At 41.5% G+C, this 71,611-nt stretch overlaps 4 protein-coding genes across 4 annotated transcripts; all 4 read right to left on the bottom strand.

The window, feature by feature from the left end:
* Positions 1–4,642: 4,642 nt before the first annotated feature.
* Positions 4,643–8,971, bottom strand: LOC104256846 (alpha-1-antitrypsin). The gene is made up of 4 exons (XM_009811406.2): positions 8,281–8,971; positions 7,345–7,615; positions 6,636–6,783; positions 4,643–4,899 (listed from the first exon to the last, which is right to left on the bottom strand). Exons 1-4 carry the CDS (start codon positions 8,933–8,935, stop codon positions 4,690–4,692), a joined length of 1,284 nt encoding a protein of 427 aa, XP_009809708.1. The 5' UTR covers positions 8,936–8,971; the 3' UTR covers positions 4,643–4,689.
* An 8,585-nt stretch (positions 8,972–17,556) lies between these two features.
* On the bottom strand, positions 17,557–24,112 carry LOC104256845 (alpha-1-antitrypsin). The gene is made up of 5 exons (XM_009811405.2): positions 24,008–24,112; positions 21,322–21,988; positions 19,556–19,826; positions 18,748–18,895; positions 17,557–17,748 (listed from the first exon to the last, which is right to left on the bottom strand). Exons 1-5 carry the CDS (start codon positions 24,110–24,112, stop codon positions 17,557–17,559), a joined length of 1,383 nt encoding a protein of 460 aa, XP_009809707.2.
* Positions 24,113–40,583: 16,471 nt separating this feature from the next.
* On the bottom strand, positions 40,584–43,896 carry LOC104251656 (alpha-1-antitrypsin). The gene is given in 5 exon segments (XM_009820569.2): positions 40,584–40,790; positions 41,520–41,667; positions 42,395–42,665; positions 43,156–43,861; positions 43,864–43,896. Coding segments are annotated over 5 exon segments (1,365 nt in total).
* Positions 43,897–59,048: 15,152 nt separating this feature from the next.
* On the bottom strand, positions 59,049–62,769 carry LOC104251365 (serine protease inhibitor 2.1). The gene is made up of 4 exons (XM_009820570.2): positions 62,124–62,769; positions 61,034–61,304; positions 60,267–60,414; positions 59,049–59,439 (listed from the first exon to the last, which is right to left on the bottom strand). Exons 1-4 carry the CDS (start codon positions 62,767–62,769, stop codon positions 59,245–59,247), a joined length of 1,260 nt encoding a protein of 419 aa, XP_009818872.2. The 3' UTR covers positions 59,049–59,244.
* Between the last annotated feature and the right edge of the window lie 8,842 nt (positions 62,770–71,611).

Below are 71,611 nucleotides of genomic sequence, written 5' to 3'. Positions count from 1 at the left end.
AGCATATAATAGCTATTGGCTAAGCCAGCAGTTTTCCCAAGGGCTTATGAGAAATTCTTTGCTCAAATTCTCAACCACCAAGGATCTCAAGGTGTTGGTAGAAATAATTCATGCCACATGGGCTCCCAGTGCCTGGTTCTCCAAGCAAGGAAGGTGGGTGCATTGGCCTTCTCCACAGTCTTATGGCATTCCTTTAACCCATGTGGACCTGAGATCCCCAGATGCATTCCCTTCCTTGCAAGGCAGTTGTAAAGGTGATACCTTAGTAAACTGAGAAGTACTGTAACCCTACAGAAAAGGGGGACTTGAAAGGACCTAGAACAGAAAAAGACTCCAATGTAACAAGCTGTTGTAGTACATTTTTAATATACAATTTTATGTTAGCCAAGGGCAAATCATGGGGTTTTTTTCTGACCCTTTCTGATTTGGTGCCTATTTATGGTTATTATTTCAATATGTGCATTTCAGAGAAATTAACAGAGTTCACAGTGACTTTGAAGTGCAATATGTTACTTCTCAAATATGCCAGTTTGCCGCCTACAACATTCCCTATTGCTGCTCATAAACCTTAATTTTGCTGGATGCTGGGTCAGACTGTTTGGAAATACAAAACATGACCGTTGCTCAGATAAACTCCATCCCCACTTACAGCTGATTGTAGGCAGCACCAGGTCAGGCTCCCCATGACTCTGGCAACAGCACTGCTGCCTCTGAGCACTTCAGTAATGCCTGTTTTCTCAGATAGGGACTTGACACCAAAAGTAGCAGAGATAGATAGGTGATTAATGAAGGCACAGAGAGACGTGTCTGTTAAAATCTATGCAAAATGGAGGTAAAACATTGTAAAGTTAATGCAGTCTAGTTTTATCCCTCATTATGCTTACAGATCCTTTGCATGCCCAATACTCCTGTATGGTAAGGGGAGATGCTACTATTTCGGTTGACAGGGAAGTCATCAAGGATCAAAATCCATATCCTTGTTTTTCAGCTAATTACCTGCAGGTACTGTGCTGGTGGAAGATGAGGCAAGACTAGTTATCCCCTGATAACACAGGGACACAGCACATCAGCAGTCCATTCCATGTGCTGGCTCCAAGTTTTTTCTCCCTTGGGTCAGTATGGCTTAAGTGCAAGGAGCATCAGGGTGTTGAAGTGTGGCCAAGGGTTCCTTGTCCTCTTCAGAGAGATTTTGTTCTCCCACCCCTCTTCTTTCCGTGTTGCTCCCAAAAATGTGAAGGGTCTGCAGTTTGCTGGTGTTATCTTGGCCTGGGGTGATATGTTTTCCTCTTGGTAGAATTTCAGTTTCAGCCAGAGCTGATTCAGGCTATCTACAGCTGAGCAACTATGTTGCCTTCGGTTTTATGGCAGGCTTTCCAAACATCTGTATAGTTTTCACTTTTTCTGTTAAATCATCATATTCTTGCTATACTCCCCCTAGTTCCACCATGGGGCTAAAATTCCTGAGCAAATCAACTCAACATTCTTGCTCTCTTCCAACTCTCTAAGCTTCTTTCCAAAACCCATATAAATCTTCAACAATGTCTTTGAACTTAACGGTTTATTTGAGAAATCACTGGCCTATCTTTTAAAAATTTTTTGAGTGGTTGTTCTTATTTGCAGTTGTAGGGAAGTTACAAAAGCATTGCTGGGAGCTATCCTCTCAGCTGAAATAATTTTTCCACCCTCCAATAACTGCTTTTAACCCATAGGTCACTAAGCGGACTTGCACTATTTTCCATAAGAAAACCTCACAGTTCTGGTAAGAAGAGAATCAAGAATTTTTACAAAGGTTTCTATTTCAGATATTTAATATTTATAACTAAACAAAAATACTGGGATTGATCCTTGTTTTCGTTTTCCAGAAGTAGGCAGAAAGGGAGGGAAGAAATGAGTTAATATGAACAGTTTCCTATTTACTCTCATTCTTGCCTTCCCTCTAACGTGTCCCAAACAGTCCACAGTTAACTGCTCACCTAAAACTCACCACTCCCAAAGCAGCGGAGCAATGACTGTGCAGCTGTATTAGTAGCTGTGGATAAAGAGACTTGTAGTTTGGCAGCCCTGTGCAGGGCTGAAATCCTTGGTTTGACTCCAGATGCAGAGGTTTGCCCCTTCAAGCACTGCTGAAATGATTTCATTTTCGTGAGAGACAAAATGAGTTAGACAGGTATAGCTGGCTAAGATTTTCCATAGAGCATTTTTCAAGCATTGATGGTTTTCTTTCCTTAAAATCTGGATACAAGGGGATGATTAAAGAGAAAATATTTTGTATTAAACAAATCTTTAGGTCTCTGTGAATAGGTTGACTAGAGGTTGGGTTTTTTTGCCTGTAGGTCTGGGAAAAGGTCTGTGCTTGCCCACATGAAAGACCCTATTATCTCTTACTGCAAATATGCACACTATGGTTTTCTCCCATCTGTATGGCCTGTCAGGGCTTTCCCAAACCAAGCCACAACCACAGAAGCATTTAGGATTTCTGACCCAGCCTAGCCAGAAACCAAAGCCCTCCAGCAGTGGCAGGGAGCCCCAGGCCCTCTCAGGTCAAGTTTTAATTCCTGCCCCTACTCAGGAGGCAAGCAGAGCTGAGACTGGAAACACTGGGAAGAGGTGGTGTTGCTCAGCTCATGCTGCATTTGTGAAGTGTGTGGAGGCCCACCAGGTCTTGATGCTGAGATGGTATTGTGAAGGGATCGTAACAGCAGCTCCTGACAGTTCATTAGTGCCATCAAAGTGTTCTACCCGCCCATTAAACATCATTACCCTTAGTGAACTTAATGTTATCTTAGGATTGCGTTTCTGTGTGTTGTGTGTCTGGGCAGAGGTGCTGGCAGCGGGGGGCTGCAGGGTGGCCTCTGTGAGGAGAGGCCGAGGTGCCCCATGACAGACACAGCCGGTTCCAGATGGCTCCAGATGGCTCCAACAGACGCACCACAGGACACAGCTGAGCCTCTCAGCCAAGATGGTGGAGCCTCTGGGAAAGTGTATTTAAGAAGTGGTAAAAAATGCTGCGTGGCAGCTGTGAGAGGGAGGAGTAAAAAACACCTGTGAGAGAAGCAGCCCCGAAGCCCCACAGGTCAGTGAAGAAGGATGGGGAGGAGGTGCTCCAGGTGCCATAGTAAAGATTCCCCTGCAGCCCCTGGAGAAGACCACGGTGAGGCAGGCTGTGCCCCTGCAGCCCGTGCAGGACTGTGGAGGAGCAGATATCCACCTGCAGCCCATGGAGGACCCCATGCCAGAGCAGGTGGATGTGCCCTAAAGGAAGCTGCAGCCCGTGGAGAGCCCACGCTGGAGCAGGGTCCTGGCAGGACCTGTGGACCCATGGAGAGGAGCCCACGCTGGAGCAGTCTGTTCCTGATAAACTGTACTCTGGAGGAAAGACCCATGCCAGAGCAGTTTGTGAAGGACTGTTGCCTGTGGGAGGGACACCACGCTGGAGCAGGGGAAGATCATGAGGAGGAAGGAGTGGCAGAGACGATGCATTATAAACTGACCGCAATCCCCATACCCCCATTCCCCCTTCCCCTGCGCCACTCAGGGGGAGAAGGTAGAGGAGTTAGTTAGGAGTGTAACTGATCCTGGGAAGAAGGGAGGGGTGGGGGAAAAGTATTTTTAATTCTGTCTTTGTTTATTACTATCCTACTCTATTTTTAATTGGCAGTAAATTAAACCAATCTGCTGCAGCGCAGCTCTCCATTCACATCATGCTGCTGGTAACACCATCTTCTGCCTACTGAATGCTCAGGAAGGTGTCCGAGTCACCTTGCTGAACCCCAAACACCAGCGTAATGGAGAGGAATCTCTTGAAGGCACTCATCAGCCTCAGCTTGCAGAAGTGGGAGGAGGGCAGCATGTATTAGCTGGCATTTGGACAACGGAGACATGACCTCCCAGGCTGCTGTCACCAGTTTCTCGAGCCAGAGGGTGCTTTTTGCCACATCCATTTCTCCTAGGGAGCCCAGGTTTTACTGTACGTGCACAAGACCATTAAGGATGACCATTTGTGCAATGATATGCAGCTTTTGCTGACACAGAAGCTGTATTCTTGCCCTGCCAGAAAAGTTGGGCCCCTTACTGTGGAGCAAGAAATGAGGAATGGGATGGGAGCAAGGGCATGGAACTGGTAGGAGGCAGTTGGCAAGCTGGAAGGAAAAGGATTATTCTTTACCCAGGAGCATCCACCATCTGGGAGAAGAAAGGTTTAACAGGTCTCTGTTTCTGTTTCCCTTAGCCACTGAGCCCTGGAAGGACTTGAAAGACTAAGGAGACTTGTCCTGGGATTCACAGTGGAATGAGAGGGAGGGACAGGATGGTTTCTCAGCTGAAGGGGATAGATTTGTGGTTTCTGAGCTGAGGACTTGATATGCAGGAAATGGGAGACATAGGGAGTTTCTCAGCCAGGAGTTGGAAGGTTCATCTGCATGCAAGGGACAGTGGCACCAGTGATGAGTGAGTGAGGTAGAGAAATGTTTGTCTGTTGAAGATCCCACGGCTGCCTATTTGGCCTGGGTCATTTTGTAAATATGGCCCACTCATGCTTGTCCCCAGCTGCCTGTTTGTAAGTGAAGAATAACTTCATGTAATATTTATTTATTTGTTAATTAGGGATCAATTCTAGTCCCTTTTTGCAAAGAAGTCCCTGGGGTGTGCACAAGCTCTCATCTCTGCACTGGGGAGTACAAATGCCCTGGCCTAGTCTTCCTTGGCAGCTGGGTTCACAATTTTCCCCATGAAGAGGATGCTGTGGGTGGTTTTGTCAAAAACCATCATAAGGAAGGGCCTGTTGAATCTGATGTGAGGAGGAAGAGGAAACAGTGCAGACAATAGTGACACTTCTATCACAGTCACTGCAGCAGCCTCTGTGCCGTTCTCACTAACATCCACCGTGGCCTTGTGAATTGCCTGCAAGGAAAACAAAGATTAAAATCTAGGTACAGAAGAGTGAGAAGCAGCTGGGGACAAACTTGCTTGCTTTAACACTGTGAGAAGGTAGTTTTTAAAAGAAAGCACAGAATGAAAGTAGAACGGGTGTGAAAAAAGATAGTCATGTCCAGCCTTTCCAAAACAGGCAAAGTTTGCTTTGTGTTCAGGTAGAGTTTTCTTCAACACTCTGGCAGAGTCAAACCCGGCTGCTTGCACAGACTGAGCAGACTAGAGAACATTTGTTGTTCTGTTGTTTCTCAGAGTAAGATTTTGTCCTTAGTATTTAACACAGAAGAAGTAAGTTTTCATTTTGTATCAATTTCTGTGTATGCAAAAAATACCTTTCTACAAAGACGCAATAGTGACAACCTTTATAGGGTGTCTTGCTCTAACACAGCCCACTGATATGACTTCACTTTACAGGGCTTTCTATGATAGGTATAGCAAGTTCATATTTCTGAATTGACGTGATCTTATTTCATTGGTTTTGGTCAGCCCTCTGTATGTTCTCTTCATTGTCGATAACGCAGCTGAAATTTCCTCTCATGAGGTCCTGTTAACTTTCCTCTATTCACTTGTCCTATATCTCTAATCCAGGTGTTTAGACATGTAATAAGGTATTATTCAGTGTGAGGAATCACAAAATCATTAAATAATATAGGTTGGAAGGACCTCTAGAGGTCATCCAATGCAACCAACCACCCTACGCTGCATCAGCTCTGACACTAGATAAGGTTGCTCAGGGTCTCATCCAGTCAGGGTTTGACTATTTCCAAGGACGGAAATTTCATAGCCTCTCTAAGTAACCCATCCTAGTTTTTGATCACCCTCATGGTGAATTTTTTCACATAATATCTGATGAGAATTTCCCATTTTCTATCTTGTGTGTGTTGTCTCTTGTCCTGTCACTGTGCACCTGCAAGAAGAGTCTGGGTCCATCTTCTCTGCACCCTCCTAATAGGTATCTGTAGCCAGCACTAAGAACACCCCTTCACCTTTCCTTCTCCTGGCTGAAAAACTCCAGGTCTCCCAGCCTCTCCTCATACATCCTGTGCTCCAGCCACACAGCCATCCTGCTCACCCTCCACTGGACTCGCTCTGCTCCAGTATGTCCACATCTCCTTTGCATTGGGGAGCCCCAAACTGGATGTGGAGTACTCCAGAGATGATCTCACAAGTGCAGAATAGAGGGGAAGGATCACTTCCCTAATGACACAAGGCACATATTCCCTGGGACACTAAGGAAATCACTTCGCTTAGCTGTGTGTCAGTTTCTTGTTTGTGAAATGGGGCTATCCCTGTCCCACGAGTCTGATGTCCACGTAAATTCTGAGGTGCTCAGATAACGCAGTAATGAGAGGTGTATATACAGGATAAGAATGACTATTCCCAAACTTATGTCATAACTATGACTCTTGTCATGCATTAATTATTTTGCACCAGCTTTTAGTGAAATTATTCCTGTTATCCTTTCCAGATCTGTTTTCTTCTTCAGAGACTTTCAAGTGAATTTGCAGGATCGCTATGCAGTAAACAATTTCATATTAAACTGTAGGAACAACAGCCATTTAATGCCTAACCTTTTACTTCCTTTATTACCATCCATGAGCCATGACTACACTCCAGAAGTGGGATCAGCCTATTTGTGGAGATAAAACCCGCATGTAAGAAAAGCAGACAAATCTCTTGATTACCATCTCTGTTTGCATACTTACTTTGGAAACCTTCAGAAGAGATTTTTCTGCCACTCCAGAGAGATCAGCCTTGCCACTGAACAGCTCTGTCACACCCATTTTCTCAAACAGGCTCTTAACATCATAGGAGCCGGAGATGGAGAATTTTGGGAGGTCCAGGTAGATTTTTCTTTTCAAAAATAAATGAAAAATGTGAAATTATTATTGCAAGATCCCTTGATGCAATAGCTGTTGCAGGTATACACCCATCCTAAATACCTGTGGAGCTAAGGCTTGGCTTTCTAAGACAGTGATAAATCCCATGTTAGAGAAGCAGAAATTGAGGTACCTGTCCCACCAGCCACAGTCTGATCAGTGTTTCAGGGACAGAGTGCTGCTTTATGAAAGTGACTGGCTGGAAAGTATCATCCAGACTGGAGAAAAAGAAAAAAAAAATATTTTCTTTCGAACTGGATTCTTCTACTCAAGGCAGCCTCCTGAGGGCAATGTACCTGCTTGCAGGACCCTCACAGCTGGTAATGCTCCCACTGCTGTGACTGGGGGAGCTGAGGAGAGGGTTCCCCTTAGGTACAAAATCACCCAATACCTTGTCTGAGTTAAAGAAACTATGCAAAGCTTGTTCCTCAGAGCTGTGCTCAGCAACTCATTGTGGCATCCTAAGCTTTACCTTGCTTGGATGAGTAGTTATGACCTGTTCGACATTTAAACAAAGCAGCAGTTAAAAGATTACCTTTTTTCAAGTGATTGCATCCAGTTAGACACTGTTTCTTTTAGCAGAGCATCCTCCACCTGCTTCATTGTCCCTTCATCAGGCAGAACAAACAATGAAGTAGCATTTCCTTTGTATGGGATTTCTACAACCCAGCAAGACAACTTCTCATCCCTATAGATATTAAAAGCTTTGTTTTGATGCATCATTTTGACCTTAACAGAATTCTTGCCATCCAACAAGAAGTCATCGTCTCTGGTGGCCAAATTGTTGAAAGGTTTTTCCCAGTAGCCTTTTGAAAAAAAACAAGTATAGAATTGAATAAACTGAAAAAGGGACTAATAAAGGCATGTCACATTAGCTGATACTTAATATACTGTGTTTGAACTGTAAAGTCAACAAAAAACCTATCTCAGTTTAAGGATGCTTGTTCCCTGGCCATGGAAAGAAGCTTTACGTCATTTCAATGGCTCTAATAAAAATCACACAAGAAAAATATAGGCTGAGGGTTGCTGCAGAAGAGACCTGAGCCTTTGCCTGCTAAGGCAATGGTAAAATTTCCACAGACTCCCACTATACAGGCTCCAGGTTTATTCCTTTTATACAAGTATCATCCGTGTTTGACCACATCCTGCACAGCCGAACACCTGTGCCTTTCAACAAATCATCATAAGTTCCCAAGCTCATCCTTTCTGAATATTTTCAGCTCTGAACCTGGCTTAAAATTGATATGACACCGATCAGTACTTCTATGGGTTCTTTTTTTTTCTTTCTTTCTTTTTTTTTACTCATCTAGAAAATGATTCTTCATACCTAGCTTTTCAGGTAAAAGTGGAAAAACACATTTTAAATTAGATGATAGAATAGGTTCATAATGTGAAAAAAGTTATGTTTCTTAGCTCTGGATAAGACTTCCAGAGCTTATGTGTATAACTGCTACCCACATTTGTCACTCACCTTTAAAGAAAATGTAATTAACCAGAACCATCACGGTGTTCTCATCAAGAGTCTTGAGTAAATCAACAATTTTCCCACGGGTTTTTGTTTCTATGTACTTATTGATTTCCTTTCTAGCCTCTGAAGAATTCTGGAAGTTACTAGAAATAGCTTCAGAATAATAAAAATTTGTGACATCATCCAAAAATTTTTGGAGCAGTTTCAGTCCATCATCTATGAACAGGGCATTGCCCATGTTCAACTGCACTTCACGGTGAGGGTCATTCAGCAGCTGGAGGACACGCTGAAATCCTTCATGGATCTCCTGCTCCTCCATCTCTGTCAGGTTGAATGTGAGGCCTTTGTGCAGCTGACTGAGCGTGTTTGATCTGGCCCCCAGGGAGAGCATTGCAAAAGCAGTGGAGATGCTCAAAGGAGAGAAGAAAATATTCTTGTTGCCTGCCTCCTCTCTGACCTGCTTGTAGAACCTAAATGCAAAGTCAATGTTGCTGGGGGCTATCTTGACATGAGCCAAGTTTTCACCTTCAGCCTGGGAATGGTCTTCTGGGGAATGGGCTATTTTTTGTGCCTGCTGTTCATCATTGAGGTTGGACCTATGTTGACTCTGGACTTGAAGTACAAGAACCAACAAACACAAATACAATGCAGACTTCATTTTCCTTCTGAACAGTTCTGTTAAGAAAGAATAGAGTGACTTTTAGATCTAGAGAATTTTTTCTTTACTACATGTAAATAGTATTTGTAGTCTAGATACTGATTTTCAGATGTCAGTCTTTAGGAGTACTGGTCTATTTAGAAATACTTGGCCTCCTGGATAGTCTATTTCTAGTCAGTTCTATCAGTTTCCAACCAATGAGTAAAGGAAGGAAGATATTAATGTGACATCGCCAGGAAAGAATAGATGTTGTGTAGGCTTTTGTGAGGTATTATGCCTGAAAAGTTCTTGCCTCTGACCAGCATGGCCTCATTGCACTCCCAAGTGCCATTGGGGGCATGGCTGAGTTCACCTATTGCCCCCCATGTATTTGGTAAGTACTTTGGCAGAGGGACTGACTTTTGCCCATATGTTTCTGTAGCACCCATGGTCTTGTTATGATTTGGGTTTTCAAGCACTGCAGTGATACAGAGATAATGTCAGTTATAGCTGTGAATAAAATCCATCTAAATGCTCACCCCTTAAACTGTTTATATCTTTTTGCCTCTTGTGTAGCAGCTCTGAATTCAAGAACTGTATTATTTCAAAACATTACCTTAAATGTTTTGGCAAATTGAGGATAAATTGAGAAAGTTTATTGTCTCTCTCTATTGTGCATATACTATCCATAAGGTTGCAAAGCCCAAGACTCAAGAACTTAGGAAAAGCTACAGTGGAATCTGTCTTGCTGTGTATGTGCAATCCGATGACTTAACTGACATAAGCAAATTCTGCATAATCACACAGTCTCTCTTCTGCCCTTTTCAGGGGAAGAACCATGAAATACACTGGAGAAGAATGTTCTCCATAGGGTGCCTCACCTAAATTTTCTCAAATGACAGAAACTCAAAAACAGTAGCCTGCAAGAAAATAGAGATGATCTGAACGTTGTTCATAGCAGCTGTATACTTATTCTGGAGCATGGGATTCTGTTCCAGGATTTGTCTCAGGCTGTGTGTCTAATGCCAGGTTTAGGTCTTACATCAAACTTTTCATGGGGAGTTGTTAATTCTGGGTTCCCCCTTTTTTGACTGCTCAGTATGAAACACTGGAGATATAAGGTGTGGAAGTGCTGAGTATGGCAGCTGTGCTCAGCATGTCTAAAATGCTGGATAAAAACATCAACTCAAAAAAAAAAGGCATTCTAAATGGACGTAATTCATTTTGGTCTGGTTAGTACTCTTTTCATAATTCCCCAACTGGCTTTTGAGAAAGACTAATTTCTCTTCCAGGCCACTTGGTTGCAAGTACCCTAGTCTACAAGCACACTGGAGGTACAGGGACGCTACTCTTATTAGCCCTGCATCAGCCTGGAGTGGTCAGGACATTGGGATTGCAACTAAATTTACTCCTCTGGGAGCAGAGACAAGGTTTTTTTCTTCACCTTGGTATTGACTGTTGAGTATTCATTTTGGACCTCATCTCCCAGTCATCCTGTCACTATAGCTAGAAGCTGGATCACTGATTGAATCCTGCTTCCAACATTTAGAACATGCTTCCAGAAGCTAAAATAATTTTCAATTACTGTACAAAATAAATTCATCTCAGAATTAAATATTGTGCAATAAAAGGCAGAGATCACAGACAACATGAATTCAGACTTCTAAGAAAGTATAATATGGTACTTACAATGCTGGACTTCTCTTTCACAGTGCTTCTTCCCTATTCTTAATTTTGCTGGGTAGTATTAAGTTAATGACCACTGGTAAATATTAAACAGAGCAAATAAAATTTATTTGCAAAGCAAAGGCTGAGTAAGCTATTTTTTTTCTGGACATCAAACATTGTAAGTCTATTTTCCCGTCATACAGGCAGAATGATGCCAGCACCTAGGGCTCTGAGGGGAGAGGAAGAGCAGGGACCTTGCTACTCTTGGACTTGAACTAAACTGTGGGCAAAAGAGCTTTGCAAGGTAGTCTGGCATAACCATGGTAAATGAGCTTTAGAAAACAGAATGTTAGAAGAACTGGAAACCTAAGTTAGGGCCAAAGCAATGTCTGATTATAAAAAGGATGCTGTGTCCCACTGAACTCTCTGCATGGGATATCCTGATGCAAGAATGCCATCTAATTGAGTACCCAAGGCAGCAGTAAGTTTGTTCAGGAATAGCTCAGTTATCTCCATGTTGCCTTGCCTGCACACTACAGGTATGCCCTAACTGACATTGTTTGAAGGGCTCATTAAATTATTAGATAAAGGATAGTCGGGGTCACTGGTTAGCTTTTTGAGAGGCCTTTGATGAGTATTTTAGAAACTACTGAAGTGAAAAGTGAAGTATTAGCATGGCTTGAAAAATAGCCAAAATAAGAAAACAAATGGAAGAATGAAGTGGGCAATCTTTAGCATGGCAAAATGTTAGTTGGGGAGAAGAGAATAGATCCTCTTAAACCCTTGCTACATACACATAGGATAAGCATGATTTTTATATATATATGTGACTTACACTGAGTAAGCTGAGAGAAACACGCACAATTTAGCTATTTAGGAGGTTATTTAAGGATGAGATGCATGATGCTCATCCTAATTAGCAATGACTAATTATTTCCATTGAATGTACATGATTTCACCCCATGTAAATCTACAATTTATCTACACATAGGAATATGCCCACCATAGTTATTACTACATAACTACTATCTCTTAGAAGATAGAGGCAGAGTTGGTCAGAAGGTATTTCCACAGAGAAGTTTTTTTTCATGATGCGTGCAAGTACCCAGAAAGTTTATTGCAGTATTATGTAAAATGACCAAGATTCAGCAGGAGCAAGTATGCTGTTGCTTAACTCTAGCAAAGACAAGCTATTTTTCTCAAGTCTAGGCGTGCCTACATAGATAGCATGAATCTTTCAGCCCATCCCTAATGCTTGGCTAACCATCTGAAGGATGCTACTGTCTTCAGGGAGGAACTCCTGGGAATAGCAGAGCCTCTGTTTCTGATTACTCTATTTTCTCCCAGGATATGCAGCACCACTCAGTGTGTCAGGGAAAGAGCGTAAAGTTGCTGCTGTCCCTGCTCACCACTCCCAGGCACCAGCTCCGCTGACCCTGGCCCAAGCCTCTTCCTAGGCAAGGTTAAGACCAGCAGTTACATCAGACCCACAAATGACCATTTTTGTCCACAAACTTCAGAGCAATCAGCTTCTCAGCAATTCCAGATAGATCAGCATGGTTAATGAATCTGTCAGCCACACCTACTCCTTTGAAAATCTCTCTTAGGTCATAGGTGCCAGAAAGAGACTCTCAGAAAGCACGAGTCCCTCCTGTTGAATGCAATGGAAAATGAGGGTGAATCAACACACATGGGTATCACCGGCTCATCTGCCAGATGGCAGCATCTGTGAGAACCTAGAGAGGGGAAAGCAGTTTGTTACTTCTCTGCACATTCCTGTTGGCGCAAATGGCTGTGTCCCCAGAACAGACGTCACTGTGAAATGTGAGGCTAAACTGGAAAGTTTGTGCAGAGTTTTGCAGGAAAGAGATCCATACAGGGAAATTTCACAGAGGAGGGTAAAAAGCTCCTGGATGCTTCTAGATAAGCAGCGGCTGGGACGGAGGGACTCCTTCACCAGGTGCCAGGGAAGTCATATAAAGGACGGACAGACTTGCTTTTCTCATCAGCCTGATAATGGTCTATATGGAAGGAATTAAGGAGTAATTTAATTATCTCTTTCCCTACTGTCTGCCAGTGACTCTGCTCAGTTATGCAATATGTCTTGGTTCCTGCCTTATAGGAGGAGTTTCATCCCATATCATTAATTTACTCCTGTTGCTGCTTGGTTGTCAGATTATTATATGCCAGCTTTGCAAGCTATATTTCTGGGTTTTCCAGAGCAAAGGATTTCTGGCTGTGCAAACAAAACATCAGCAAGTTGATAAGCATTGAGCAAGAGAAATGTTCACTTTGCATGATAAATCCTCATGCAGCCATTTCTTGTTGCCTTATAAAGACGTATCACTCAAGGTCTGTCTGCAAAAGTTCATGTAAATAAACTTCTTGACATAAATAACTACATTAAAATCAGGAGATTGGCATCATTGCAAAATTGCTGTAAAAATCAAGTCCTCTCTGTATTTTCATCTGTTTCTGTAAAGGGCATCCCACCTATGATCTCCATGTCTTACAAATATTCATCCTTTTCTCCTCAGATAAGGAGAGTTCTTTTGGCTCCATTTCAAAAAACAGCGTGACTGACAGGAAGAAAAAAGCTGAAGGCTAAGCAAAAGGTCTGTAACAGAACTGGGAATAGAAACTAGACCTTTTCTGCTTTGTTTTCAGCTTCTTTCACCAGTGCAATAGGAATCTCTGAACTAAAATTTCATATGAACTCATAGTTTGCTAGATGAAAGCTGTATAAACAGAATCAAATAATCTTATTATTTTCTTCTGTGTTATATCTCAGAAGGACATAAAGTTCTTTTATTACCAGGGTGTGATTCCATTTCTCATAACAGACATTTCACCTCAAATGATCACTTTCATCAGTTTGCAGAAAGCAATATTTTAAGTTTTATGCTTTGTCTGTACCTAATCTCCTAGCACTGAAAGAAAATGTGTTTCCAAGAGCGTACAAGCATTTAAGACCTGATGTGAATTCCATTGGAGTCAATCAGCCAGCATTTTAATGTTCAAGATAGGTAATCTCTCACTAAGAGCTCATCTCAGGTTTTACTGATATATTGTCCGTAAAGTTGTCAGATGAAGACATTGGAATTGTAGACCTGCTTGACACTGCCAAGGCTTTTCAAAACTATTTGTTATAAGTTTTTTTAAAAATCACTACAACATAAAAGGGGGAAAAATAAGTAATAGTAGATAGATGGCAAAACCAAAATTTTGCTCTCAAATTGAATCGTAGCTTGAATTTCTTTTTCCAAAAGATACGTCAAACTCAGGTAGTTAAGACTACAGACCAAAAAATTTAATTAAGTGTAATGGTACAAGAAGTTAGAGATGGCATGTATAATTCCCAGACTTAAAATAAATTACAGTAAAGGCAAGTGGCGGGTCCTCCTGAGTGTCAGTGAGGTTAAAGGCCACAGCCCTTCCAGCACCTAAGCCTGGCTGGTGGCTCTGGAGCCCAGGGTCAGCAGGGCAAAGGCAGTAGAGATGCTGACCGGGAAGAAGAAAATGCTCTTGCCAGGCTGTTGGCCAGTCACTTGCCTGTAAAACTGGAAGGAAAAGTTTGTGTTGCTGGGGACTATCCATTGGCAGGACCCAAAAGGATCTCCCACATTGGGATGTTGCTTCTGCGGCATTTAGTTTTCTTACTCTACTTGTGGTCCCTGGACTGTTGACAGCCAGGGACGACAGGCTCAAGCGCAGCAAAGGAGTATTGCATGCAGTCATGGGTAAAGAAAAAGTAAAGCCAATTCAAGGTTTCTTGATCTAATTGTAAATAGATTTCATATCTGGGTAGCATGCCAGAAACAACTCCTAAATTCATCCATCTGGCCCTTTGAGAATGTCTATAGTTATTACTTTGTCAGGTTATAGCAACATTTGTCTTTCTGATCTGTCAGTAAAACCATTTCTAAAAATTTTTAGCAATGATAAAATACAAGTTTCCCTTTGGTCTGACAATGTCTATGAGAGTGAATTGATCACAGGGGATCTGGTTACATCTCTCCGATTCAGCACTAGTTTGGCAGTGGTATTAGTGCAGTCATGGTCTGCTTTATTTAACATCACTGTCAGAGTCGAGAAGCAGGGAGCTCTGCATTTCATCACCTCCATCTCTGCCTGCCTCTGCACAGTTGTTGGAAGGAGAGCTGCATGACATTGGCCTTGGGTGCTGAGCCTTTCTCCACGGCAGGATCCAGCTGCCAAGGGAGACTCCCCAACGGCCTTTTTCTGCCAGCTCATTCCAGTTTGCAGAGTCAGGGCAGCACCTAGCAAGCAGTTTGCATGACTGTCAAAGAACTGTCAGGTTCCTGAACAAGTGACAGATTTTCTGGTTCATAACAAAACTCTTGGTTTCAATATTTTTAAGGGTGGGGGCAGGTCATGGACGATGGACAGTGGCTGTGCCTCCACAGTAAGTTGTATCACATTTTAAACTGTATTTAAGTTCATTTATATTACAATGTAATAGAATTAAACTTGCATATTTTATGCTTCATTATAGTTTCTATGTGCTCAGCTGTGTAGTGTTTCAGGTATCTGCATCATCAAAGCATTGCTGTGTCATCTGAGGACCAGCACAAATCCTTAACAAGGAGCAGCCTTTTGAAAATAAGCATGCACAGTTACTGTGACAGCAAATGCACAGGACTGATCAGAAGAAACGGCCAAAACTCGTCCATGGGAAGTACATGGGAGTCTCACAGTCTGTGACTTGCAGTAGTTTTGAAGGGTGTTTCCTGAACTCCTTAATCTTATTCCACAGAAGAGGAAAGAATCTCCCATTCCCTCATTTTTGGGAAGTAGCTGGTGAAGGCCTATCAGCATGACCTGGAACTTAGTGTCATTCAGAAAAGGCAGATTGCCAAAAGAGGGGAACTTATAGGGCTGAATGACAGAGGGACAGTTTCCCACCCCTCAGTCGGTCACTCTGGCTCTGTTTGTACTAGTACATTGAGCAGTGCTGGGGCATAGGCCTGGCCATCAGCCTGTCATCACTCATATTCTTACATTTTTAGTACAGTTTCAGACACAGGTATCGCTCACGCCAGCTACGATTCTTCCAAACAAGTGCTAAGCATGTTTTTGGAGTTAACACAAGACAGGGGGTATTTCCAATAAGCAGCCCAGATGTCTTGCAGGGGCAGAGTTAAACAACATGGATATGAGCTGTGATGAGCCAGTTCACCTCATGGCTAGAGAACAGACCTTAGAGCACTTTGTCTACTAGCATAGATGTAAACTCTGGGGACATAATTAATCTCAATGTTTGTTTCACTTGTTTCAGGTATTCATACCCTATCCTTTCTGAACTTCTATTTGTTGATGAAACACAAGATTAAATCTATAAAGCAGTGCCAGAGCACCTTTTAGGTGTCTAGCCAACTAAAATATTCCCCAGCTCTGATTTAGCCACGGCTTCTTCATAGGATGCTTGTGGAAATGTTTTTACCTTAAAGGGGGACACAAGTAAGCCAACACAATGTGGGTGGATGCCATCAGCTGTCAATGTCGTAAAGGAGAGTATGGCAAAAGACTTGACCTTCAAAAGAAGTGCCTAGGCCTGGTCTGAAAGTGACTGACTCCCTCAACATGTGATTTGAAGCTATGCCTTCCTTTTCTTAGAGGCCCTACCAATGTCACGAGATATCATTGCTTCATCCACCACCCACTCAACAGTGTCTTTTACAGAGAATTCATTAGGATTTATCTGCCAAACCCATTCTCCATCCAGGGAAGGACAGACCTGGATTTTCATCTTCCAGGCAAATATCCTTACCAGCACTCCAAGTCCAATGCTAGCTCTCCTTTTGCAGAGGTTAACCTGACCAGCCTGGAGTTTAGGACATTGGAGGTATGGGATTGTCTGCCCTCAGGAAAGGAAGGGGTCTGAACATGACTATTTCTTAATATCCTGTACCCAAGGCAAATGTTCTAACTGCACATACTGGTGTGGACAGGTAACAGTTGCCTTGGAGAGGTCGGACTCTATAATAGCTCCTTCTCAGGTAAAAATTGCTCTATTATCAAATTGACCTCATGACCCCATAGACTCAAACTTCTGATTTAAAAAATTAAACTCCTGATAACCTAACCCGGAATAGTTAAAGAAATTGAATGAGGTTCAGCACACTGAGAAGGGTCTGGTTTTTTTTAACCTAAGGCTATGTTACTGTACCCCTGAACAATGTTAAATACATTTATCACTGTTAAACATCTCCTGTTGATCCCATAGGATGGAACAGGGAGGGCGTCAGGCTGACACCACACCAGACTGGCTGTGTTTCTGTCGGCATGCATCCCTTTTCTTGGTGCTCCAGATCCTCACAAGTGCCAAGCCTTGGCTCTGGATTTTGACAGTGCCTTGGATCCATAAGGCTGCATTAGGAGAGAGATATCAAATGGACACAGACATCCTCAGAGAGGCGAGCAATCATTTTCTTATGGAAATATAATGTGACCTTTCTCCGTCAATGACATCCATGGGGAAGAGAAGAACTAAGATATCCCTGAGTGGGCTGCATTTGTATTTTAATTTCCACATCTCAGCCCTCCAGCACCAGGACCTGGTGAGAGCTGACAGCTGCTGGAGCAAACCTCAGCATTTTCTTTCCTTCCTACCCGCAAGTCAGGAGTGGCCTCTTTGTTCAATATTTATTTACATAAAATGTTTTAAACTGAGTCTCTCAGATGGATACTTACCTTGTTTTTCAAAGATGGCATACACTGGTCATTAAAAGGCTGATTTACAAAATTCTTCATAATTCACGAATAGGGGTATCAGTGGTTACTTTCTACTGGAGGAGGAAGCAAGAACAGTGTTTTTAAGAATGACTACACTCTTGCTTCATTTGTTTGGAAAAAGAAAATTGTTAGTAACTCTTTTGATATAATTTTAATCCCATTGAACTATAATTGCATGAAGAATGCAATTCAAATCAGTAAGACCAGCCACTGACCAGTCATTTTTCAGTTGGATTTACAATTTTTCCCATGAAAAGGATGCTCTGAGTATACTGATCAACAATCAACAGCAAAAATGGACGGTTGAATTTGACAACAGGAGGAACAGAATGAGGAAGAAAATCTGTGCCAGTGACTGCTGCAGCGTCTGTGCCATTCTCGTGAATCTTCAGCAGGGCCTTGTGAGCAGCCTACAATGAAATACAGCAAGAACTAATGCATGTGGAGAATGGGGTGTGAAATGAATAAAATTAGCACTAAGTTAATTCAGCTACTGCCTTTCAAAAAACTGCTGGTAGGCCAGGAACAAGGAAGAAGGCCACTATAGCCAGTGGTGGTTTTTTTAGCAATGTTGACTCAATAAGCAAGTATTCTCACATTCAGAGTTCCTCAACACAAGTGTATCTAACACAGACCTTAGGGACTGCACACCTTGTGGAATTAGTTGAAAGTAGAATATTCCAGGAAATTCACAAGGAATGACAATATCAGAGGGAAAGGAAGTTGGGTTCCAGAACTGCTCTGCATGTATCCCTAACAGCACATGCATTACAGTTTAGCCAGTAGAAATTCAACCTTGATACCAAATTTTCTTTTTAATTATTGTTGGGCATTTTTAATCTTTTTGTTTTACTAGCCCCAAAATGTTAGAACATTGTAATTGCTGCTTTCAGAATGGCTGTAAGAATGCTAGCCTTTCTCTTCACTTTATCTGTTTCTCTTCACATTATTTTCAGGAAATGGGATGTTTTCCTCAAGTTTGGTCCATTTTACATGATTAGCACTCATCAGGGCCTTCAATGGTAGCAGAAGTTTTAAAATCCTTTAAAATTATAGAATGCACATGTTTGTTAGAAAAAGGCCACTTTTTCTGCTAGATATGCTAATGCAAGGCATCCCCAACACAGATACCGATGGGCACTCCTTTCTCATGCAGAAACTGGGCTGTGTTTAGTTTCTGTGACAAATGCTACACCCCTCCCAACCTTTGCGTGTCAGATGGAAGACAGTACCCTTATCTCCAGATCTTGGAGAAGTCTGAGACAGTTTAAAGTTACTTTATCGGCTAAATGTTCTAGTACAGAGTATCAGCCAGCCCTAGCAATAAGTAAAATTTCACCACTTAGTTTAGGGCAAGACAATTGGGTATTGAGGAATCCGCAGACCATTGTTTCTGCTGACAAACTTACTTTTGAAACCTTCACTTCAGGCTTTCCTGTGATTCCAGACAGATCAGCCCAGTCAGAAAACACATCCGTTACACCCAGATTAATGAACATCTTCTTTAAGTCATAGGTGCCTGAAATCGATAGTTTTGGAATACACACTTGTATCCTCCTGTTAATTCAAAAGAAAATTATGGTAGTTGCTGCAATCAAAGTATGCCTTGGACTGCAGACTCCCAACTTGCTAGTGGTTCTTCTGTGCTAAAATGTTAGTCTTTTCATCTAAAAAAGATAGCAACAAAAAGAAGATGGGAAGACGATGGTCTAGAGGATGGGAAAGGAGAATTATATCAGTTGGGCTTTCTTGTATGATTCTGCAACACAGTCACTTGATGGGAGAGAAAGCAGCGGTGGTGCCAGGATTTTTGGGACTAAGTTTGCATTCTCTTTCTAGCCTTGAAGGTTTTTCTTCTGGAATTCACACCCCATTCCCTCTGAGGGATCTGATTGCTATGTCGCAGTATTATCACTCTTAACGCATTGTGCTTGAGACAAGGGAAATGGAGACACTTAACATCAACTAGAAAATGTGTGGAGAAAAAAAATTAAATTTCCCAGCTCACAGATCTCTTCCCTCATCACAAGGCAACGCTGATTCTAATTTTTGCTGAAAGTATCAAATCATCAAATCATTTGGACTGTCCCTTTATACCCATTCCATTGCTTAAATTTCCAATCAACAGCAAAGGCTAGTAACTATAAAACCTGATCAACGTATTCAGACTTTGGATTCTGACTATCTTGAATCATCAAATCAGAATTCTATATTTACCGTCTTTCAAGTGATTTTTCCCATTTAGATACAGTGTCTTTTGTCAGGGCATCTTCCAACTGTTTCATTTTTCCTCCATTGGGCAGGATAAACAGTGCTGCAACGTCTCCCTTGTAAGGAATCTGCACCACCTCGCAAGACAGCTTCCTGTCAGAGTATGTTTTATAAAATCCGTCTCGAGTCATCATCTTCACTTCAACTGAGGTCTTCGCATTCACATGGAAATAATCCTTGTGAGTTCCCTTAATATTGAAAGGATTTTCCCAGTAGGCTTAAAACCAAAAGAGAAAGAATACAATCGAATGCCTATTTCGGGGAGGATATATTAATATAGTCCAGACTAATGTACACCAGATAACCCCGTATCTGAAGATTTACACACATACCTGAAGATCAAAGGTATTCCAAATTTATTAAAGATCTTGTTCCCTGCCATTTTTGCTGTACTGTGTTCACTAACAGCTAAATATCCCAGGTTAAATCTCATATGGACTTGTACAACACCTTTCTAAGTCAGATAAATTAAATGAAGTAACTTCATCATACTACCTTATGTTTTATTTGAAGTAAATGAAAGCTGACCAGGATCGAGCGAGTTACTTTCTGGTTTCAGAATGTTGCTTGTAATGCAAGTTCCACAGCAGATGTCTGCCTTTTGAAAGGTAGCATGTTAAGCTCCTTTTTCATATGCTTTTTCATATGTTCTTCATCTTGTAGCACTAAGGAAACGCTTACATGCAAGAACAACCCAAACTTTTAGGCCTGATCATAACTGCATTACCGTAAACAGAATAGGGCTTCAAGGGCTTTAAGCTTCAAAATGGTTTTCTCTTGGTGTTTATTCAACTGAATTTTCTATGATATTTTATTTTGTATTAAATCAGGTCATTCACTGAACAAATACACAGGGATCACAGCTTGCCATTCTGTAATATGTTCTCTTTTTTAAAATATTGAATAGAAATAAAATAAAACCAAAAAATAAATAATGGAATGTAAACTCCACAGTACTCTGATTACTTTATAAGTTTGAGCTTTCCTCCCTGTCCTCCCCAGTAAAAAAAATATACTCCAGCATCAGACTAGGGCACCTGAGACTAGGGTATCCAAATTTAATAAAGTAATTGAAATTAAATCTGTTTTGCTGAAAGTTCATCTATTTCCAGACATGCCTTTCTGGGTGGTAAATTCCATGTATGTTCTGCATGCTGCCACAAATGGATATGACATCTAAGAGGAAGTTAATCATTGCCAAAGCAATACATTTGCAAGTGCCTCTTGGGATATGTATAATGTGATGACAAGCTGTAGAACATTTAGACTCCAACTCCAGAGGTACCTACCCATTCAATAGGCATGGACTGTAAGTAAATTTAAGTGTTTGGCATTTTTTGTTAATCTGCTTCTTTGGAATTTATTTTTCTACTTCATACAGCATGTGAAAACATTGTAATTTTTACAATAATAAGTAGATCAAGTCTGACAGAAAAATGTACAAATGCATAAATCTGTTGTACTCTAGCAATTCCCTAAAACTTGAAGATTGCAAATAAATGAACTTTTATGCTTAGGAGCCAAAACATATGCTAGAAAAGTTTAGATGTGCAAGAGGTTTCAAAGCATGAGAACTTTCAATGTCCCTTATCGTAACAGCCTAATCATAACACTGGCCTTTCATTTAAAAATAATTCAGAAATAATCTGGAGTATTTGATTTAGTGCAGGTGAAACTGAAGTAGTACAGTAAGTAACACCTATGTAACTTACCTTTGAAATAAATGTAGTTAACGATTACCATTAGAGTGTTTGGATCAAGGTCTTTAAGTATTTGGTTTATATTCCCATGGGTTTCGTTCTTTATATGATCATTGATCTCTTTTTTAGCTTCAGTTGAATTCTGGAAGTTACTAGAAACAATTTTTCCTTTGTACAGTTGTTTTACGTCCTTCAGAAATGTTTTCTGTGGCTTCAGGTGTTTGTCCATGAACAGGGTGTTCCCCATGCTCAGTTGCACCTGGCTGCCAGGGCGGTTCAGCAAGAGGAGGAGGTGACGAAAGCCGTTATGTATCTCCTCCTCCTGGGTGTCAGTGAGGTTAAAGGCCAACCCTTCCAGCACTTGAGCCTGGCTAGTGGCTCTGGAGCCCAGGGCCAGCAGGGCAAAGGCAGTGGAGATGCTGACTGGGGAAAAGAAAATGTTCTTGCCAGGTTCTTGGGTGGTTGCTTGCCTGTAAAACCGGAAGGCAAAGTGTGTGTTGCTGGGGACTATCTGTTGGCAGGAATCAAGAGGATCTTCCTTATGGGGATGCTGCTTCTGGGCATCAGTTGCCTTGGGCTCGTCATTGTGGTGGTCATTCTGGGTCAGGCTGTGGACAGTGAGGTGAAGCATGGCTACCAGCAAGCACAGCGGGAGGGTGGTCTTCATCATCCTTTGCAACTACTGTGTGGACAAAGAATGAAATGGTCTTGGATATTGGAGGTCAGCTGTGTCAGTATCTCATCTTTTATTTTTATCTGCTACTACCTTCAACAGCTATCTGGTAATCACTGTTATCTCCTGACCTGCTCCTTTAATGTGGAAGTGTTTTTTAAATCCTCGTGCTTTTGAGTTTACTTGTAATTCCTATCCATTGCTGCCTACTTCAGTTCTGCTTTACTCCAGCTACAAAAGTCCCTTGTTACTGGAGAAAGAAACATGTGAGTATTAAAGAAAAGAAGAGTCAGAGGGAGAGAACAATTAAAAAGGCTGCTTTTTGTGTGTGTGTGTCTCTCTGTGTAAATCCATCTTATTGTGAGGCAGCACATCAGGAGCAACTCTTAATTCTTTTATGTTTATCTCTAAGAACTCTCAGGATTATTATGGTATTAGTGACTAAACGAGGCTTACGTCAAATGACAGTGCTGTGTTAATGGAAAACAGTATGAGATTGTAGCACTCAAAAATGGTATTCTTTCTCTCATTCCTGACTCATTTTAATATACAAAGTGACTAATCACAAGAGAGCTGGTAAAAATTTTCTGCTTCAACACCTGATTAGATCAGAATGTGTTGCTTTATTTTAAGCAACCACTCACGTGATGTATGTCTTCCAGATGGACTCCTCTCTGTGTGTACCCCCCTCCACCCTGATCATGGAAGGATGAGGTCGCGGGTGTGGGCTTGGCCCCTCTGGTCTTTTCAAACTTTGTATCAGCAGGAAAGCCTCCTTTCCTAAAGCAAATAGCCCTGTGGCCGGAGTAGCGCTCAGCAAAGAGCCTGGTTCATGGCATTTTGGCCGTTTCTGACAACTGTGGCCATTTTTTTTTTTTCTTTTGTTCATTTGTTTATTGCTTTCTCTTTTGCAGATTAGATGAAGAACATGTTGGGATGATTTGTAATGTCTAGGATGTTTAACCTGTCAGAAAACAGGTAAGAGCTATTCCAATTAAAATTTATACTAATGACTAAAAAAGCAACTCCAAATAGCTGTCACTTAATGTCCTACTTGAAGCAGAATAGCTTCAGGGAAGAAGATCACGAGTTACCTGCTCACCCCCCAGTCAATGGCAAAGGCACTCAGAGACACGGGTTCGGCAGAGCAGATGAGATGTTTATTGGGATTTCCCCCGCCCTGTGTCAGCACTCTGTTCACTAAGATTTGGGTGAAAAGGAGCCAACTTGTCCTTCTACAGCTTTGCTCTTTGAGATCTGAGTAAATCAGTACTTACAGGGTAGGCTGGCATAGTAAAATCAATTTGTGAATCCTGTCTGGACCGTGTTAAATAAGACAGTTCATTCAGTTCAGTTTTGGTTATCTGGTTGTAAGCTTTAGGGAACATTAGTAATAGTAAAAAATAAGATTGGCAGTTGGGAAGTCAGAATACTTTCCCCTTGTTAATGAAACAGATTTATTCTATATGTAAAAGAGCTATTTGGGATAAATATTCAGAACAGACTTATACTCTGTGGAGCTGCTATAATGTATCCCCACAATTTGCTATTCAATATTTCTTGAAATTAAGTTCTGCTGTCTTTTGAGTGCTTAGAAACCAGGTTTCACCCTTGAAAGCAGATGTGCTTCACAACTCACTAGCTAAATGCCATGCAGCTGCATCAAAATCGTTAAGTTAAAGATAACTGGGTACTTACATTACATTCAGAAGGGTCTTGCTTTTGTATGGGTTGTGTTGTTTCTTGCTGCTTTACTCATACTGCTGTTTTCCTCTGTTAAACATTACATGGCTTCAAATACATATTACCTAGAAGGACAAAGCTGAATGCTGATGAAGCTATTTTTCTTGGACATCACATGCATGTGTCCACATCTCTCCACTCCAAACAGAGAGCAAAGACCATGGGGCTCAGGTGGTCAGTAGAGTGTAGTGTTACATCCCAACGGGTATGCAACTCCTAAGCAAATATTTATTGGAAATGAGATTTTTGTGCCAAGGGCAGCTACTTTGCCCTATATGCTACCTGAGATGGAGATAACTGTTCATCTGGAGACACAGTTTTGCCCAGGACTAAGGTCTGAAGGCCAGGGTCAGGGAGCTGCAGGGAGCACCGCTTATGCTCAGCCATGCTACCTAGCCTACTGGACTCCACTTAAATGTCAACATCTCATCTTTTATTTCTATACAGTCGAGACCCCACTGGTCACTATTAAGAAGCCAATGAGTCCTCTTGGCCTCATTGAAAAAGAGGGTACCTCATTCATTTGTGTAAGAATGGTGAATTTTAGCTGTATGTTGAATGGTAATCTTGTAATCTTTCAGACACACTGTCTCCTCATAACCTAGTAATTCTCGCTGTATCTCTGTTAAGGACCACCTAATACATCAAGATCTGAAAAGTACTTAATGTAGACTTTAGTACTTGAAAAAGCTGCCTAAAATATGTGCACTATCACTGTGAGTGCCCAATCATGATACTGAACAAATGCAACTGTTGTAACATACATAAACAGTAAACCAAGGCACAGTCCCAAACCTCTCAAAGAACAGCAGATAACAGAAGAGAGCAACCCAGTAACATTAACCAGTAACAAATCAAGGCAGTCTCAAACAATAAGTCTCAGCCTTCTTGTAAAGATGTATTTCAGTTTCCTGGGATTCTTCCGAAGGAAGATAGGTGCTGTGAAGCTGGCTGACCAGTATACACGACTGGATGAACTGTTTAGATGCATGGTTTGATCAGCCAGCCAGGATAATGCCTGCTCAGTCCCTCTATGTCTCTGCTGCACCTTGCAGGACTTATTACTATCTCCTCAGGAAGGGGCAGCATAATTCCCTGGATCCTGAAGAGCCAAGGAATTGTGTAAGTAAAACAGTGTAAGCACAGCTGTTCCTAGTCCCCAACTGTGCTGCTTTCAGAGGTACTTCTTTATGTCCTGGCATCCATGGCCTTGGTGATGCAGCTAGGTTCCCTGCACAGTATCTACAGCCTCAGTTGTTGGGGTTTTTTTTCAGAATACAGCTGAACTCTGCATGCTTGTTTTAGATATAGCCAAAGTTTGCTGTTAAGTACTTTGGTTTTGAATTTGTGTTTTTTCTTACTAGAGTACCAGTTGCTGCTGTCCCCTGGAGTGCTTGTGTAGGTCAGGTGAGACTTGATGGAGCAGACTGTTCTCTCTTGCCAGCCACAAAGCCACTGCATTTGAATTAAATGAATGTATAAGCTAGAATGCTTGATGGCAAAAATGCAGTCTGTCAGGAAAAGAGAGTGAGATGCTCACAGTGCTCCAAGACAGTCAGGCTGTTGGCTGTTCTGTGCTGCTCCTTTAGTCATGCAGCTGAGCAGTGTTAAGCATTTACAGTTCTGTTAAACGTTAGAGGGATCAAAGCAAAATTATCTGAGGATGCATTTAAATGTTGATGAAACTATTTTCCATCCTCATGTAGCCATGCAGAGCAGGTAGAAATCAGTGATCGAAGGGCCAGCTGTCTTCAATGTCTGCTGTCTCCAAACATGCGTAATTGCCATAGGCAAACACACTTTGGCGAGAAGAGGTCCATGACCATGAGCAGCTGTTCTATCAGATATACCTTCCTAGCTTATTGCCAGCTAATGACACAAGTGCTAAAACATCTCCTGAGGTGTGTTATGGCCTGCCTTGGGGCTTTAGTTTCCTGACCGTGCAGCTCAGACACCTGCTACAACGTGCTAAACCGGGCTAACTTTCTGTTCCATGAAAAGCAGAGCAGAAAAGGTAATTAACATGCAGCTCGGGTTTTTTTTCCCCAAAAATGAACTTAGCATCAGTTCGGAAACAGTCCCACACTCAGAGCCTTTCTTTGAGCCTTGGTTTAGTCACATCAGTGGTGAAACACTGGAACAGGCTGCCCAGGGAAGTGGTAGAGTCACCCTCACTGGAGGTGTTCAAGGAATGTGTGGACGAGGCATTGTGGGACATGGTTTAGTGGGCATGGTGGCATTAGTTGATGGTTGGACTTGATGATCTTACAGGTCTCTTCCAACCTTAGTGATTCTCTGATCAGAAAAGGAAGCCTGGGCAGTGGAGTCCACTGTGCAGCAGCACGGCCAGCTGAGGAGTTTTATGCAAGGGTTGGGGGTAATTCTGGATTCCCTGCATGACTCTGAGGTGAATCAAAGCATGCTTCAGTACTGTGGGAAAATTGTGGCAAATGTGTTTGCTGCTCAGGCATTCATCTGTATTATTCTCTTGTTGAAAGTCATTATGGATTGATTTTGAAACTCTTTCAAAATCTGCCTCTCTTTGCTTCAATTATCAGTGTTCTCATGAGGTGGTGACTTGAAGTCTGTTGTCCTACCAGGGAGGTCAGCAGATGTTCTGCAAGCCAACAGCTGGTCCACCACAGGGCCTGCTTCTGGAGAGAGTAACCTGCAAAATGTGCCTACACTGACATTTTGATTTACACCTGAGTTCATTCCTGATCACATGACTGTACTCCTACTATTTTACTCCAAGTGTCTCCAGTATGAGCTGCCTAACTCCTTTCATCAGCAAATGCTCAGTAAGCCTTATAACCTCAGGCAGCTCCAGCCATGTGGAATGCAATGCCCATCCTCAGCATCACTCTATATAAACATTTTCTCAGGCTGTTACATGACTCTCCTGTTATTTTTGGCGCTTGGAAAGAAAAGCAAAACAAAAAATGGTAATGTCTCAAGGCAGCAGAATGTCAGCCTTGGCTGAGGGCAGACTCAGACCAAGTACTTGCAGAGCAGACACAGCCGCCCCACTCCAGAAGATCTGTAACATCCACATTCTGTATCACGTATCTGGTATAGACATGAACCACTCTGTATCAGCTGCCCCAAGGCTGTCTTCATGTCTTGTCCACAGACAGTATATGCATTGCCAAAATTCACCATTGCTTACCCCAGCACCAAACTTTAGCTGAAAGGATGCAGTCATTGTGGGGGAGCCAGAGGAGGGCTCTGGAGCAGTAGTTGGTGTTAGGTTGAAGAACGTACCTAGAGTATGTCTTGAAGACATACATGGTTGCAGTCAGATTTTCCCATGAATTTCTAGTCTTACAAAAGGACTAGAAAGTCTGCCTGCCCCGGCTTTCAAGTCAGCAGGGAAGGAAGATGCATGGAAGATAAGCCACGCTCAGCCTGGTGGTGGTTCATGTAAGAATCTTCCCTGCATTTCTTTTTCCAAAAATGTTTGTCTTAGCTCTGTTATCCCATTTGACAGATCCTGCATGCTCATTTATACTGTAGATGGAGATTAATGAGATCTCTAAGTCAGGAGCTAGTTACTCTAATGTGTCTTTAATAAAATAATTTGCATAATTTGAGAGGTAAAGATATCCATTTCAAACAATGGCTATGGAAGTTACAGATGATGAATGGTATTGTCAAATTATCCAGAAGGAACGTAGATCTATGATTCTCATTGAATCTAGATAGAACTGGGATTCACATGTCAGTCAAGCATAATACAACAGGAGTTCAGTTCCTGACTGCCATTAAAATAATGACTTTAGGATAACAAATTGCATGTTTTATAGTTTTAAAATGTATTCAAGATTTTCTTTAGTTTTCTTTTACTAGTTACCTATGTAAAAAGTGCTCCCAACTAGAGAAGCGCAATGAAAAACACGACTCAGTTCTAGAGACGTGCAAAATGGTTGTGTTTCCATTTTCATATTGCAAAGCCTTGAAGTTAATATTTCAGCTCTAAAACCTCAGTAAAGAAAAGATATGGTCCCATTTTATTTCATTCATTAAACCCTCAAAAGTTTCTTGTGCATGTATAGTATTTATTGATTCGGAGAAAAACTGTAGAATTTACGCATTTTGTAGAGTTTTCTGTGTCATGTGGAAAGCAAACTTCTTACACTGGAATGGCTGGAAACAGATTTTCTAAATCCATGTTTATGAACCAAACCAAAAATGTCTTAATAATCATCTGTACTTCATGCTTACGTTTGGCAGATGGTTGAAAGAAATGTTAAGGTGCTTGATATTTGCTGGCCAAGTCATGTTTTTATCCAGGAGCCCTGCTGTGACTTAAAGAGTGTAATTTTAATACTCCAACTTTGAAAACTCTAGTTACGCTGGTGGAAAATTTGTCCATGGAAAAGTCTTACTGATCCTAAGTAGCTGTTATTTAAACTTTTCTCTTTTTTTGTAGTAATGATTGGCTTAAAAGAGACTTTTTAAAAACAGCAGCCTAAAATCATACATTAGCCATGCAAACACAGGTTCTGGATGCATTAAAGTGTTTCTCACTGGTTTGCTTCATTTTTCTCTTTAGCACATTTGCTAAAGAAACACAAGTTTGCTCTTAGCTCTAATATAAACACAGTTTGTGTGCAAGGGTGTTCTGATCTGATGTATTGTGTTTATAGTTTCATGGGAGACAACTGTGTTGATTTTTGTAAGTGATACTAAAGAAAACTCTAGCCTCATGTTTTTGCTTGGTCAGGGCTGTAAGAATTGGTGAATTCTGTGAACAGTTACACAGTGGCTGTTCAATGACCCATGTCTAACAAAGTAATAAGGTTTAATTAGCCCAACCTAATCTGACAGCTTGCTGCTGGCACACTATCTGTTAGTACAGCTGGCTAGTGATGCATGTATGCATGTGAAATAAAGATCACTCCTCGCAAGTTTTCTTTGCTTTTCAAGTATTGTGTGGTTGAATTCTTGCAGTTTCAAGTTGTCTTATCATACAAACTTTGCTTCCCCCCATCCAATTTAAAAGCAGGTCTCAGTTAATAAGATTAACATGTTCTTCATTTTGAGTTTTGATAGAGGTTGCTTTAAAGCTAAACATTGGCAAAGCCTATACAAAATTCATACCCAAATAACTAGAATATGTCAAATGTTTGGACCACCCAAAAAACCACAATCTGTATGGCCAAGCGCCCAAGCCAGTAATATTTCCAACATATACCATTGTGTCAGCATGCAAAAGCCCTGAGTACAGAGCTACGCTTCTCAAGGCAGCATTAGGCCTGCACAGAGATAGTCACAGGTTTAAGTTTACAGCATCTTCATTTATACTTTAAAAATGAGACCTTTTCTTTTGTTCACATGTTGATGTTCATAGTACAAGTGCAAGATCAGGAAATTGCCTTACACGGATTTCCAAACCCAAAACTCTAAGCCAAGGTTTTATCATTTTTTGCTATAGACAATTTAACCTACAGTCACAATCAATGATGACCGCTGCATGGTCAGAGGACAAGAACTAAACCTGTATTCAGCAGCCCTGGCTAGTGCAGCCTCCCTGTGCTTCCCAGCAAAATTCAGCAGGGCTTTGTGAACATCCTGCAAAGAAAGTGGGCAAATTTCATAAGAACAGGGTTTGGACAGCAGAAGTGTGAAGGGAGGTCCCTGATGCAATGACTCCCTGGAGCAGTTGTATCTGAGGAAACCCAGCCCAGGGGCTGGAAAGAGACCCAGTGGAGAGCAGAGAACTGGAAATGCCAGAACGAGACTGAAGCAGAAAAGAGAGAGAGGTGTGTGCTCCTCTAACAAAACACATGCATCCACTCAGTAATAAAATCTTTTTCAAATTCTGCCCAGTTGTGTTGTCCAATGGTTTCTTGCAGCAACCTTATAATCAATCGATATGGCAGAGAAATATTAAAACCTGGGGGTCATAATCAGACATTAAAACATTGTATTTCTGAAACTGTTCCTCTGTAAAACATATTTTACTGTTAAAGGAAACATACTCAACAAGTGTGCCAGTGTGTTTTCCCCATAGGTTTTTGCCCCTGTGCAACAGAATCTTAGAATCAAAATCTAGGTTGGAAGGAACCTCCAGAGGTCATCTAGTCCAACCCTGTGCTCAAAACACACCTACTTAGATTGGGTTCCTCAGGGACATGCCTCCAAGGACAGGGATTTCATAACCTCTCTGGGCAACCTCTTCCAGTATTTAACCACCGCGTGGTAAAAATATGTTCCTAATTAGAAATTTTTTACATTCAAACTGTTCATTGATCTTCTCTGCAGTTTCTGCCAGCTTCAGCATCATGCATCTCTTTGTCATCATCCAGAAACTTCTGGACTGTCATTTACAGTTAGGGCATTGCATTTGCTCAGCTGGACCTTGCTTAGCAGTAATTGAAAGAAAACCTCCATGGATCTCTTGCTCCTCTGTCTCTGTCAGGTGAGGTCTTTGTGTAGCCAACTCCACATGGATGCTTTGTTCGCCCAGGAGGGCGTTGCAAAGGCAGTAGAAAGGCTCAAAGGAGAGAATAAAATATTCTTGTCACCTTCCTCTGCCATGACCTGCTTGTAAAAACCTAGATGTGAAGTTAGCATTGCTGGTGGCTACCTTGAGATGAGCCAGGTTTCAACTACATTTCTGCTTTCCAGGAGATGTTTAGGTAATTTACAGTTCTCAAGCTGTACTATTCCCTGGGGTGACCAGTTAGTATGTGGGCGTGAAACCTAGTCACACAGTGGACTTATTGTTTGCTCGCTGTCATTTACAAGATAGTGAGGAATGGAATTGACATCTGAGTAAGAAAGCGTCATGAAAATTACCCATCTCTCCATAGAATGCCATCAATATTTGTTACAGAGGTTAATTTTATGCTAGTTCAGGTCTATGACTGAACTCAAAGACCAGCATGCAAACAATGAGAAAAAAGGGTTTTAATTAATGTCTTTGAAGTAGTTTCTAAAGACAGACTGGAACACCCATTAAATCCACAGAGTGCCAAAAATAATTCCTTGTTTTTGCCCACAGAAATGAGATACAAGACTTAGGTCTCAGTGGTTAGTTCAGTGTTGCCAAACTCCATGAATACTGAAGTGTTTAGAGAGGCTGTTTTCCCCTTAAACTTCTCTTGACCTTTCACCATCTTCCCCCACCCAAATTTCACCTCCATCCAAAGCACACATGTCACGTCCAACTGCAGCACTTTGGAAAGGAAACAGAGCTGGTTTTCTTGGAAGATCATGGGAAGAACATTTTGGGGATCAATGTCAGTAAAGAAGAAACTAGATAAACAGTCTTTACTGTTAAAAAATGGAAAGATGGTACATATCAGACCCCTCTTACTGCCTCTGAAATAATTTGCTCTTTCAATTTTGCTGTGCTGAATCAAATGAAGATGTATAGCTGTGATACCTTCATTTGTACAGCAACGCAACTACAGAAAGGATTTTTTTTTTAAAAGAAGCAAGAATTAACACTACATGTGTTTACCCCAGTTACGTTTTTGTCCTCCTCTTTTTTTTTTTTCATTTTGTTTTAGTGGAGAAGGTGAATTATTTCTTTAAGGAGCCTCTACATTTTATACTATCCAAAAACTGGCCAAAAAGTGAGTCACCTCAGATTGGAATAGCTCTGAGTTTCTTTTATGATTCATAGGACTTTATTGAATTAGTTGGATGTAAATGGGTCTAAACTAAACATTGGGTTTAACTCCACTGTAGCAGATCTACAAAATAAAAAAGAGAGAGGTAACCATCACCTCATCAAGCTCGGCAGGGACCAGTCATCGTGCAAATACTAAGGTGGCAATTGCTGGCAGTTAGAACAGATATAAATATGTCTCAGAAGAGAAACTCCATTTGCTACAGTGCTCTAAAACTGCTCTATGGCTTGGTGCAGGGAGAGCCCCACGTAATTCCAAAATAAGGAAGAAGGAGCAAGAAATGATTGTGCCACATCAGCTGCCAGCTCCTACACATGAGCTTGCCTTGGAGAAAGAAGTTCAGGAAACCTGCCCCGAAGACTCAAGGATATGCAAAAACTAGAGTCAAAAGCTTAAACCCAAAACCTTATATATGCCATACAGTACATAAATAAAAGACGATGCAAATGAAAGAGTCACACAAAAATGACACAGGAGTGGAAAGTTAACAGAAGGGCAGAATCTTTATTCTGAATATCTCCAGGTTTTAAAGCTTTAAGGACCTTATGTGGCCAGCATGTGAGGGGCAAACCACAGCCAACCAGCAATGGAGAAGCAACAGTGCAGTTACACTTAACACAGGTCTGAGCTTGTGCCCTGTAACTAAACATCTAACTGATGGAGGTGAAAAGTTCAGTGTTAAATCTTCTCCCCTACAATAATTTCCTTTGATTCTCTTTCCATTGGCATCACTTTCTGTCTTATTTATGCCAAAAGTTTTAACATCTGCTAATTAAGTTCCAGTCAAACCTTAGAAAGACTCGAAGTCTACATTGCATGGGGGCCTGCCCAGACAGATGAGCTAATTAGCCCCAGCGTATTGCCCGGCTGCTCTTGCTTCCCTGCTTCCCTGTCTCATGGCACCTGCAAGAGGGACCTCAGCTTGTGCCTCTGCCTCTCACAGCACAACATGGACTTTTTGGCCAACTTGGTAATTCCTCTCTCCCTCCCACCTGCTCCCCATGGACTTCTGCCTTTTTTCTGGGAAGAGCAGTGCTCTTCAAGACATGACAAGTTTCTTCACAGAACCTCCAAGAACATTTCTATTTTCTCACCATTTCACAAGAGCAGATATTTTCCTGGTCCTTGCTTTGCAGAGAGGCAATTCCCTTTATCACCACTGTCAAACCCACTCTTTTACACAGGGGAAATAAGAAACTGTACCATAAGTAACACAGGTAACACGGGCTTTAATACAAGTGTTATCTCATGTTCACAAAACTTGCAAGATGCCCCCTTAACGAAGGTGTCCTCTTCTGCTCTTTGTTCTATTGCTTGCACACCACACAGCATAAGGCAACTGGATAAGAAGGTAAAAACAATCCTGGAGGCTGTAAATCAGCTTCGGAGGAAGCTCTCTTCCTTTTTTCTCTTTTTTTAATGCAGGCATCTAGTGGTTTAGGTGCTTTTAAAGGTGTTGTGATAAAATTCCAACATGTAGTTTTCCATTCACTCATAAAAAACACTTGCAGGTTCATTTAAACTGGAGAAGTCTCGTAAGAAATGTCAAAGTCAGCTATCCGGAGGGAGTGAGAGATGTGAAGAATGGGATGGAAAGCCAACAGCCTCAGCTAGAGCATGCTTTGCTTATGGAGCCATCCGTTTCTGATGGACAGTATAAACCTACTTCTTTCCCAGCCCTTTTCCTCAGACTGAAATGATTTATGACTGAAATTGTTTCTGACTTATGAAATTGTTTCTGGTTTATGGCAATCTTAGATTTCTGGACATTAAAGCATGTGGCTATTCCTGGGAAGGTGAATTAGGAAGAGCTAGTGAGATGTTCTGACAGCTCTGTAACTTCAACCTATGATGCTATAATCTGGAAGCAGTTCTCAGAAATCAAACTGATCCTCAGGAAAAGCATCCTGCAAATCTTTATCTGGAAGGAAGCTGCAGCAGAAGCCTGGAACCAGGTAAACTTCAGCATGCACAGGAGGAAAGTTTCAAACAAGAAAGCAAAGGAGTGACAGGCAACAATATTTCCAGTGATTAACTTGCCTGTGTGCATCAACACCTAATTATCGTAATACTGTATTGTCTTCATACGTATTTTCCTAACAGGAAAGAAATGTCATGCTATATGTAAGACAAAAATGACCAAACTATGTTGTGTTTGAAGAAGAGAAATACAACTCTTTGCCAAGCCTTTGCAGGAGTCAAATAACCACAGACCCATTCTTCCCAGCAGGTATTTTTTCTCCAGGCCAAATGACAGAGCACAAGCCAGGAATCTAATATATAGCAGAATTACTGAGTTAACATTATGGCTTTCCATTAAAAAGGTTTGGAAATGTATGTGTGAAATGCATTCATTTGTTTTGGTCTGGCTTTTGCAGTCTCTTAGCAGCCAGTAGTACAATTAAATACACTCCATTCCAGAAAATATTTTCTAGATCCATTACAACAATGCAACTGTTGATGCCTTCAGACCCCCCATTCTGAGCCCCAACCATACTTCACATGGTGATTAGGCTGCTGGCAACTCCATCTGACATATGCCAGGGGTATGCATGTGATATCTGGGGATACCAAGGCTCTGTGAAGGCTGCAGGAGTGCACTGCCTTGAGCAATATATCTCTCACAAGGGCTTCCTGAGCCGAGGCATTAGTGTGATTAGCAGGTGATGGATGCTGGCTATGTTGATCTCAGCCACAGCACCTTCTTAGCTTCAGCCAGGTTTTTGGCACTGAATAATCACCAAGTTTTCTGAGAGCTGAGAAATTCACACAGTATTGCCCAGGAATATCTGTTAATTTCTAATTGTGTGACAATTGCTAGACTCTCTGAATACACAATGAAATACATGACATCCGATTTTGAGAAATTGGACACCCTCAAGTGATGGGTCTGTGACATGAATGGCACTATTTTCCTGCAGGGATAACTATTTTCCCATTAAGGTAATGGTGTGGGTGCACTGATCAATGATGAGCACCAGGAAAGGCATGTTGTCATTAATGGGAGACTCTTACTCCACCATGCCTGAAGTATCATGGGGTCAATCGCCACCAGAACTTTACAAAACTTGCTAAAATTTTTCTTTGTCATTATGTATATACAGGCCACCTGATCAGGATGGGGAAGCTGATGAGGCCTTCTACAGACAGCTGAGAGTCACCTCACAGTCACAGGCCTTGGTTCTCATGGGGAGCTTCAATCACCCTGATATCTGCTGGGAAGGCTACGCAGCCAGGCATGTACAGTCCAGGAGGTTCCTCCAGTGTATTGATGATAACTTTTTGACTCAGGTGGTGGAGGAGCCAACAAGGAGAGGTGTACTACTGGGCCTAGTACTGACAAACAAAGAGGGACTGGTGGAGGACGTTAAGGTTGGGGGCAGCCTTGGCTGTAGTGATCATGAGAAGATAAAGTTTAGGATCATGTGCAGTATGCACAAAACGACAAGTAGGATTGCAACCTTGGACTTCAGGAGGGCTAACTTTCCTCAAGGAACTGCTTGGAGAAATCCCATGGGTTAGGGCTGTAGCAGGTAGGGGGACTCAAGACAGCTGGCTGATATCCAAGTCCCACTTCCTCCAAGCTCAGGATCAGTGTATCCCTAAGAGCAAGAAATCAGGCAAGGGAAGCAGGAGACCTGCATGGTTGACCAAGGAGCTTCTGAAAAAGCTCAAGTGGAAGAAGGAAGTTTACAGTACGTGGAAGAAGGGACTGACCACTTGGGAAGATTACAAGAATGCTGTCAGAGTATGCAGAGATGAAATGAGGAAAGCCAAGGCCTCCTGGGAATTAAACCTGGCAAGGGATATCAAGGTCAACAGGAAGGGTTTCTTCAAGTACATCGCAGGCAAAAGGAAAACTAGAGAAAATGTGGGCGCACTGTTGAATGAGACAGGTGCCATGGTGACAGGTGATGCAGAGAAGGCAGAGTTACTGAATGCCTTCTTTGCTTCAGTCTTTACTGCTCCAGCCAGCCCTCAGGAGTCCCAGACTTTGGAGGTAACAGAGAAAGTCTGGAGGAAGGAAGACTTTCCCTTGGTTGAGGAGGATCAAGTTAGAGACCAATTAAGTAAACGGGACATCCACAAGTCCATGGGTCCTGATGGGATGCACCTGCAAGTGCTGAGGGAGCTGGCAGAAGTCATTGCTGGGCCACTCTCCATTATCTTTGAAAGGTCCTGGAGAGCAGGCGAGGTGCCTGAGGACTGGAGGAAAGCCAATCTCTCCAATCTTCAAAAAGGGCAAGAAGGAAGACCCAGGAAACTACAGGGCAGTCAGCCTCACCTCCATCCCGGGAAAGATGATGGAATAGCTCGTTCTGGGCATCATTGCAAAGCATCTGGAAGAAAAGGAGGTTATCAGAAGTAGTCAACATGGATTCACCAAGGGGAAGTCCTGTCTGACCAATCTGACAGAATTCTATGATGGCATGACTGGATGGACAGATGAGGGGAGGGCAGTAGGTGTTGTCTATCTTGACTTCAGCAAGGCTTTCGACACCATCTCCCACATCATCCTCATAGGCAAGCTTAGAAAGTGTGGGTTAGATGAATGGACAGTGGGGTGGATTGAAAACTGGCTGACAGATAGAGCTCAGAGGGTTGTGATTGGTGGCACAGGGTCTAGTTGGAGGTCTCTAACAAGTGGTGTTCCCCAGGGGTCAGTACTGGGTCCAGTCCTGTTCAATATATTTATCAATGACCTGGAGGAAGGGATAGAGTGTGTCCTCAGAAACTTTGCTGATGACATAAAACTGGGAGGAGTGGCGGACACACCAGAAGGCTGCATTGCCATTCAGCATGACCTGGACAGGCTGGAGAGTTGGGCAAAGAGGAACCTTATAAATTCAACAAAGGCAAGTGTAGGGTACTGCACCTGGGGAGGAATAACCCCATGGATCAGTACAGGTTAGGGGCTGACCTGCTGGAGAGCAGCTCTGTGGAAAGGGACCTGGGAGTCCTGGTGGACAACAGGATGACCATGAGCCACCAATGTGCCCTTGTGGCCAAGAAGGCCAATGGCATCCTGGGGGGCATCAAGAGTGTGGCAAGCAGGTCGAGGGAGGTTATCCTCCCCTTCTACTCTGCCCTGGTGAGGCCGCATCTGGAGTACTGTGTCCAGTTCTGGGCTCCCCGGTTCCAGAAGGACAGGGAGCTGCTGCAGAAGGTACAGCAAAGGGCTACGAAGATGATTAGGGGACTGGAACATCTTTCTGATGAGGAAAGGCTGAGGGACTTGGGTCTTTTTAGTCTGGAGAAGAGAAGACTGAGGAGGCATCTTACTAATGCTTATAAATACTTCAGGGGTGGGTGCCAGGAGGATGGGGCCAGTCTTTTTTCAGTGGTGCCCAGTGACAGGACAAGAGGTAACGGGCACAAACTTGGTCATAGGAAGTTCCATCTAAACATGATGAGGAACTTCTTTCCTTGGAGGGTGGTAGAGCACTGGAACAAGCTGCCGAGAGAGGTTGTGGAGTCTGCTTCTCTGGAGATACTCAAAACTCGCCTGGACGCATTCCTGTGCAGTCTCCTCTAGGTGAACCTGCTCTGGCAGGGGGTTTGGACTAGATGATCTCCAGAGGTCCCTTCCAACCCCTATCATTCTGTGATTCTGTGGTTCTGTGATGTCCTAAGAGTGACATGCAGAAAGAATCGTACAGTACAAAAACATAATAGGCTGTTCAGTATGAAGACAATGCTAACAAGATGTGACTATTTAGTTGTTATATATTAGAAAACAAATTAAAAGGTAATTACTTTGCAAAAGACCTAAATTATGGTATGATTCTATGATATCTATGATTCTATGACATCTTCCATTTGATGAGGATACACTGGCATCAGAACTCAGCTTTGTGAGAAATTTTTCTCATTAAGCAGCCTGTGCCTTCTACCATTGTCAAAATATGGGTTCTTATTTGTCCTTATGTTTAACAGAGCATTAGTAGTTCTTTCCAATAGAATATGCAATTTGCTTTTTCAGCCCATGACCTTTAAGGCTGTTGCTTATGTTATACGCCTTTAGTTTTTTCCTAGCAGATGCTGCACAGCACTGGGAACAACAGACCTGCGCATTGGCGCTAACCACTGGCTGCTTGATATATGTTATTTTCCTTGATTTACTTCAAGCATATCATTTCCGTCTCTGCTCCCACACCCATATACACTTTGCTTCTTTTTGCTTGTTCCTTCTTTTATGATTCTTAGCACTTCTCAAAATTGCTGCTAGTTTTCTTCCAATGTCTTCTGAGCTTCATGTATTTTGTAGGTAAGGGTTAAATCTATCTCCACCACGGATCAGTCCTGGTTTCTGAGCTCCTTATTTATGCTTTTAGACTTTGTTTAACTTCTGTAGATAACTCCTTCCTAGTTATGACAACAAATACATGGTTTACTGCTATTCCCACAATGCTTGTTTTCGTTTCTCCTTATTTCAGAGAGCTGCTCAGTGTGTGCTGTTCCAAAGCTTCTGCTGTGCTGGTAATTCTTCTTCTATGGCTGTTAACCTAAAACAGCCTTTACAGAAGACTACTTTCAGCTATACCATCACAGATTTCTCTTAGGGTCCACATAGGCAGTGCTGAGGCTGAAGTTCCTGCGCGTGCATGGTTGCATGCACTCCCACATCAGATTTGTGCGTAGGCTTCAGTGCAGGCTGGGTTAGAAGATGTCCTTTGTACTTTGTTCCTCAGGTGGTGCATCAGACCAGGTCCATCCTCCAGCAACATCATTGCATTGAAGTAGCACACCACAGTACTTACACACAGCAGCAGAAACTCTTGACTAGCTAGGAGGAAAGTCCTTCCTCTCTTGCACTGAGGCTTCTCGGTCATGAAATTTACAGTCAGCAAACAAATCAAGAAACAAAAATCCAGGAAAGAGGAAACAGCAGATTGAAAGAAGAAACACTGTTCTGAACAAACCATAACTGCACTGAATTTGTGACAACCTTAAGGCTGACAGTTTTTGGGGGGTTGTTCAATCTTTCTGTACTCATTATTTACCACACAAATTTACCCTCTGCTGCACATTTCCAGTGAGGGGCATTCCCTGATTTTTGTCAAAATAGAAAGAAAACCAAGGCAAGACACATGTATAGGGTCCCGACTCCCATTCGAAGATGATTCCCTACCAACAATAGTTTCTTGATATTTTTTCATTATCCAGTTCTTAATCCAGCTTGATTTTTCTCCACCCACTTTCAAATAAGTTATGCAACACGGTTACCTCTCAAAGTGAGATCTGATTGGAAAAATATTGTTTAGATATTTATTTCCTAGTAACAAACAGAGACTATTGATCTGAGGTCCGTGAGGAACAACAAACATAAAGTCTCTGGGTATTTGCCTACAGAGTCATTTGTCATTGCAAAGCTGGACTTTGGCATACTGTCCTGAATTAGCCCTGAGATTTGCCGAGAACTTTTAAATGATCTTCTGTAGAAACAAGTTTATCTGTATTACACCAAGACCAAGTCCTTATATGTTTAGAGCTATGAAACCAAGTCTTTGCTACTAAATATTGAACAGACTACATACAGTTATTAGTAAGAAACTTTTGTCATTAGTTTACATGATTTTGAGGAGGGCTTTGAGAATGAATGTCAAGTGTTACATGGCTGGTAGATAGACATAGAAAGGTTCTTATATTCCTTATTGGTATACTTACAGCTGCAATTTACTAATACTGATACCATTAATTTAATGTCAAAGAAAATAAAGATCCTCAGAACAATCAACATAATTATATTTTAGAAATATTCACCATAATTTTTGAGTTATATTTTTCACAGACATTTTAAGAGGCTGAAGTCTAAAAAGTTGCCATTTGTATTTTACTTTTTTCCTACCAGTTTGAGATATTCTATAGCAAAAGATTTAATCAATCTGTAATTTAAGCGCTTTCATTGACTTTCTATATTTTAATAAGACATGCTAAGGATGTTGATTTAAAAAATTGAAGAAAAAATAATAAAATAATTTAAATATTTACTGATTTGTGTTTCTTTCCTTTCATAACTGTACAACTATGTAGTGTAGCATGTATGTTAAAATCCTATCAACTGAGTCACTATAAAACAACACAGTTGAAATAAGTTAGACTCAAGAAACCTTAAGTGAAAAGGTACAAAAGGTAATGTCACGTCACAGTATATTTTTACTCTATAACAGTAATCCACTGTTAATATTTAGAAAGGTGACTTCTCAAATATTATCTGCATTTTTTATGTGTGTCTATGATAGTTTAAAGCAGGTTAACAGTCCCTTGGAAAGCTCTGCTGCTCCTACTGAGGAAATAAAAACTCTCTAGTGTTATAATTTTTCATTCCTCCTCTTTTCTACCACAGTCTGACAAGTATAGCTGGAAAGTGTGATAGTGAAGGTGGTGTCAGCAGGAGAAAAGAGAAGTGACAGTGACAATAAACCATAAAAAGGAAACTGATGCTATGGCAAGGACTGCTCCACCATACTTTTGTCTCAGGGCATTGGCAATAATAGCTATATTAGCAAGGTAAAACAGAAAGTCTTTTTGCTGCTATGGCTTCCTTCCTTAGTAGAATAAACATTATTTGTAAAGCAAAAACTACCATCTTGTCTTCATGAGGAGGGCTTCCACCGAGGAGGTGACAGAGGGAGGCAAGCTAAACCAGCTGCACTCATCAACCCTTTATATTGGTGTGTCCTCCAGTGTCCCAGTCACTGATTCTGCAGCTTCACACCATACTTGGTTAAAAACCAAAGATATTAATGGAAATTCACTCCAATATTAAGGGAATCTGCATTTAAAGCTAGTCATCACAGTTTAGTGGATTAAACAGACAGGACTTATACCTCCCACCTCCTTTTCCCTGTTTCCTTTCTCCTGCTCTTCTCTACATACACCGTGAGCGTGCAGCAATAGCTACATCATCCGGAGACTTTAAACCATCTCAAATACCCTGCGGGAGCATGTCAGGAAGGGCTTCTTACAGACCCAGTGAAATGTGAGTTGTGTTTTATTAACGCTACAAGCTATACCTGGCTGTAGACTGGGGGGAAATACCAGTGACTTTTGGGCAGGGAAAAATAGTTTTTGTATTTTAAGGGATTAGTAATATATATAAGGATAATGGTTGAAAGACAAGCACTAATATGTAGTGGTATGTACACATAAATGTTTTGCTGGATCACAGGAATTTAGCCAGCAATGTGCATAAGTACATGTCCTCTGGTCAATCAGTCATTTTTGAGAGGGTTTATGATCTTCCCTATGAAGAGGATGGTGCGGGTGTATTTATCCAGAATCACCAGGAGAAAGGGCCTGTTGAATCTGACTCGAGGTGGATAAGGAAAATCTCCAGATCTCCAGGTAACCTCCTTCACTGTGGCCCCCGCCGCTTCAGTGCCGTTCTCATGAACATTTAGCACCGCTCTGTGGATCACCTGCAAGGACACAAAGGAAAACAACCTCCAGCTGACAATCTGGCAAGAAGAGAACAGCCTGCCACCCTCCTCGCTTTCACCAAAGAGAGCCCTGCCTGGGGCAAGACCCAGCAACGCCAGCCTCTGGGAAGGTCATCACCAGCCACTCCCCTTCCCACCACAGCGCAATCAGCCATCAGACCACTCCTGCTAGCCTCCTTCACTGAGCGTGCAGAGGGCAACCCTCGAATAGCAGACAGCCAAAGAGTAGTCAAGATGACTGATGGCAAGAAACTCTGGAAGCAAGGAAACCTGGTAATTTAGCCGAGATTTTGTTTTGCCTTTGGCAGCTTCATGTATTATTGTGAATTTACCCTATCATCTAGCTGAAAAAAATAACTTTTTGAGAGCACTAGAAGGGCAAGAGTAACAGCCTTTTGCCCTCTGTAGGTGGAATTGGAGGGTATTTTACTAAAGCTAATGTGCTACCTTTAGATAATTTTGTTTAGTAGCCAAAAGAACATTTAATTATATGTACATCTTCTTCCTTGTCCTAGAACCATGTATGTATAACCCCTTGTAAGTATGTTTGGCTTCTGGTTTAGGAAAGAGAGGGGTTGCTTTGCCTCCAGACCGGCAGCTGTTGATGATTGAGTGATGCTTCAGAGAGACTGGGATAAGCTTTTCATGGGATATTAATGTCAGGTTCCTGGGAACAGACAAATCGCTGTGTTTCACGTGCTGACTTACTTTTGAAACCATCAGTCCAGACTCCTCAGTAATCCCTGACAGATCAGCTTGTTCAGTGAACAGATCAATCATACCCACTTGTTTGACTATCCTTTTCACATCATAGGTACCAGAAATAGAAAATTTTGGAATGTGCAGATGTATTTTTCTGTAACAAATAACACAGATAGGGACAATTGTCATCTAGGTAACACTCCTCAATGGCTTCAGTATAGTGACACTTCACATTTATTTTTCTAGATGTTAAAAGTCTGCTCTCAGGGATCAGACAGCACTTCTGACCAGGTTAGCTATGGAGGTTTGGAGCAGAATGAGCCTGTGTTATCCTCTGCCTCCACAGTGGGGTTCAAGGAATGGAGTGGAAGACACAACTGTACCAACTCTATGGCAAACAGAGCTACTACTGCCAGGTAGCAGTTTTTTTCAAAAGATCATAGCTAGCTGTCCTAAGGCTGTTCGAATATACAATGGACCACCACAGAAATAGCTGTGGTAATGGCAAATGAATAAAATTTCTGCTTTTCTGTACAATTTCCTCAATACCCTAACACCCAATACCTCAGAAATAGCTACTCTGTTGTAGTTTCACAATGCCCGTATGAAAGAAGGGTCTGTTAACTTCATCATGGTGCTAAGCAACTTGTAGTTGAGCCAGGAGCTTAACCCAAGATGGATCCCATGTTCAATGCCCTATTTGTTCACTGCCCACAGCTCTTTTTCATTTTCCAACTAAGAAAAGGGAAGTCCTCCATAGAGAGGAACCATTAAGTGAATAAAGTTCAGTAAAATAACCTGACCTTTAATGTTTTGTCTTGGTGAGATAAACACTACTAATCTAGAACACGGTCACCTCTCACCTTAGCAAAAACACTTGCCTGTCTTGGAGGAACTTTTCCCATTTAGACACTGTCCTTTTCCAGAGAGCATCTTCCACCTGCTTCATCCTCCCTTCGTCAGGCAAAACAAATAATGCTGCAGCATTTCCATTGTAAGGTATCTGAACCAGCCAACAGAACAGCTCTTCATCAAAGTAATTTCGGTAGTAACCCTTTCGATACATCATGTCAACTTTTACAGATGTTTTCTGATCCACAAAAAAATCCTCCTGTTTTGTGTATGAAGTACTGAAGGGTTTCTCCCAATGGGCTTATGACAAAAAGAAGAATAATTCAGTGGAATACAATGAGGAATTGTCATGGTGAATAAAACAGTATCTAGTCCCACAGCTTAACTTTGATTAGAATAAATATCTTTTTCAAGTTACTGTACCCTCAGGTGTTACAGCATTGCAGCTCTTTTTTTTTTTTTCCAAGTGCTTGAAGACAATTAAAGACAGCTAATACTCAAAACACCATCTTTTACTAGAGCATGAGTCTACCATCACAATAAAGAATTTACCAAACTCAACAAAGATATTTGTTAAAAAAATCCAGTCTTCCACTCAACCAGGTGAGGACACAAACATTTATACTGACAACAAATATACATGGTTTTATAGGAATATTTTCCAGATACTGAACATGGTTTCCTCCACTTAAAATGTTTGAACTACAGTTTCTTTCTCTTAGGTTTTTGTTCCCTGTAATAAACAGTAAACATTTAAGTTATAACCTTCACAGCCTTTGATATTTCTTACCTTTAAAGAAGACATAGTTAACAAGAACCATTGCAGTGAGAGGATCAAGGTTTTCCACTAGTTTAACAATTTTCCCATTTGTCTTTTTCTCAATATAACTGTTGATCTGATTCTCAGCATCAGAGGAGTTGTTAAAGTCAGTAGAAAAGACTTCAGATTCATAAAAGGTTTTGACATCATCCAAGAACTTCTGTAGTGGTTTTAGCGTCTCTTCTATAAAAAGGGCATTGCCCAGCGTCAGCTGGAGCTCACTGTCTGAACGGTTCAGCATGTGGAGGAGTTGGCAAAAACCTTCATGTATTTCCTGCTCCTGAGTCTTTTTCAGGTTAAAGGCAAGCCCTTCCAGAATCTGCGTCAGCGTTGCTGACTTGGCACCAAGTGCCAGCATTGCAAAGGAAGCAGAGATGCTTATGGGTGAAAAGAAAATATTTTGGTCCGTTGATTCAGATGCGACCAGCTTGTAAAATGAAAATGCAAAGTCAGCATTTCTGGGAATTAGTTTGACAAAGGTTTTGTTCTTAACTGGATAAACTCCTTCGCTGTGAGAACCGTGTCCTGGGTAATATGTCTCTTTAGGATGATCCTGCTTATTGTAGTAACAAGGATGCTGATGACACTGGACAACAGTATACAAACCAGCCAGCAATAAACAAAAGGAAAAGGTGGGCTTCATTTTCCTTTTTACTGTTTCTGGAAAAGAGATAGACATACAACACATGGCATGGAAATTAATTTCTTCATGCTGTGTTCTCCAGCCAAGTACAATGAGGCTCTCAGAATACACCTGTTCTCCAAAATCCCACCGTTGGATATTTCACATTCCTGATGCATGCCAGTGATGCCCAGAAAGAATATGCCTCCTCATACACTATTTGTACAACCAAGTACTCTCTCAAAAGAGGTAATTTTGGTCATATTAACTTTTAAAAAATAGGATAGAACTGAATTTTTTAAAATTTGCAAATAACTGGAAGCTTATGACCTTTTCCCCAGAGTAACTGGTAGAAGTTGTTTTTGTGCTCAGTACTGCAGGATGGCTACTGCAGCCCTGTTAGTCTTCCTCAATTCATCAAATAATTAGAGAATTAAACCTGTGTTAAACAAAAATGTGATATAAACACAGATCATACTGTCTAGGACCAAAACTACAAAATACTTTCACAGTTTCTTCAAAGATAAAATATTGGATCATTGTGGTAGCAAAGTCTACAGGCATCTCTATTCTTTCAAAAAAAAATTTTATTTAATTATGTGAATTATCTTCTTCACTAGCAGCCAGTACTTGCTGGCTTTTTGCATGTTTTGATTTTTTTGCATAACAGGTATATCCCTTTGTTTACATGTAAAAAGGCGCCCTTCCCAGGCAACAACATAATCCCCTGAAATGAAATGTCCAAACAATCCAAGGGAAAACTAAAAGGGTACTTACAGTGCTACAAAAAGGATCTTGCTGTGTACATCTGGTCTTGTCTGCTCCTTCTTCTCTTCAGTACCATTGAAGAGGATTAAGCAGAGCACCCCTGTTAATCATTAATTACTTCAAATAGAAATTGCCAGTGAGGATGCACAGCAAGCAGTAATGACGCTAGATATTCTGGACAGTTTGTCCAACTCAGACACAAGCTAACAGTGCTGGGTAATGGGGCTGTGGATGAGAGGGAGTGGAGCAGGGACTATATTTCTTGCTGCTTCCATGCTTGTGGATTGACATGAGAAGCCTGCTGCTGTGGGAGCCTGGCAGGAGAGCCATACCCTTTGTGGCTGGAGCCGAACTCTGTGACTTTGTGTAAAGGCCACCCCTTGCCTGGGTCTGGCTGCAGGGGACAAAGCCACCAGCATAGCTCACCAGGGAGCGCAGCCTCCCTGCCAGACCATCCCTCTTAGCTTGGTCCTGGGGGACAGATAAATGGGATGGGGACACTGCCAGAGTCGTAACCTCTCAGTCAGGACTTCAAAACAGAGTAAGCCACCTTCAGATTTAGAAAACCCTTCTGCCTTACTGTATACCTCAGTCACAACCTTTGACACCAGGTTTAATGGTTTTGGGTCTTTTCCTAAGGGGAGCAGGCTGTATGTGATTGGTGAATAGTCTCTAGATTTCTTTAGAGAATAACATGTGACATTGCCACCCCAGTGTGACATTTCCAGTCAATACAGATGTTCACTGATTGTTGTTGGCCATTGCCTGTGACTGGGTGTCTGGGGAGTTGGTGAAGAATTTTCTCCTGGCTTTTTAGAAAATACACAACAAAAACACCACCGCTAAGAAACAACACTTACATTGGGCAGTTCCAGAGACTGATTGCAAAGAGACACATGTGGCCAGCGAATACCTTGTTTCCTCAGGTTAGTCTTCTGTATCACATGCAACTGAAAAGGACTCTGGTAGCACATAAATCAGGCTGCCAATTCACCTTTCAGCCAGTGCTAAAGAAGACATGCTGGCATCACTGGATGATATTCAGGGTTGAAAGTCATATAGACGTCAGCCAGACGACTCAAGGACAAACTAAGGAAGGAAATGAATTTTTTAACAGATCTGGATGCCCCTGTGGCACTCCTTTCCATTGTATAGGATGGTTTTGTCATTCCACTTAGCAGTTACAGTACCATTCCCATAATGTAGATGTGAAACATACAATCTGCATCCCGTTGATTCCACATTGCCCAAACACCTCAAGAGGTTGATGGCAACCATCAGATTTGAAGTGAGGGTAATGTCCAAAATCTGTAAATCACTGAACCATAGCCAAGTAACTAAAGTGAATTATGAACTGTCAAAAAATAGTCAGCCATGCATGTGGTCATTAGCCTTTTACAGCTTATAAAATAGTGAATAAGATTTACAGGATGAAAAACAGGAACTTAAGTATTTCCAGTCTAGCAAGCTCTGTAAACTCTTACCAATAATCCTAAATCTTCATTAACAGATATCAGATTTTCTATTAGCAGTGAGCCAGAAAGGAGATAAATGGAGGGATGGCCTGAAGGATGTCTCCTTTTTAAGTGGACATGCGTGCAAGGACACAGATACCAATACAGATGGTCTTAGCTCATCCTGGCACTGCAATAATGTTGAGATATTTAACCTGTAGTCCAGGTTCAAGACCTGTAAGGGAACTCTGAAAGGCAGTCAAGAAACACAAGACAGCATGTGGCCCCTTGGATTCATTCCTCTCACCATTGCATTTATCCTTGGAGCACCAAAACAAAGTGGTTCCCTGTGAGTTTGCATGTTACCAAATGTCACTGGTATCCAGTTCAAGGAGGATCTTTAAACTCTGCTATGCAGCTGATCATGCTTATCCACACCTAGTTTTCCATCAAGGGGAAAGACATTGGAAAGGCACCACAGCTGAGAGGGGTGATGCAGGGACTGCTGGAAATGCTCCCCTGCCATAACCCAAACTTCAGGGAAGAAAAATGGTTGCGGCTCTGAGGATTAAGCAACCATCTTACAGAGTGGAGGAAGGGAAGATGGGGAAGAGAGCTGGTGGGTAAGTGCTTGGAGAAGGCAATGAGGAGGAAAGAGAGGGCAGGTGTTAGCACAGACCAGAAACACAGGAGCCATTAGAATATATCCAGTCCCAGAAGCGAGACAGGAGACCAGGACTTCTGAGTGTCTCTACAGCTGTGTCAATAAATCACTGGCAAAACATGTCATGCCTATTCCCATTATTACAGCCATTTTTATTACATCAAGGCTGGACAATATTAATTCTGGCATTTCCTAAAGGCTGAACATTTGGCCTTAGAACCACAATACTCTGCTAATGTCCTTCTTTGGGATATAACTGACAATTTTGTACCCTCAGTCTCAGTCTATTACCAGAACCTCACAGTTGCAATGAAATGCTGTTGTTCTTATTTAAAGAAAAACATAGATATACATAACCTCTGCTGAAAATCAAAGTTCTTTCTACTTTGCTCATTATTCCTTGTTATTTTCTTCACTTTTTAACCAAAGGTATATTTATCAGCCTCAGAGATTCTGGAAGCTGGGTCTGTTTCAAATTACCTTCTGATGCTATCTAAAAACACATAAAGCAGAAAACGTTTATGTTGCTTGCAATAGCAAAACCACATTTATTGTGGTCTATAGCTTGGAGAGCATCATGGGGCTATGATTTACAGCTTGACTACATCAGGGTATGCTACGTTGCCCAGCAAATAGCTAAGCCATCCAGAGGACTTCCTTTTCCAGGTTCCACTGTCCCAAAAAACTAGATATATAAAAGTTAATGTGCATAATTCCTTCCTTACCCTTCAAGACAGCCAATGCTTATTCTGGGGTTTCTTGCTTTTATAGCTTTATATTTTATTTCCTTTTGTTATTTAATTTTCTACCTTGCCAAGATATTAGAGGAAAAGAATAAAAAAAAAAAAATCCCCCACTAATTAAAAATTTCAGTGGGCTGGAAAAACGGAGCATACTTTCTCAGCAATGTTAAACTTTGGGTTTTTAATACTGACAACTCGTATACAGTTTCCTAGAATGACACTAACTGGTCATGTTGACAATAAGTTCTCCTAAAGGACTGTTGTGGTTTAACCCCAGCTGGCAACTAAGCACCACACAGCTGCTCACTTCCTCCCTCCTAGTGGGATGGAGGAGAGAATTGGATGGGTAAACGTGTGACAACTCATGGGTTGAGATAAAGACCATTTAATAAGTACAGCAGAAGCTGCGTGCACAAGCAAAGCAAAACAAGGAATTCATTCACTACTTCCCATGGGCAGGCAGGTGTTCAGCCATCTCCAGGAAAGCAGGGCTCCATCATGCGTAACGGTTACTTGAGAAGACAAATGCCATCACTCTGAATGTCCCCCTCTTCCTTCTTCTTCCTCCAGCTTTATATTGCTGAGCATGACATCATATGGTATGGCATATCCCTTTGGTCAGTTGGGGTCAGCTGTCCCGGCTGTGTCCCCTCCCGATTTCTTGTGCACCCCCAGCCTGCTCGCTGGTGGGGTGTTGTGAGGAGCAGAAAAGGCCTTGACTCTGTGTAAGCACTGCTCAGCAAGAACTAAAACACCCCTGTGTTACCAACACTGTTTCCAGCACAAATCCAAAACACAGCCCCATACTGGCTACTATGAAGAAAGTTAACTGTATCCCGGCCAAAACCAGCACAAGGACCAACCTAGAAGATGCTTCTCATTTTCCATTAACTCTACCCTTGATTTTAACTAGCATTTCTCCATCGGGGAACCCAGATGTTCTTGTTCCTTCACGCAGGTTTTGCTTCATCTGTCTTCAAGAAATTAATTATTCATGTACAAATCTTGATAATTGAATTTTAAATATGAAAGTTGAGTAAAAGTGATCACAAGATGTATTGTAATCCAAAAGGATTTTGTTGTGTGGATGTGGCCTGCTCACGTTTGCTTTGTTACTTACTGCTGAACCATATGCAGGAGAATGTAATCTGACAGGTGTTCTTATCAAATACAAACTTCAAAAGGAATACAGTGTAAGTGATGAAGATGCTATTTTTTTTTTTGTCTGTATTGGTGAAAGATTTCACCATCTTCTTGGAAAAGAGCATTAGTATAGATGAGAGCCTGTGTCAGGAGGGAGAACTATGGTAATACATACAAAGAGCAGTGGTCATGTCAACACACACGTCCCTCTCTGCAAGCCGCCAAGCATTTGATTCCTGAGCAGGAGCCCCAAGCTACGTCAGGTGTCAAAATGCCCCACATGAGGTGTTCAACAACTATGAATGAGAGCACACTGGTAGGGAGCTGCATTTAGGAGTCTGAAGGCAATACTGGAAAGGGAACTGCACCTTCTTCCCCTCAATTTCAAACCAAGGCTCTTGTCCCGTGGTTGTTTCATACAGCTGGAGTCAAGCAGCAAAACAGGGCAGGACACACCATTTTCTTTCTGAACGCAGCAGTACTAATCTTTTGCTTACTAACCTAGTGACTGGAGCACTTGGTCACTTGATGTGGGTACCAGACCCTCAAGTCTTACAAACCATTCAACCTGAGATCATCAGACCCAAATCGTCCACTTGGCAAAGGAATAGCTCATCTTCAGGCTGCGAGAGGCTGACAAGAACGTGAAGGGAAAGACAATTCCCAGCCTTCTTTCTAAGGATCTTCTGCTTAAAGATTGAATAAAATATAAAAACTACTTATGTGAGATGTGTAGATGATTTTGTGTGGATAACTGTGTGTGTTTTCATCTACCTGTGAAAGGCATATAATATTTACATATGCAAATACACACACCCCTATAGGTATTCATAGTACTGGATAAAGATCAACTAGTATGATGTGTTAACCTAATAATGCAAGCACAAGTCTGGGAGATAGGAAACTTAGGTTTCCCTCCAGGAACCATTCAAATAGAAGAGGAAACAAAGGCCCTAGGAATTGTTTTTTAATGTGATACCTGATTGCACAAGATGTGCAAGTGTTATTAATTCTAGTCACATGGGTAGTGTGTGAGTAGTTTCGCTAAAGATAATCATTATCTTTGCTAAATCAGAACCTGTGGCAATAATTAATACATTATGAGTTGAAATGAAAAAAGCTGAAGAAATGCTATCTCAAATTAATTGTAGTGTTTCGATAATGTAACAATAACTTCAAAACACTTTTTAAAGAGCTTTGAAGAATTGCACATTTACTAGATTTTATATACAGAAATTGGACAATGTTTTAAACCAATTTTTGCTAAAAGCTAGTAAAAATGAGATTTTTTTTTCTGTCTTGATATGAAGTGATGTAAAAATATTTTATTTATCAAGATTTTGTTGAAAAACCTCAAAATAACTGTCATGTGAAAATGAAAGGAATAAAACATAGTATATTAAAATTAAGATAATGGAATAAGTTGATTAGGCTGTAAATACCCAAGCTGAGAGACATTAATTCTTTCAGAGAACCTGTCATCAGAACAGAATATGCCATTAATTATCACTACTTTACTATTTTATTTTTAATCAGCTGTAGACTCCTTCCAGCAAGCTGTGGTGAGGTAGAAACTCCTTTACCTGATCTTGAAGTATTATGATGGTTTAGTATCCAGCACCTCTATAGGCAAACTATCCTACCATCGACTTCAGCAATGTCCAACTAATAAACTGGCATGAAGATATTAATGAGGTTAAAAATTTGAGCCTATCCCTCTGTTCTAGTCTAATGCAGATTAAGAGCACAATGACAATGCATGGTACTGATTCACATCACACATGAAATTTTCATAGTACAAACATTCATGAACTTTATTTTTTTTTCAAACTACACTCCTAGATAAAAGAAGAAACCCTAAAACTGACTCACAGGAAATGCGGTGGCACTCACTACACTCTGATAGAGACAAGACAAAGCAGACTATTTAGCAAACTGTTCTGTAAGCAGTGGAGCTACGAAAGCCTAGTTTACTAAGGATTTATGGCTTTCCTCACCACAATAACCACAGCTTTACTCCACAGCCTCCAGGATGACTCGTACAAGACAGAAGAGCAGGGCTGGGGCTAAGGCTAGGGCTAGGGCCAGGGACAGGGCTAGGGCTGGGTCTCCCTGCCACGTGCTCGTTGCCTCCTGCGACCAGCAGAATTTAAAGCAGCTGAGTCCTGCCTGCTTTCCCCACAGCAGGTACAAACTTGGATTTCACTGATTTTCACAGAGTAGCATAATGGTTTTTCAATCTCCTACCTCTCTGTTTAGCCTGACTGAAATATGCCAATAAGCTGCAATGCTATGGAGGGTAGCTAAGAGAAGGCAAGTGGCTACAAACACGAAAATTTGATGCTGTTTCCTTTGGAAACCAAGCTGGTTGTATTATTTTCTTTGCGTTTGAGATTATATGAGTCACACTTTCCCAGTTTTCACAGTTCATGTGATTCTATTTCTCACTAGCGATCATGAATATTTTCATCATCCTTACATTTACTTATGAAAAAACCCCAATTTATTATATGTTCCCTTTTAATGATCTATCTCCATTTTTATCATGATTAGCTTTTCTTTCATGTCCTCTCCCGGAAGAGCTTGTAGACAGTCCATCACTTGGTGGAGTGATTTAGCAATACAAGATGGATGAAGAGTATGTTTGGCAAAGGCTAAAAATGTTTTACAACATTTTATAATCAGACTGAATGTTCCAGATCACCATATATTTCAACTGAAATTCTGTGTCATTCATGAACAGGTACCATGGGAGGAGAGAACTTTAAAAATCCATTTCTAAAAGCATGATGGTCCTGAATCTAAGCTTTACTTTAGTTGCCTGATAAAACCTACTGAAGATCTGTGATAAAATTGGTTTGAGCGAATATTCAGTTAGGAAATACAGCAAGTATATGTAAAAGACATTTGCTTAGATGAAGTAATAGTGACTGAGAAGCATCACGATCTAGAATCCACCTTGGTAAGACAGACAGGCTATACCTCCATATGTAATCAATCTGGAGCAGAGCAGCCCAGCAGTCCTTCAAACTTAAATTATTGTCTAAGTGAGAGACTTGAGCCTTAAACTAAAGTCCTGCAGAAGCACTTTGGAAAGGTTTTTCCAAGCGTGGACAGTGAATTACAGAACTGGAAAATGATGAAATTATGCATCTTTGACCTGTTGGTCGTTGTATGCTTTGGACTGAAAGAGGTTTTCTTACCAAAGAAATGCAACTGACCTGTTTCCACTGCTTTACACTCAGTACAAAAGCTACAGTTACGGATAGATAGCACTAAGCATTCACTTTGCCCATGCAGAAATATGTTTCTAAGATAGAAGGCACCTGTTGATAGGTTAGATTCATCTTGGGCTGGTGCCTATGTAATGGGAGAAGGACACGACACATTGCTTTCAGCAGCCCATCATACCTGGGTAAACACAGGTCTTTTCTGACCTTTCCTATTATATTAGCTCACATCTTCCCTCAATAAGCCTGAGGTTGGCAGTGCAAGAGATGGTTGAGAACTCAAGAACTTTTATTCAGTCTCCTTGGGCTGGGGCTGAACACTCCTCAGAAAGTTTTGTAAGCTCAGGTCTGTTGTGCAGGGGAGCACCAGGAGGACATGCATGAGGAACAAGTATTGGGCTGGTACACCCTTGGGGTTGCAGGATTTGCTGTGTGCAAAACCACCTCCTTTTATTGGCTTTGAACCTGGCTCCTCCGTGCTTTGAGTGATGGTCTGTAGCTTTGGCATTAGAAGGATGGTAAACATTCAGCCTCCATTAACCCAATCTGTGCCACAAATAATTTTTGCCTTCTTTATGCTGAGTTGTCACTTTTCTAGGCTGAAGATCTATCAGTTCAAACAGAAGCTGTTCCAGACCTTAGATTAGCCTTACCACTCTTCTCTAAAGATTTTCCAGTTCTCATTTATCCTTTCTGTTATTAGAGGACCAGAACTACATGCTCTAACCCAGGTGTGGATAATCCAGAGATTTAGACAGTGGCACAATGTTCCTACCTGATTCACTCTCTTTTTTTTCCTAATAATTTCTAATATTTAATTCATTTCCTTTCCCACTACTGAGCTGATCTGTACATGAACTACCTACCATAACACCAAACCCTTACTCCTGAGTGTCAACAGTCAGTTCAGCTACAGCATTTCAACAATCCTGCAGCTAAAACGTAACAAGAAAATCAAAATCCCCACTGACACAGCAACAGCAAGCCAGAAAGCATCTTGTCTTTCTGGTTTCAAAATGAGACAGTATTTATCATGTCCATTCCTTGATTTTACCAGAAGATGGTGGCACAGGGCTCCTTTTCCTATAATCCCCAGAACCTGAGGCTCCATACTTACAGTTCTACCTGCAGAAAGCAGTGTAGCAAATCACTTAAAAGCTTGGCTTCTTGCAAGGATCTTACTACTCATAACTGGCATACTGAAATGATAACATTTTACTAGCAGAATTTGCCCTACAGACCTTCTTCTCTTGGTGTAAAGGAAACCCTCTTATACAAAGAACTTTTAGAGTGACAAGTTCACCAGAGAATAAAAATTCTCATTTTGGAATGAAGCTGCCTACACAGAGAAACCTCTTGGCATTACTATTTAAATTTAAATTGATGCCTTACATTATTTATCTTTCTGTTGCAGACATGGCCTTAAACAAGCACTAAGAAAATCCCTTATGTAGATATTTTGGAATTATACTTGAAGTTTTTTGCTCCCAAAGCCAGATAGAAAGTATTAGGGCTAAACTTTGTAAAGTGTTACCATTTGTTATTTTTTAATAGATTAATATTGTTGGCTATAGTGAAGAAGCAGAAGGCAGATCAGCAGCTGAATTAATATATTAAATAAAATAATGAAGTTTATTATATGATTCCATTGCTCATATCCCTTTTCTTAAACAAGTCTTTGACGCTCTAAGCTTTTGGGATGTTAAGGATTCTGACAGGTCACCGAGACAGTTTAATGCAACAGTTCTCTTCCCTGTTTCAACGGAGGCAAAAGAAGAGGCTGTGTGGTTGCCCTTAGCCACTGCAGCTCACATTCTGGCAGGTTAGCACAATCCCATTTCCATCAATGGCTTACATTAACATGCCTTCACAAGACACTTTGGTATTCTAGCTGTACCTACACAGGTTTTCTGTCATGATTGCTGCACCATCTTTCCCACCCTGTCAACCTAGAAACACCTAGAAGGGCTGGAACACATTTGCCTTTATTTGATGGCTCTACTCAGTCACCCTTGACACAACTATGAATACGTCAAGACTGTGACACATGGCACAATGACAGGCATGGGCACAAGGTAGTAATCTCTGCCTGGGGCAACTGGGGCCCAAGATGTCTTAAAATTTCATCCACAAGATTTACCAGAGGGATAGAGCTCAGACTTGAAAGATAGAAGTTACAGGAACAGAAAATTAATTCAAGTTGTACATTCCAGTATCTGTCCTGTGAATATGCGAGATATGGTATGGCTTTTCTGATGGCTAAAGAATCTGCATCTGTGTGAACAGCAAATCTAAATGAGGTCTAGGCATATCACAGAATCACAGAATCACAGAATCATTAAGGTTGGAAAAGACCTGTAAGATCATCAAGTCCAACCATCAACCAACCCCACCATGCCCATTAAACCATGTCCCACAATGCCTCGTCCACACGTTCCTTGAACACCTCCAGTGAGGGTGACTCCACTACCTCCCTGGGCAGCCTGTTCCAATGCTTCACCCCTCTCTCAGTAAAGAAATTTTTCCTAATATCCAGCCTGAACCTCCCCTATGCTCTCTTTTGCATTCATTTGCATTTTAGGACCTACGTTTCATTACATCTTTCATCTCCTCTGTGCACAGATGTTTTCTCTTGCTCTGAGATTCTTTCCTGGCTGCAACCAAAGTTCTTACAACGACTACAACACTTAGTGAATTACTTTATTCTATGTTGTTTTTTCCTTTGAAATGTTTTCCTTCAGCAGAGTGTCTTCCATGTGGTCTGTGTTTCCTACATGACACATTGTGAACAATGTAGCAACTTCTCCTTAATAAGCTATTTGCACAAGTCAGGCAAAGCCTTCTTCAGACCTTCCATATGAGCATCACATTGATGTTAACATAAATTTTCCAACCACAAAGGATACATTCTTGTTTAGTAAAGTAATAAATCATAAGTATTTTGTTTCCAAATGGTTTATGGAAAAGAAACTGAATGCCATCAAATGTAAGAAAAATAAAGACTCATTTGTATAAATCAGACTAATTCACTTGTAATAAATTCGTCTCCAGGGGTAGGATTGAACTATAAAGCTACTTTTGTCATAGAAATTCTCTATTACAAGAAGCCAGCAAAGTCATTTGCAGCAACATCAGTGCTGAGCTGAGTTTGTGTAACCAGGGTATTAATCATACTCAAGGACATTGACATGAAATGAATGAATTACATTTCTTTAAAACCATTAGTCTGAGGAAAGCACAATTACCAAAAATGGATTCTCTGTTACACCTGGGGCTGGGAACTTACAAAGAATATTTCCAGATCAGTCTTTGCTGGCTAATAGTTTACAGAGAATGGATGATATTACCATTGCATTCATGTGCTCAGTTTAAATCTAATGAAAGCAGCCCTGTGTGGGTAGGGGCAGAGGTGCACTACCCAACAGGGAATGTTGGACAGACGGGTATGATTAGGAGGATGTGTCATAGGACTTGGAGATACATAGCTCATGGTGGTCTTCATGCTCCTTTCCCTCCTGTGAATTTGCACTCATCATAGCTCCCACCACAGTGAATATTTAGAGTTTTCATTGAAATATTTGTGTTTAAATATGCTCGTATTTCTCTTGCATTTTTTTCTGCTGGGAAACTCTAGTGCTTCTGTGCTTTGGAGACAAGACTTGAGTGCTGGATTAGGGAGTAACACTGCTATGAGCTTGGGGTTTTTTTATACCTCCAAAAACTACTTAGAGTCATGTCAAAGACAAGCTGGGTTGTGAGGCACTGAGACTGCCTTGTAGCTGCCATACAGGTACTCCTGGTTCTCAGAATCCACAGTCAAAAACTACCCTGCCCAGGAACTGTCATAATCAACTGGTTTTTAAGAGCTTAGTGATTCTCTGCTTGAAATGAGTGTGAGTACAGGGAAAAAGCCTGCTGCTTTTGTTGTGCTGAATCTACTGAAACAATTAGAATAGGGTTGGCTTACGTCTGGGTGAATTTCCCATTTCCTTGATCCAGCGATCAAGGGCTGAACCGATGACATAGCTGTGGGGAGAGGGCTGGTGTGCCCATTCAAGGGCGAGTTCTACACATACCAGGGTTGGGGCTCAAATCGCACAGCTGGGAATAAGAAAGGAAAGTCCAAAGTACTGGTAGCATTTGAATAGGAGGGCTTATGTGAGCAACTGGTGTTTCTGTGATTACCTGATTGCTTTGTGCCTTTTGGCATTGAGTCAGCTCCTTTCCTTACTGATGAAAGGTAAAATGCATTGAACACATACTGCATTAGCCCTGAAATACCACTGCTTCATGATTTGGACAACATACTACATGGACTTTGCCATGGGGTAAAGCAAACAGACCTTTACTGATAGAAGCTATCCCGTCAGCAAACAGAGTCCCAGTGGACCATAAACAAGATGAGATGGAACAAACTTACTGTCTCCCACACAGCTCAGAGGCTGCCAAGAGAAGTCTGGCACTCAGATCTGCTGGGGCACAGCTAGGCTGCCCTTCAGGGACCCATCCCAGTGCATCCATCGTGCCTCACAGGGGTTCTCAGCTGAGATACGCTCTCTTTAGGTAAGTCGTTTTCCTCAGAGCTTCCTGTAAGTATGTCACGTCAGGGATAACAGACCCACAGCAGGTCATTTGTCTTGGATGGTTATGATAGGAGGTCACATACTCCACTGTGAGCTGTATTGTCCCCTTCTGCTAACTGTTGCTGCAGGAAGTCAAGTGGACAACACTTCACAGGGTATAAAGAAGCTCTAGTTCTCTTTCAGGGCTTAGTTTGGATCCAGCTGTCCCATAGTCTGAGAGAATGCATGTGTGGGATTAACCTGTCCTCATCAGATCTGGTTTTATTGTAGTGGAAGATTGAAGGGTGTTAATAAAATCACCTACAGATGAATGAAAGACACCATAAAATATATGTGTTTACAACAGACAAAATGAATACACAGTACGTAAATGAAATTTTTAACTTACATCTATCAGAATCCTTCCTTTCTTTCTCTACCATTAATACAACTAGATAGTATGAAGAGGAACATTCCCTATCACACACTAAGACAAAAGCAACACGGACAAATAATGAAAGGCAGACCAACACAATTTTCCTGGAATTAGGACAAAATGCCCCCTGTCTCCACAAAAACTTTGCAGAATTGTCCAGTTCTTAAAGAACATCATCAGGACTATGTTGAGAGTAGCATCAGCTAGGTATATTTAGCCCCCTGCTCTTTGGATCTCCATACTGTAAAGTATAGGCATTTTGTGCCTTCCATGTATGTATGGCACAAGACTAGGTTTTTTTCCTGTCCTCTCCACATCCTTCTTTTCCAGAGAGATTTGGGACGATCCCTCTTCCCACTCCAGGTCCCTGCCACAGCTCAGGCCAACCTGCAGGTCTGGAGTGTGAAGTTCCTCAGCTGGAGGACAACTGTGGTGATGCCCCACATCCTGGTAGTTACCTCCCAAGCCCACCCTGCATTCAGAGGTGCCCTGTTTGATACTTGTGCCAGGAGCAGTCACTCCTCACACTCCAGTGTGAAAACTCCCAGTGCAGGTCTCCTCCTGCAATTCCTTGCCTCCACTCTCAAAAGCAAAGGCCTGGGAGGTAGATGGGGCAGGAAGTTGCTCCATGTGTTATTTCCTGAAGCCTATTTCTCTGTCCTAGCAACTGTGAAATTTTTCCTAACCTCTTTCCCTTTAGCAATAGGCCAAGAACCTGTTTTTCTGCCACCCCACTCTGATAAAAATCTCACCATCCTACCTTCTAATCAGTAGTAGTGCACCAATTTATTAGGGTGGGATCTCACTGGAGCTGCTCGCAGCTCTTCTTGAGTTCATACAGCTACCTCAGAGCAGGCTGCCTCACACCACAGCAAGTTATCATTGATCTCAACTCTGTAAAAGCCGCTGCTTCCCACAGAGGTGTGATATCTCCCAGTCCACTGAGTGATGGTATCTTGCCCCAGCAGAAGCAATAACTCAGGGCTTCCACTGAGTTCTTGCTGCTTGGAGCAGAGGGACTCATACAAGGCAGCAGTCTCCAAGCCTCCCTGAATCAGAAGCATAGCACACACACACACACCCCCCCCCGCCCCCATGCTACCAGCACTGATGGGTGTCAATAAAGCACCTCTGTACAGGGTGGACCAAGTTTAGAAGAACAGGTCAGAGGATCAGAGAGATGTCGGGGTAGGGAGCTTGTTGGTTGATTTGGGGCTTGCATCGCCTTCTCAGTGCTCACAGCACATTGCCAGGACCACTGCAGAAATGAGCAATGTACATTCAGGAGCATCATCTTCCCAGTGACAGGGACTAAACTCCACTTGCCAAAAATGTATCCAGGGTCAATACGCAATGGCACGAGTCAAAGCAGTGCAGTGGGAGAGCAGCTGTCAAAGCAGGAGTCAGTCTCAACTTGAGGTAGCAGCTGCACGATAAAAGGTTTGCTACTGGGCCCCAGTGCTCCACTGCAGTAAGAGTGGGTGATCTGCAGACCCACAACAGCAAGAGAGTGTTTACGTATTTCTTGAAAATAGGTTTTACCCAAGTAAGCACATAAGAAGACACCCTGCTATGCTAATGAGAGTGACTGAAAATTTTTGTTGATTTTAAAAGATTTATAACAGGATAGGAAGAGACTGGAGACACACAGAGTCAGTCCTTAAGTGATGAATTTAAAAGACAGTGCTTATCTTATTTATAAGCTATAGCAATAATTTATGGATGACATTGTAGCAGGACAATCCTTTGACAGTTTATGCCTAGTGTCACTGTCCCTCAAAGTTTTTTGCTGACCCTGTGGACTGCGAAAAGACACCTACAGTGAGTGCTACTGCACAATAAGTCTACTGTCTCAGGGATTTTCTCTTTTTTGTCAATATTTTTTGAAGATGTCCTAAGCAAAGAGTTGGAACATGTGAGCAAGAACAGGTTGGTTGAGGGTAAGCAGCAATGGCCTAGGCAGCAAAGAGCTATGTAAGGAAGAAAGGACTCTGTAGGGACTGGTTCGGGTGAGCTCTGATCATCAGCAAGTCCCGGAGAAGACATAACAGAATTGCAGGGGATTTGTTACCTGTTGGGATAAAGCTTTTAGTGAGTAACCCAGAGCTGAAAGCAGTCTGGACAAAACTGCTTAGTAGAGAGAATACACTTGTAGAAATAACAGCAGACTTTACTAAAAACAGTCTTCCAAGAAAAATTGGGAAAATGTGTTAAGAACTTTAATTACTCAACCGGGGAAAATGTTACATTTTAAAACTGTCAGTTGCTTGGGGTTTTTTTACAATTTTTAGCTTATTTGTTGGATAAGGAATTTCCTCATCTACTTCTGAATATGCCTTAATCAGAGAGTAGTTAGTAGCACTAACTAGCCCACATGTGTGAACACCACAGCCATTGTAACTCATGCCAACAACCAACATGCCCAGTAACTCAGCAGTTACTTCTTAGTAGGATTGGCAATTTTCCCCATGAAAAGTGTGGTGCCGGTTGCTTTGTCAGAAATCAATATAATGAAGGGCCTGTTGAATTTGATGGTAACAGAAGGACGGAACACTCTGTTAACGATTACAGCTGTGGCTCCTGCAGCCTCAGTTCCAGCCTCATCAACTTCCAGCAGGGCCTTGTGAATTGCCTGCAGCGAAAAGGAGCAAACGTTGTGGTTTATATATGGGACAGCAAGCAGGGGGTGAAGATACACACTCTTCTTATTGGCTATTTAGAAGAAAGGAGTGGTAAAGCCCAGTGGACCAAACTTTCTTGCATGGTAAATCTCCAACAGCCTGCAACAGGAGTGTATTCCATGTCAGGACTGAATGGGGAGGGCCAAAAATAAAAATGGACACACTAGATGCAGCCTCACCAGTGCTGAGAAGAGGGGGATAATAACAGTCCATGCACTAGGTGGTTTATTTTCTTAGATGGTTTGGCCTTCTACTAGCAACACTTTCTCTGTTATTCCAAGGTTAATGGAAGACTGCTATTTAAGTGCTAATACAGGGGCAATATTTGGCATCTTTGCCATATTAAATCGTAGCTTAAACTGACATGGTGAAATTCTGCTACTGCAAACTGGAAGTTTCCTGGAAATTTGAGAATATTAAAAAATTGGGTATTAATCAACACAAATATCATAATATACTCCTCATTTATAATTTACTTGACACAATCATATGTAAACAATCATATTACAGTGCCAAGAAATAATTTAAAATTTTATCCAACTTTTCCATGTATTTCATATCCAGCCTTTTAAGAGCAATATTAAAATAATACAAAGGTGGGACAACAGACCCTCTCAGTAGAAAAGCACAATTACTAAGCAAGACCCTACATGCCATTGTGAGTTTTACTTACAACTTCAGTAGGACAAGGAGGGAAAGCAAGTCTTTAAAAACCCCAGATACAGTTGATCAGAGCAACCAACCACCACCCCATCACCAGCTCTGTCTGTTCACTTACTTGTGAAACCTGAAGATCACGGCTGCCACTAATTCCAGACAGATCAGCATTACTAGAGAATACTTCAGTAATTCCCATTTCCTTGAACAGTTTTTTAACGTCATAAGACACACTAATAGAAATCTTTGGTAACTGCAGATGTAATCTCCTGTTGAGCAAAGAAAACGAAACAGCAGTGAAGCATTGCAGCCTTGTTTCAGCCAGCAGTCTAAAGAGTATGTAATTCAGTGACACTTGAAAGCATTCTTTTGATTGCTAGTTTGTTTGATGTTTTGTATTCCCTGAGCAATTCTGGCATCCAGAGAGGTGCGCCATCTTGTACCTACATTCTCTCTTTGATTTTGGAAAAAGAAACTAATTTCTTCATTCTTTCATCAGGGTGCCACATACACAGCTAGCAGAGTTTTGTGGCTAGAGGGCCACAGAGTAAGCAGACCAGCTGTGGAAAGGCTAAAAGAGGGGAAAAGGAGGATAAAATCTAAGACACAGTGAAGCAAATTAATTGTGTTAGCATCATGAAAGAAGAGGTATGGTAGCCAAGCAAGTCTTGAGACAGTTGTTACAATGCTGTGTCCCCTTCTGTCAGGCTAGAGAGCCTGCAGTGGCTTATTGATTATGCTCTTCTCTGACTCGTCTTGAGAATCGCTTAAAACCCTGCTTTATGAAATCAGGACATTATATCCAGGAGGAGGCAATCTGAAATTAATGCTTTCTCTTAAAAAGGGTGATGTGTCCTCCGATATATTAATCCCTCTACCTAGAGTTACCTGGTTGCAAGTTTGTTATCCCATTTACAAACAGTTTCCTTGGAGAGAGCATCTTCCACTTGCTTCATCTTTCCATCGTCAGGCAGAATGAGCAATGCTCGTGCAGTGCCCTGGTAAGGCAGCTCTACCACCTCGCAAGAGAGATCCTGGTCATAGTAACTGCCATAGTTACCATCACGCTGCATCATGTTGACTCTAACGGATTCTTTTGTGTTCACAAAAAAAACATCCTCGTATGTACTCAAAGGATCAAAAGACTTTTCCCAGGCAGCTAATGGGGGAAAAGAGAAGATGTTGCACTCAAACACGTGAAGATCATAAAAGATGGTTGGTATAAATCAGACCAACTTAAATGTTAGGACGCTGGAGGGCTGTTTATGGGAGAAGTCCTGTCTTGCTGAAAAACAACCAAAGGTTGATGAAGACCAATTGAGAGAGTCCTGCTTCTATTGCAGCCATATTTTCCCATGACTTGTGCCTTTTATGTAATTTAAATTCAACGACTTAAACATTCAGCCACAGGATCTTGTTATGCCTTTCGTATTAATTAGGCTGTACCCAGTGGAAGCTGACTGTACTAGCCTGATGAGGAATTCATCAGCAGTATAAAGGATCCTAACATTCAGGCAGGGCTCCAGAAGCATGGGCCCTCAAAATGCTATGTCCCAAGTTTTCATGCAGTGTACCTAGTAGATCTACTATAATACTGGGGACCCTGGAAGTGCAGGGATGTCAGTCCGCTAAGTTTGACTGGCACATACAGTCAGCAGAGAGATCTTGAGAGCATCTTTAGTCATTGTGCCCTCAGACCAGCAAGACTGCGTGCATTCGGTCCCTGTCTATGAGGCAGTCCACTAGAGTGGGACTTCTCCGTCCACAGCTTTCAGGCAAACTGGGCCAAAATCAAGCAATCAGTATCTCTCAACAATCAGATACCCTGCTTTTGGCCAGATCTAATCTTTATTTTGAAGGTCCTGCACAGTTTAGCTCTTTCCTAAATCGTCACTCTGCTAATAAATCATCCAGAGTTCCCTACAATTTTTGTTTTGCATCAAAATCATCTATTGGAATATTATGTTAAATATCTTACCTTTAAAATAAATGTAGTTAACAAGAACCAATACAGTACTTGGATCAAGATGACCAATTAATTCAGGAATTTTGCCCTCGGTTTTCTCCTCTACATATTTATTGATTTGCTTCTTAGCTTCTTTTGGCTTATGGAAATCGCTAGAAAAAAATTCTGCATCATAAAATTGTTTGGTATTTTGTAAAAATGTCTCCTGTGGTTCATACCCAATAGCTGTAAAAAGGGCATTCCCTATATTTAATGTGATGTTAACATCAGTACAGTTCAATACTGCTAAAACTTTATGAAAGCTTTCATGTATATCATGTGTGTGAGTCTCAGTCAGACCGTCAAAGCCCAGTCCTTCAAAAATCTGAGACAGGGTGGTTGACTTCGCACCAACAGCCAGCATGGCAAAGGCAGTGGAGATGCTCATGGGAGAAAAGAAAACATTTTTATCAGCTTCTTTTGATATAGCCTGCTTGTAAAATCTAAATACAAAATCTGCATAGTTAGAGCCTTGCTTGTCACAGTTATGTGTTAATAAATTTTCTGTTCCATCATGCAGTTTAGTATTATTGACTTCATGGCAGATGTCTTCATGGCGGCAATGGGTTACGGCACAAAGAACAGCAAGGAGTAAACACAGGCACAGGAGATACTTCATCTTCTTTTCAAATTATTCTGTCACAAAATAAACAGTCATTAGATGAGCAGATGGTAATGATGAGCTTGGTAGTAAGAAATAATGAATAGTTTGTTAGCATAAATATTATATAGTGCAACTTTAAAGATCTAATGTACATAGGATATTTAAAGTGCCAATGGACATACTGTCAAATGTCATTAATAAATTCAGCCAAATTATAAATTAAAATGTCAGGTATAATAAAACCATAATATTCCATTGTAACTGCCCTGAAAAGGCAATTCTCTTCTTCATTGACAATGAAAGTATAGAGACAAAGTCCATAATAATCTCTATTAACAATGACATTATCTTCCCTGGATCATTGTCTCCTATAGGGTACATCTAAACAAACAAACTACCATGAGGTAAGACAGGGTGTGGGTTTCAAAGACATCAAATACTCGACAGTACCTGCCCAAATGCAGTTCGGTAAATGGAGGAAATGGGTAGGAAGCTCGCTTCTCACTAGGAGTGGAATAAATTCCTTCACTTTCATCAGGGCAGCAACACACAGACAGACGGCTAACATGGACTATCCAGTGCTTGTTAAATTCACACCGCTGTTTACTTCATGGTTACTTACTCACATGGCTAGTCATTGGCCACAGCTGATAAATGATGGATGAAAGTCTTCTACATAAACTTCGAGGCAAAATTCGAGGCAAAATTCAAGGCAAAAGCCTGGAGCATCCTGTGCCATGGCAGCAGGGCACTCAGAAGTGGGCATAAAGACAAGTGGGAAGCAGCAGGTTTTCATGAGACAATGAGGTGCATGTTTAGAATGAAGGGACCCAGAATCACAGAATCATTAAGGTTGGAAAAGACCTCTAAGATCATCAAGTCCAACCATCAACTAACACCCCCATGCCCACTAAACCATGTCCCACAATGCCATGTCCACATGTTCCTTGAACACCTCCAGGGATGGTGACTCCACCACTTCCCTGGGCAGCTTATTCCAGTGTTTCACCACTCTCTCAGTAAAGAATTTTTTCCTAATATCCAGCAAGAACCTCCCCTGGCACAACTTGAGGCCATTTCCTCTTGTCCTGTCCCTAGTCGCTTGGAAGAAGAGACGAACACCCACCTCTCTGCAACCCCCTTTCAGGTAGTTGTAGAGAGCGATAAGGTCTCTCCTCAGCCTCCTCTTCTCCAGGCTAAACATCCCTAGTTTCCTCAGCCGCTCCTCATCAGACTTGTGCTCCAGACCCCTCACCAGCTTCGTCGCCCTTCTCTGGACACGCTCCAGCACCTCAATGTCCTTCTTGTAGTGAGGGGCCCAAAACTGAACACAGTATTCGAGGTGCGGCCTCACCAGGGCCGAGTACAGGGGCACGATCACTTCCCTGGTCCTGCTGGGCACACTATTTCTGATACAGGCCAGGATGCTGTTGGCCTTCTTGGCCACCTGGGCACACTGCTGGCTCATATTCAGCCGGGTGTCAATCAACACCCCCAGGTCCTTTTCTGCGGGGCAGCTTTCCAGCCACTCTTCCCCAAGCCTGTAGCGTTGCATGGGTTTGTTGTGACCCAAGTGCAGGACCCGGCACTTGGCCTTGTTGAACCTCATACAATTGGCCTGGGCCCATCAATCCAGCCTGTCCAGATCCCTCAGCAGAGCCTTCCGACCCTCGAGCAGATCAACACTCCCACCCAACTTGGTGTCGTCTGCAAACTTGCTGAGGGTGCACTCAATCCCCTCATCCAGATCATTGATAAATATATTAAACAAGACCGGCCCCAAAACTGAGCCCTCCTTTCGAGGGGCTGCAACAAGTATTTGTAACTTGTTAAATGGTGGTTTGCCCCTCACAATGGGTTAACCTCCGTGGGATGTGTGGCTCCCTCTAGAGGCACAGGAAGCTCCAAGAGGAAAAGAGGAGCACAGATCCCATTTGTAAATCAAAGGACACTCAGATTAATCCCCTTGGAGGTGACAAGTTTCTTCGTTATGCTTGTTCTCCTAATGCTGACATGATATACTTCACGTGAGCCTCCTGCCCTCCATAGGAGCTGGAACACATCTCTAGTTCACTGAATTCAGTTCCCTGCTATTCTTGGGAGGCATCTTATTAAAATTATCTTCAGAAATGTAACAAGCTGTCTATTAAAATAAGCTTTTTGCCCTCGCAGCTTCTATGTTAAAACATTTCTAGAACTTTTCTACTGTTACGGCTCCTCTTCTTCTGGTTTCCAGCCAACACAGCCTGTTTGTATCCTTCTCTTCAAGGAATGCATTCTCCCATGTCCTGCCAGGGTGAAGTTCTCTTGGTCCTGTATTAATTCCCAGATGTGAAAAATGACTGTATCTATTATCTAAACAAGATTTAGATAGCGTTTCTGAGGGCAGCCCAAGTTCCAGGATTCTTGGTGATTAACCAGCGGCTTTATTTTTTTACTGCTATGGTACTCTTTCTTGTTTCTATAGCAAAAGTATACATCAGCTGTGTGTTCTCATATTTGCTAGGATCTGAGTATGCTGATTATGCCTGAGAGCAGACAGCGACCACTGCAGTGACCTGCAGTAAGAAGTGGTAACACTAAATTTTAATTTCCTTAAACCAAAAGATGGAGTATGTCCCTAGATGGGAATATGACTCAACTGTTTGCATTTCTTTTAAGCAGAACTCTTCCTCTTCCTCCCAGCCAAAAAAAAAAAAAAAACCCTATGTACTGCAGACAGATGAAGCAATCATGTAGTATAGAGGGTGGGTGTTTCAAAAGTACTTGCTGTTTAAAACGTCATAGACTGTTTTTGCTTAGTTATTCGAGATATTGCACACTTAAGCGAAAAAGAGGATAATTTTTGTCTGTCCATGACCATTTTCTGTGTCCAGGCAGAGCTTAGTCTAAATTTCAAAGAACTTCTGAAACAAAGACTATGGTTTTTCTGCAGCAAGCTTATTTTAGGCATGCCTCTGTTTTTAACTTTTACTGTAACATAACAGATCAGTTAAAAAACTTTTCTTAGTATCACAGCTCTCTACAGAAATATTAAAGTACTTCTACCAGAAGCTGGAAAACACTGAATATTGTCATCAAGTTTTCCCCATACACTCTTCCCTTTAGAGATGTTAATCATATTAATTTCAACATTTTGAAATTAGAAAATTTCAGCCACAAATATTTTTTTAGTACCATTTCAAAACTGAAGAAACTGGAAAAGCTTTATTAAATCTGGACTGTATTTTTTATATGCAAATTGGAAATTCAGAAAATAATTCTCTGCCAAACCACAGATTAGATTGTCTATGGGAATAAAAGGGGCAATTAAATTTAAATTGTGGCCTTCCACCCACCCCCTACACGCACCCCAGTCCTAATTAGAGAGCCTGGCCATAGCAATTCAATGGTTGTTTTATACATTAAGTCACCAGAAGAGTTTATAAATTGGACCTGGTTTTTCAGTCACTGGTGGGATTATGCTAATTTTGAGTCACTGTGAAGGCTGTTTCCAACCTAAAAGGTGATTTCATCAGTATTCTGCTAATAAGTCCCCATGACTTCAAAGGTTATTTTATTCTAATTTCAGGCTAAGCATATTCCCCCAGAACAGCAGGTTCCACTCATCCCCGGCATGTTTGCTTGACTAATGTTTCATGGCAACATCCGCACACAACCAAGTCACAAACAGACAAATGAAATTAACCTAACATGAAAATTCCACCAACTGCAGAAAACATCACTTGCAAGTCTCTAAGAAAAATGCATGTGCAGTACTTACAAAATCAGAAGCCCTGCTGTATTCAGCTGACCATGCTGTTCTCCACACTTACTTATACTGCTACATCATCTTCTGCTTAATTTCCACTGTTAAACATTAAAGAGACCTGATAAAAATTAGAGCCAACCAAAAAAAAGGAGGAAACAGAACAAATATTGATGAAATAGGGTTTCCGAGGATCATGTCTGCAATTCAGCCAATGGAGCTGACGATCTTCAGCCATTTGAATAGTAGCTGTGACTTTCTGTCTGTTGCCTCTGCCCATGTGGAGGAGCTTAGCACAAACATTGTGTAATTAGGACCCTACTGGAAGCCAGGAGGTTGTGCCTGGAACCAGTGGAAACAGATGCTAACTCTTGGTGCCCAAAGTCAGACTTCCTGTGCCATGCTGAAGCACACATGGAGCTGACAGCCACACATGACAGCAGCTTGGCACTCTTCCAAAGTCTGACCAGGGCCAAATCTTCCTCCTGATCCTAAGCCTGAATACGGACTTTGAATTAATTGCCTGTACCTTCTCAGTCTGACTGTAATTGCATGTCATTGAGAGGATATGTGATAGACATGTTTCCCTGACGGGTTTCCTACTCTGACTGATGCGGTCCCTTTATGTATCTCAGTTCTGTGTGCATCTGAGTTACTGCCTTGGGCAGGTGGTGGGAATACAAGTAGCAAGCTGTTTTCTCTGCTCCCACACATGCACATACTGCAGGTGTGCACCCACTTCTCCTCCTCCTTGTCCCTCTCACACAAGTTTAAATTCTTGGAATGAAAAAAGTACTGCTTGTTTCTATTAACTTTTTCCAATAGGAATAAAATGTTAGTGGATCAAGCTGACTGAATTTTTCCAGTTAACAACAAAGACCATGATTGAGCGGTGACATGAAATATGTTTCCCCATTTGTGATGACTCTTTTTCCTTTGTACTTGTTTACTCACATGCGTGATTTTGTCATTACAAACATAGATAAACATGGAGACAGAACATAGATAAAACTTGTCTTGACACTCCCCTTCTTTGTTTTCCTCTTTGTTTCTTTTTCCCCTTTCCTTTTTACTTGTTCCTTCTAATTCTGGCTGTAAAAGGTCACAAACACAGAGATTATTTTACTCATCAAATCCTAGGTGAATGACAGGTCATGGTGGTCAAGGACAAACTGTGTTACAAAATGGTTATAAGCCTCTTGTTTTCTTTTTTATATGTGAAGCTTTGTAATTACTGTTTTGTTTTTAATAATGTTAAGCCACACTTAAACAAGGCATTTCCCTAGCATTTCATTATAGCAGCAGCAATAAGGTGCTACACCAGCTTTAAACTAAAACGATGAACAGATGCACACGTGCCAGGTGTACCACACACTGCCACGAGCCATTTACAGTCCCACCTCTCTACTGACCATAATTTCAACTCTAAAACTATGTCAAGAAACCATGTTAACCAGATTCATCCTGATCATTTGTCTACTGAACTAGATCTTGCTTCTCTGCTACTTATTTTTAATAGGAATAAAAGTCCAGAATACTGAAATAACCAAATGGATGTGGTTTATTCCTTCTGATAATTAAAACCATGATGAAGTCTACATTATCCAAGTCTATGTTACTGCTGTGTACTTCATGTTCATCAGTATCTGTATCACACCCCCACTCACATTTTGACTTCTTTAGAAGAAATAGTCCCATACAATATTTCATGCATTTACCAACACCTTGCAAACAGCTTCCTGCCAGTTTGTTTTGTTTTGAACAAATTATTCCAAAGCAGATTTAAAGATAACTTAATTAACCAATGGCTGCTATATTCGATAACAACAGAACCATTCAACTTGTCCATTGTTTTTGTTATGATTCTACTCCTTAGGTCAGGAAATTATGGTTTTCGTGTCAATTTAGCAACAATAATAGCTGTTCTGGGATTACATCTCACAGACACACAGGTTACTTCAAATATTAAAAATTTTTCATCCCTACAGATCTATTATATCATAAGTATCACAAATATTTGTAAGTGTAAAGTACATAGGCCACAAGTATATTGACATAGAAGCAGTCTGAAGGAAACGGAGTTTGGAAGTAGGAAGGAAATGCACATTGCCTTCCCCTCCTTTCCCCCCTGATAGTTTCGAGTTATTTAATAGTCTTTGGGAAGGATCAGGAGGTCAGAGTGTAGGGAAAATTGTTAACATTGAAGACGTATGCATGTCTGGTGAACTATGTTTTTTCTAGTCTGGATAAGGTATATAATGAAGAAAAAAGGCCCAGTCGGCACACAGTGGTCATGCCATGCTTTCAATACTTCTTGGATAATCTCCTCCACTGTCCTGCCAGGAAGGCAAAATTCATTACTTTAGAAAGGGTATGTGAAATGAGGATGAAATACGGTCTCTATATGGTGACAAGAACATTCATGAGAAGGGGGAAGTTCTCACAGAACTGTTTTTCATTTGAATTAGCATCACTAATAATATGTATGAACTAAGTAGAGAGCAGGGACTAGAATTTTTTAAAAAATATACTATACCAATGGCAATGACCAATAGTTAACACTCATCACTGTTTTTCGGTTGGAAAAAAACAATGCCGGTTACAAATTGCCTACTAAAATGTAGCAGATGTGTTACATGTATGGTGCAAGAGTAACAACTAAACTTCCTACTGCTGCTTCAGAAGTGAGCAGGTTGGCAGATACAACACAGAACCTATAGCAAGCTTAGGCACTCCTGAAAAAGGGACAGGAGAGTAGGCAGGTTGCTCTAACATTAGAAACCTTTATTTAGACCCCAGAATCTTTCAAAAGAAGGCCTGTTTTTCATTATTTCTGCATGTAACAGCTTCACCATGGAGGTTTTTTCCAGGCTTGAGTGTTTCTGTAATAGTAATATTAGTAACAAAATAGCTTTCTGAAATTTTCATATCTGAACAATTTCCAACAGAGGTCTTGTGAAAGAATAGCATGCATTCAATTTCCTTTTCCTTCTAACTCCCCAAACAGTTGGCAAAATAACCATGTTGCAATCTTATTGACTATAAAGATCTCCAAGAACATTTTCCATTGCCCAAATGTTCAGAATACTGGAATGACTTCAGGATGGGAGGGAGTGCCTGATGAGAGAACCACTGTGTTAAAATTCAGGATAGATTGCTAGCTCTGTTGAGCAGCTCAGCTTTGACCTTGGGAACATCACTAACACTACCTGTCGGACTTCCATTTTCTCATCTGTAAGATAAAAATGGCACTTCCCCATTGAGATGACATGAAAATAAAAAGTTACTTCAATAACCTTGAGCATAATTTCAGTTCTTTGTTTAGTTTAATGGCGACAGGACCATTTTTTACCAGTTTGATACCATAGCACCTCCCTTGGTAACAGTGATACACAATCTGAAAATCTGTGGTCTGCAGGATGCAGCTTTATACAGCTTCAAAGTGAAATTGGAAATGTTCCTCAGTTGCAAGCTTCCGTAAAAAGTCCTCCAGACTTTACAGAAAGTGTGGTATGCTTAGTACTTGCATCCAAGAGATGCTAGCCACCTAGGTGCATTACAGCATGGGGAGAGGTGATTAGGCACACATAAATTGCAAGTATTAATAATCTGTATGCACCACACGACACTGCCCAAGCCAACCCTATTACCAGGTTTTCTTCCTTTCATGACTAGAAAATGCAACTATCTGTTGCCAGTACCTACAACACAAGAATCTTGTACAGGAAAATAGAGAAGGATAAGATCATTGTGGTCACTAAAAAGGTTTTTTCGCCTTCCAGTTTGTCCCAAGCACCATGCCAGCAGGGATCGTTTCACCTGAACCGCTTCATCTACTGCCAGTCCAGTGTTGTGCTTTTAAAATCATAATATTTACCTATGGTAAGGCACCTGAATCCCCCTCTGACTGTTTAAACAAAGAAAGGAGGGATGATCACCCTCAGTGAATAGCTATAAGCAGACTGGAAGCTAAGTTTATACAAAGTGAACCTGTGACAGAGCTGGGAAGGGAAGCAGAAACTCCCAAGTCCCAGCCCAATGCTGTGTAACTACTGGCCCATCCTTCTTTCCTAATAATGTTCTTGCGTTAAAGAAAGAAAGAAATTAATCAATTAATTATGGGTTTCCAACAGCAATATGGTACTTAAAATTGTAATAAATGTGTGTCTATACAACATGAAAATATAGTTAACAAGAACCATCCCAATGAGTAATTCCAGACTTAAGCAACTAACATTATTTTGAAAGCCTTCATTAAAAAGTTCTTCTTCACCTTCCCATTTGGTCTACTGACCCTGCTATCTGGGACCATCTCATCTGAATTGCTTCCTTTACCTCCTCTGTACTCCTGAGCGATACCGAATCGAGTGTCTACCTTTAATCACGCAGCTGATCAAGTAAGGCTGATCAAAGCAGATTGAAGTAAACAGTAATGACATTATTCTGTGACTCAGAAGCTCAGCTGTCCAAGCACACAATGTGGATTTTGACTAATGCTCAAAGAAAGGACCCAGAAAGTGGTCTTGCAAGCCACAGGCGCAATTTACCTTGTTTATTACTCCTCGTGTCAGTCTCTCTACTCCTATAGAACAGCTCTGTTGAAAATGAGGGTACAAACACAGGAGTTCACCAGGGAACAAATGCAGAAGGGAGGCAGGTTTCAATTTTATTTTGAATGGATATAGCATAGATCAAGCTTTGTTCTGGCCACTGTTTTTAACTATGTTGGGAGAAGATTTAGGCCACCACATCATAGGTTTTAAAAATCCTACTCTAGATCAATACGCATCAAGTAAAAAAAGCCATTTTTCCATGTAATCATCCATTACACAAGCATCTCAAATTTTCTAGTTTTAACAGAAAACTGTTGGAACTGTGACTATTTCAGTACAGATCAAAACTTCCCTACCTCAAACTAGTCAATACACTGTCTAGTGTTGACTCCTCCGTACTGATATCTGTTCTGACATTCTTTTCCTGCCTTTCTTCACATCACCCACAGTCACTTGCAGACCATTCTCATCCACTTGGCACACAATGCCTCTACCCCTGCTCCCTCCATCAGCTTGGAAAGCAATGGCCAATAGAGCCTGTTGAAGAATCATGGAG

Source organism: Gavia stellata, chromosome 7, assembly GCF_030936135.1.
Source record: "Gavia stellata isolate bGavSte3 chromosome 7, bGavSte3.hap2, whole genome shotgun sequence".
NCBI lineage: Eukaryota > Metazoa > Chordata > Aves > Gaviiformes > Gaviidae > Gavia > Gavia stellata.
The sequence above is the reverse complement of the archived record's forward strand: the minus strand, read 5'-3'. Positions and strand labels throughout refer to the sequence as shown.

Coding starts and splice junctions, on each gene's coding strand:
- LOC104256845 (XM_009811405.2), bottom strand. CDS start 24,112: ATGGCTGAGCATAAGCGGTGCTCCCTGCAGCTCCCTGACCCTGGCCTT. Junction 19,827..21,321: donor TAACTACATTTATTTCAAAG/GTAAGTTACATA, acceptor TTTGGTTTTAAG/CCTACTGGGAAAATCCTTTC. Junction 18,896..19,555: donor GAAAAATCACTTGAAAGACG/GTAAATATAGAA, acceptor TTGAATTAACAG/GAGGATACAAGTGTGTATTC.
- LOC104251365 (XM_009820570.2), bottom strand. CDS start 62,769: ATGAAGTATCTCCTGTGCCTGTGTTTACTCCTTGCTGTTCTTTGTGCC. Junction 60,415..61,033: donor GATAACAAACTTGCAACCAG/GTAACTCTAGGT, acceptor TTTGCTCAACAG/GAGATTACATCTGCAGTTAC. Junction 59,440..60,266: donor GTGATCTTCAGGTTTCACAA/GTAAGTGAACAG, acceptor TTTTCGCTGCAG/GCAATTCACAAGGCCCTGCT.
- LOC104256846 (XM_009811406.2), bottom strand. CDS start 8,935: ATGAAGTCTGCATTGTATTTGTGTTTGTTGGTTCTTGTACTTCAAGTC. Junction 7,616..8,280: donor TAATTACATTTTCTTTAAAG/GTGAGTGACAAA, acceptor TTTTTTCAAAAG/GCTACTGGGAAAAACCTTTC. Junction 4,900..6,635: donor CTCTTCTGAAGGTTTCCAAA/GTAAGTATGCAA, acceptor TTTTCCTTGCAG/GCAATTCACAAGGCCACGGT.